At 30.6% G+C, this 67,081-nt stretch overlaps 3 protein-coding genes, 3 long non-coding RNA genes and 3 pseudogenes across 9 annotated transcripts; 6 read left to right on the top strand and 3 right to left on the bottom strand.

Moving 5' to 3' along the window:
• The first annotated feature begins 5,743 nt into the window (after positions 1–5,743).
• LOC106409979 (CRIB domain-containing protein RIC5-like) lies at positions 5,744–7,531 on the top strand. Of its 2 annotated transcripts, none has more exons than XM_022705633.2 (5): positions 5,744–6,058; positions 6,166–6,242; positions 6,430–6,512; positions 6,608–6,708; positions 6,776–7,531. In XM_022705633.2, the coding sequence occupies exons 3-5, from the start codon at positions 6,467–6,469 to the stop codon at positions 7,181–7,183; spliced, it is 555 nt and encodes a 184-aa protein (XP_022561354.1). In that variant the 5' UTR covers positions 5,744–6,058; positions 6,166–6,242; positions 6,430–6,466; the 3' UTR covers positions 7,184–7,531. The 2 variants fall into 2 exon arrangements, with proteins under 2 accessions (XP_022561354.1, XP_013705960.1); XM_013850506.3 differs by having other exon boundaries at positions 5,749–6,058; positions 6,434–6,512.
• A 1,109-nt stretch (positions 7,532–8,640) lies between these two features.
• On the top strand, positions 8,641–10,335 carry LOC111208139 (annotated as a pseudogene).
• Positions 10,336–10,375: 40 nt separating this feature from the next.
• LOC125576674 lies at positions 10,376–12,776 on the top strand (annotated as a pseudogene).
• Positions 12,777–14,081: 1,305 nt separating this feature from the next.
• LOC106407028 (60S ribosomal protein L36a) lies at positions 14,082–15,113 on the top strand. Its single transcript, XM_013847802.3, has 4 exons — positions 14,082–14,201; positions 14,455–14,634; positions 14,719–14,793; positions 14,878–15,113. The coding sequence occupies exons 1-4, from the start codon at positions 14,199–14,201 to the stop codon at positions 14,935–14,937; spliced, it is 318 nt and encodes a 105-aa protein (XP_013703256.1). The 5' UTR covers positions 14,082–14,198; the 3' UTR covers positions 14,938–15,113.
• A 569-nt stretch (positions 15,114–15,682) lies between these two features.
• Positions 15,683–21,740, bottom strand: LOC106408529 (phosphate transporter PHO1). Its single transcript, XM_048736850.1, has 15 exons — positions 21,372–21,740; positions 20,119–20,208; positions 19,637–19,862; positions 18,565–18,922; positions 18,413–18,461; positions 18,221–18,292; positions 17,977–18,106; positions 17,660–17,780; positions 17,280–17,529; positions 17,088–17,192; positions 16,957–17,001; positions 16,715–16,867; positions 16,357–16,635; positions 16,141–16,277; positions 15,683–16,043 (listed from the first exon to the last, which is right to left on the bottom strand). The coding sequence occupies exons 1-15, from the start codon at positions 21,618–21,620 to the stop codon at positions 15,953–15,955; spliced, it is 2,355 nt and encodes a 784-aa protein (XP_048592807.1). The 5' UTR covers positions 21,621–21,740; the 3' UTR covers positions 15,683–15,952.
• A 3,527-nt stretch (positions 21,741–25,267) lies between these two features.
• LOC106409651 lies at positions 25,268–33,990 on the top strand (annotated as a pseudogene).
• A 15,952-nt stretch (positions 33,991–49,942) lies between these two features.
• Positions 49,943–53,197, top strand: LOC111200852. 2 transcript variants are annotated; one of them, XR_007314971.1, is made up of 2 exons: positions 49,943–52,303; positions 52,728–53,197. It is a non-coding gene; the product is annotated as an uncharacterized LOC111200852 (long non-coding RNA). The 2 variants fall into 2 exon arrangements; XR_002654360.2 differs by having other exon boundaries at positions 52,609–53,197.
• A 3,084-nt stretch (positions 53,198–56,281) lies between these two features.
• Positions 56,282–61,035, bottom strand: LOC111200853. The gene is made up of 5 exons (XR_002654361.2): positions 60,222–61,035; positions 60,008–60,076; positions 59,852–59,927; positions 59,654–59,767; positions 56,282–57,968 (listed from the first exon to the last, which is right to left on the bottom strand). It is a non-coding gene; the product is annotated as an uncharacterized LOC111200853 (long non-coding RNA).
• Positions 61,036–61,286: 251 nt separating this feature from the next.
• On the bottom strand, positions 61,287–66,721 carry LOC125576541. Of its 2 annotated transcripts, XR_007314969.1 has the most exons (4): positions 65,418–66,721; positions 65,168–65,277; positions 64,969–65,095; positions 61,287–61,331 (listed from the first exon to the last, which is right to left on the bottom strand). It is a non-coding gene; the product is annotated as an uncharacterized LOC125576541 (long non-coding RNA). The 2 variants fall into 2 exon arrangements; XR_007314967.1 differs by having other exon boundaries at positions 64,969–65,277.
• Positions 66,722–67,081: the final 360 nt, after the last annotated feature.

Raw genomic sequence — 67,081 nt, 5'->3', positions numbered from 1 at the left:
TATGAACGAATCGGTTCCAAAGGTGAAGCATTTCTGAAATACCGCCCTTTGAAGACACGAGAGAATAAAGTGTTTGGCTTCTCTACCAGACGCGATAACTGCTTACCAAGCATCGCTGTGTTGAAATCAGTGATGTCTTTAAATCCCAAACCGCCTTCATCCTTGTCTACACATACCTTGTCCCATGATTTCCAGTGCATACCTCTTGTACTTCCCCCCGGATTCCACCAGAATTGTGAGACCGCGCTCGTCAATTTTTTCACAGTTGCCTTAGGTAACCGATAGCAAGACATTGTATGATTCGGTAAAGCCGTAATCACTGATTTAATGATCACTTCCTTTCCGCCTTTTGTGAAAAATTTAAAAATCCACCCATTAACTCTATTGTTTAAGCGATCTTGGACAAAGCTAAAAACTTGGATCTTTGATCCCCCCAAGTTTTCTGGTAAACCAAGGTAGGATCCCATTCCTCCAAGATTCTAAATGCCCAAAATATCCCTTAATTCCTGTCTGACGGATTCTTCGATTTTATGTCCAAATTGAATTGAAGACTTATCAAAATTTATTAGCTGCCCTGAAACTACCTCATATTCCTTTAAAATCCTCAGGATGGTTTGGGGTGTCTCATATATATATAGTCGATTTATTTCTCATATTAATGACGCACAATATTTTGCACAATAAATAATGAAATCGTTTAAAGAAAGATATTAAATGTGTATTGTCAAAAAATGATTTGCATATGATATGATTTTAACTTGCGCAAGTAATCCATATTAGAAAGGTAAGTTATTAAAAACAAACAACTTAATTAGAAACATCAAAATATTTTGTAAGCAATGTAATAAATATGATATCAACATGCGCAAGTTTACCGTTTGAATAATAAGGAAAGTTTTTAATATTTGTCTTAATTCTAAATCTTTCCCAAGGGTAAACTAAATCGGTAATATTTAATGATTTCAACTTCCGCAAGTAATCTATATTGTGAATAAGTGATTTGCATATTTAATGATTTCAACTTGCGCAAGTAATCCATATTTGAAAGGTAAGTTATTAAAAACAAATTTTGTCAATAAGTTATTTGCATATTTAATGATTTCAACTTGCGCAAGTAATCCATATTAGAAAGGTAAGTTATTAAAAACAAACAACCTAATTATTAGGAGTGGGCATTTTACCCGATATCCGAAGTGGCACCCGAACCCGATCCGAAAATTCATGTCAAGTTTTTTATTTAAAAAATTAACAAAAAATTACATCCAAAATTTTTTTTAAAGTAACTAAATTAATGCCTTTTTAGTTTTAAATTTTTATGTCTAAATCTATTAATCATTCAATCTATTAAAAATAAAAATTAGTTAACTGAAAGTTATTTTTTTAAATATATGAAACTTGAGAAATGAAAATTTTAATATTTTTTTTCAAAATCTAAATATCCGAACCCGATCTGAAATAACCGAATCCGAACTAAAAATACCCAACCCGACCCGAAGTACAGAAATACCCGAACGGAATCTACACCTCTATACCAAAATACTCGAAAATCTAAAATACCCGACCCGAACCCGAACGGGTACCCGAACGCCCACCACTACTAATTAGAAACATTATAATATTTTCTAAGCAAATGTAATTAATATGATATCAACATGCGCAAGTTTACTGTTTGAATAATAAGGAAAGTTTTTAATATTTGTCTTAGTTCTAAATCTTGCCCAATGCTAAACTAAATCGATAATTATTATCTCCTAGCTATATATGAGTTTAACGAAATCGACAATAGTTTTGGGTTTGTCTACATAAGCGATTGATTAAAATAAATGAAAAATAAAATTCAAAAAAATCAACCAATAGAATTATAACAATTTTTCTGAGAAGCTCTATATTAATGCCATGTCAGCAGAAATCACTAAAGTGACTTCTCTTTTAATGTATAGGAGGATTGTATATGTGTCGTAATTCTTTATTTAGGTGAATAATATTATTTTTCCAGAAATAATAAACAAACATTTATGTAGACATATTAAAAGAAAATATAATAAAAATCAAAATATTATCCATAAATAATATAAATTATGAAGTACATTTCTCGATAAAGAAAGCAAATTCAAATAGAAACGTGCAAAAAATTAAATAAATTTTGTAAGCAATTTGACGGGTTAACATTATTCGATAGATTTATAAATTTCTTAATTTTATTGAACATGAAATAATATTAAATTGACATACCGTCATCGGTCTCCTAACTCATCACAACCCATCTGGCAAATAGAAAAAATAAATAATTGTAACAATTTATATATTTTAAAATTTGTATTTGAAAAAAAGTAGATTAAAATTACGTACCGTGACTACAGAATATTCTGAAAATTTTGTTTGTAGACAACATTCAATGTTTTTGTCTTCGACTTCCCTTCTTTACCAGTTATTAGGATTTTTAATCCAGATCTCGACTTAACTCTTGAAAGTGCAACTTTGCCTTGCATTTTGTAAGCATTTTATAAATTATTTTAAAATTATGATAAATTTATTCTTTAAACAACGATAAATAATTTAGAAATAATATTAATAAACATTTTTGGAATTTGTAATATTTAAAATAGTTATTATATAATTATATTCGAACATAGTTCATCAAGTAGAGGATAAAACTATTATAATTATCTTATATAAAATTTAGTTCATTTTATTTTATAGGTTATGAATATTAAAAGTAATAAATAAAACATTATTAGTCTTTCAATAATTTCGAGAATAGTTTCCATGAATTGTTATTTGTAATATTCGTTAGATTATATGGCAAGTGATGTTAAACGTCAATAAGTTAAACAATTCATCCATATTTGGAAAACATATATATATATATACATATATATATATATATATATATAAATGACAAATTAAATGGTAGAGTATGTAAACACATGTTTTCTACCAGCGTGAGTTAGAACACCGCCGTATTTAAGAATCATAAGGGCCTCTACAGGTCTTTATTCTTCGCCTTCACCATCCCACTTCAGCGGTTTCAGTTGAACCTTCCTGTATATCCCTGAGAAATTTCCTCCCTGCGCCATTCCAAAAGGTTCTCTGCTGTGAGAAAATGACCTCATGAATTAAATAAAAAATGCATAATGCTAGCTTACTTATAAGATAGTATATTCAACAAAAAAAATAATATAAGATAGTATTACTAAATGATACTATGTAATACTTTTCCGGACAATATTCAACAAAGAGAGAGAGAAAGTAATATCACTCTCACGACCTGGTCTACATATAAAAAAAGGAAGACCATATTGTCGTTTCCAGTATTCAACACATGGAAAAGATAGACCAGACGTGTTTTTTGGAGACAAGACACAAAAAGTTGAGTTCATGGTTCTAAAGATGAGGAGCATTTGCGTCTAAACACATTTTTTTAGCACACAAGCATCATTGTCGTAATACCTTAATAGTATGAGAGGAGAGATTTGTGAATAATACTTTAAAGAATGAAAAGAGAATGTTTGTATTTTAAGACCTTGGGTGTTTCATATATATATATACAGTCGATTTATTCTCATATTAATGATTTTAATATTTTGCACAATAAATAATAAAATCGTTTAAAGAAAGATATTAAATGTGTATTGTCAAAAAATGATTTGCGTATGATATGATTTTAACTTGCGCAAGTAATCCATATTAGAAAGGTAAGTTATTAAAAACAAACAACCTAACTAGAAACATTAAAATATTTTGTAAGCAATATAATAAATATGATATCAACATGCGCAAGTTTACCGTTTGAATAATAAGGAAAGTTTTTAATATTTATCTTAATTCTAAATCTTGCCCAAGGGTAAACTAAATCGATAAAATTTAATTATTTCAACTTGCGCAAGTAATCCATATTGTGAATAAGTGATTTGCATATTTAATGATTTCAACTTGCGCAAGTAATCTATATTAGAAAGGTAAGTTATTAAAAACAAATTTTGTCAATAAGTTATTTGCATATTTAATGATTTCAACTTGCGCAAGTAATCCATATTAGAAAGGTAAGTTATTAAAAACAAACAACCTAATTAGTAGGGGTGGGCACTTTACCCGATATCCGAAGTGGCACCCGAACCCGATCTGAAAAACCCGAAATGAAATCAGAACCGAAGTAGCAAAATACCTGAACGGGTATTGAATAAGGAGAGATTGGATACCCAAACCCGAACGGATAATATCCGAACCCGAATGGATATCCGAAGATAACCGAACATATGTATAATTAACCTTATATTTCTAGTTTACATCTCTCATTTTATATAAAATATTTATATTGATACTACACATACTTTAAGTTCATATGATATACATACAATTACGAAAAAAATGATTTGCTGCTCACTTAAAATGCATGTCAAGTTTTTTATTTAAAAAATTAACAAAAAGTTACATCCGAAATTAAAAAAAAATAATAATTAAATTAATGCCTTTTTAGTTTTAAAATGTTATGTCCAAATCTATTAACTATTCAATCTATTAAAAATAAAAAAATTAGTTAATTGAAAGTTATATTTTTGAATATAAGAAACTTGAGAAATGAAAATTTTAATTTTTTTTTTCAAAATCTAAATATCCGAACCAGATCCGAAATAACCGAATCCGAACTAAAAATACCCGAACCCGAACCGAAGTACAGAAATACCCGAACGGGTTCTACACCTCTATACCGAAATACCCACAAATCTGAAATACCCGACCCGAACGGGTATCCATGGCTAAACTAAATCGATAATTATTATCCTATAGCTATATATGGGCTTAACGAAATCGACAATAGTTTTGGGCTTGTCTACATAAGCGATTGATTAAAATAAATGAAAAGGAAAAATTCAAAAAAACCAGCCAATAGAATTATAACGTTTTTCCTGAGAAGCTATATATGATTGCCACCTCAGCAGAAATCACTAAAGTGACTTCTCTTTTAATGTATAGGAGGATATGAAATTGATATTAAAATCAATATGCAATGGTGTTTAGTATGTAATCATGAATTAACACTGATTGTAGTGTATTATGCTAGATTACTGGTGTACTCAGATTTTCAATAATCAATATATAGACAAAAAAAAATTAAGATTGGTAGGATTGTCCTGGAGAGAGGATTCCACATCAAAACTTTTGAGATGGGATCTTCTCTTCAACATATAATTACACTATACTGGGATTGTCCTTGGTCGCGTGATGTGACCACGACTCTTCTCTTAGGTGGGATATTGTTGATGATTAGAGAGTAAATACTACTTTCAAAACAAAGGCAATAAATATAACAATGGCGGCACACTGCTTAGGCGTAACTAAATTTATGTTGATGACAAAAACAAAATCTATTGTTTTCCCCCGAATTTGTCTTTTTTTGTTTAAGGTTTGAACAATTAATGTTATGTTGGCTTAACTTCTAGCATGTTTGTGAATGTGATATCGTGGTACTGCAAAAGTGATAATATTAAAGGAAAAAAATTATATGTAGATATGTAAAAAGAACAAAACTTAGGTTCACCCCTAGAGTGAACCTAAGTTTTGTTCATGTAAAAATGCTTACATGCTAGATTTTATTATTTTTGTGGAAGTATTTACTAGAAGTTGGTGGAAGTTTCGATCAACTTCCTAGATCTTATTAATTAAGCTTTCCCTAAAAAGCAAATAGCCGTATCTCCCGCGTTTGCCAGTAAAAAACGACCATAAGATGACTCAGAGAAACTTAATATAGAAACCACCAAATAAGGGAAAATCTTCTGGTTATCCGTTGACTTACAGCTTTTACATCCAATAATCATCCGCCATGTTTAGTAGCCCTATGTAGAAATAGACAGGAAAGAGAAAAAGAGCTCCTTGTGCTCAAAGAAAGAGGACACATCATTGAGATTTTTATTTTTTTTCATTACGTTACCTTTCTCTTCTATTCGCGACCCATAACACAATACGAACCAAGAAAATAACAAAAGAAGTAGAGAAAGGCCTTTTGATTTTCTCCTGAAACATTTTGGAAAGAACATATCGTTTTACAAGTTGTAGCCAGGTAATTTCTTTTCTTTAAACTTATCTTGTTATTTTCCTTCTTAACGCAAAGAATGTTTTATTTTGCTATTGTTCTTATTTGTTTATATATGCCTCTTACATTTGCAGGAGCGGAGTTACAGATCTTCGAAATCTATATGATTCCGTTCCTTTGGTAATAGGGTTTTATCTTCTCCCATAACAATGTAAGCTCATTTTATCGATTTCTTAGGGGTTTTATTTCAAGTAGGATTCACCCAAAAACAATTCACACCTTCCCCCTCTGCATATCACAACCTTACTTATTACATGAATACATAACTGTAAGAGAAATAAGAAGAATCTCTTAAAAACGATTTATGAAAAAAGGTTTATGATTGCTTGACATGCAAGTTAGGTATGCATTTGCAAGTTGAAGCTGACCTCACCAATGAAGGGTCTATTAAAAGGATTGAGGTACATTGCTCGCATCTTCGGTGAGTTTACTTATCAGTTTATTAATACATGTCCGTGTATAGTCATCTCATCATGAATTCAGATTTTAAAAAGTTATAAAAACTGCTGCATGCAGAGGATGATAAGGAACCAGAGATGCAGATTGGAAAACCGACCGATGTGAAACATGTTGCTCATATAGGATGGGAAGGGCCCTCTGCTACGACCCCAAGCTGGGTAAATAGTACCTTACACTACATATATTGGTTGTAGATGAACTCATATCTTTCATGGGAATCTGTAGATGCATGATTATAAGTCTCCGACGGCTGAGGCTAAAGGAAGTTCCAACAAGAAACCCAGGGAGAAGCAAAGGAACAAGGGGAGGCGTAAAGCATCCACAGGCACAAATAACTCACCTGCAGAGTTTCCATCAAGGGTAGGAGGTTCAACAAGGCCATCAAGACGTAGCACGGGTAAACAGAGAGAGCAGAGCACGGGTTCAGGGTCGGAGTCAGGTTCAGGGTTAGACTTACCTCAACAGAATGATCAGTCTGTGGGACAGAAACAGTCGAGGCAGAAGAAGTCAAAAGGAACAACAGGAGGAGGAGGAGGATCGTCTATTGGGCCTGCAAAGACAAAACAAACAGATATATCCGTGCGTGCGGTTATTCCTTCTGTGGGAGGTCTTGAAAGTTCTACAGGAAGATGAGAGATGAGAAGATGGAGTTCTTTTCTTCAAGTTTATAGACTAGAGTGGTGGTTTTGTTTTTCTTCTCATAATCTACCCACTTTTGTCTTTTCTCTCCATCTTTTTGGAGATGTCTTTGCATAACAAGACCAGTTTTTTATCAAACCGATTTACGTCGAGAGAGGGAGAGAACTCATTGGTGATTATGAATAAGAGATGTCTAACATATGCTTTGCTTAATGACTTCGGTCAAATATATACTCCAACAACCTTTGTATTGTGTTCTTAGGATTCAAGGTTGTATTTAGCTATATGATTAGTATAGACTTGAGTCTGACTTCTATGAGATTTCGGTTGTTTGTTGCATTATGATTTTTTTTCTTAGTAAACGTAACCACAGCTTTTAATATATATAACCAAACTTATATACAAAATTATGTTGGATTATTTTGGTTTTTGGTTTCGTAACAAAGTTGAAAACCGGTTAATATTCAAAAAAATTCAGTCCAATCCTGTTCCAGTTCGGTTCTAGGTTTTTGGTAATTTCAGATAATACATGTAATAACGTCCGATAATTCAGATTTTTTTCAGGTTAAATATCGGGTAGTTCGTTGTTCATATAAAAACGTCAGGCAATTTTAATAATTATAGATGTTTTAGGTAAAAATATTCGGGTAATTTAGGTAATTTAGTTTATAAATATTATTTTAGGATATCTAGTTATTTAAAAACTAAGTATAATTGATATTTTTTCTCGGTTTGGTTCTGATTCAGTTTTGATTTCTTGGTTTTAGAGATATAGGACCCGTCCAGATATTTATGAAATTCAGTTCGGTTTCATTTTTGGTTATTTTGGTTCGGTATGGTTCAGCTCTTGGGTTCTGAATAAATATGCTTAGGCTTATGCTAAATTGTTGTTAAAATGTTTTGTTGAGATCAAATAAAAATGCAGTGTATTAAAATGGTAATTGGATTAAATAACAAAAAAAAAAGAGTAAATTAGCTCAATATACAAAAAGAAGTGAGATACCATAGAGTTGAGGGAAAAAGGTGATGATGGGGGGAAAAAAATGGGGGGAAATAGGGTATGGAGTGCAAATAGGGAATATGTTGTGTGTAGGGAGTACAAATTCTCAAAAAAAAACATACTTAACAAAATACACATAGGAATAAAAGTGGTACCATATAATATATATTATGTGAAATCTTGAGGAAAATACCTCTTTCCATACTATTGCAGCTTTGTTTTCCTGATATATCTCTATAAAGCTAGCATATATATAATCAGAGCCGGTCCTAGGTTTTTAAGACCATAAGTCCAAAATAGAAAAATGACTAAAAAAATAAAAAAAAACAAAAAATATTCACAGCCTAGGGGATTCAAACTCCAGCATCTAACATAGCCTTGGTGAATGAATGAGTAACCACTAGACCATTGAAAGTTTTTGTAAGATTGTGGTCATTTGAGTATTTAATAAATGACGATAAGAAGCGTAGGCTTCATTTGCTTGAGCCCAAACCCGGCTCTGTATATAATAGTCTTCTTTTGGGATCATTTGTCTCTTAACTTTATATATAGCATGCATTAAGCTAGAATCAGCATTCACTATAAAATTTTAACAATTGAATTTAGTTTCACCATTAGAGATTTGTATGATTTCTCTTTGCCAACAAAAATTACTATACATAAAACTAAAACGGTTCAAACCCAACATATATCCTGTTGAAAAAGACTTTGACTACTTGTTAACTTGTCCGCCTGAATGTTCATAGTACAAGTAATATGTTGGATGGTAAAATAATGGTAGGAACTTTTATACTTATAAAAATCGCCTAGAGAAAATAAATAAATTAATGTGTATGTAGGTCTAAACATCATATTCATTAATTCAAAAGTGTTTTGATGCAAACATTACATCTAGTTGTTCGCACATATTCATGCACTCCATTGCTCATATATGTAGGAGGAGAGATTTCAACGCACATTCCTTACATTCATCAATATTTATTTTTTCTCATGTCCAGCAACAAAACTATCTTTACTCAGAACCGTACTACCTTGAGACCAAAAGAAACATGGGCTTAGGGCATCATTTTTTTTAAAGAACACTTAATAGCATATGTTTAGATAATATTACCAATTATAAGTACTAATATATATTTTATATGGGCTTGCGTTTTAAACTATAATATTATCAGTAGACTAAATATGGGCCACAGCATATAAAGACATTCATTAATACATTAATAGTTCACTAATTAAAGTTAAATTTACTTAAAAAGTTTATTCATGTAATTTTACAAAAATTAGGGTAACAAACCCAACTTCACGACGTCTTCTGTCTCTTCCAACTTCTGCTCACGTCTTCTTCTCACACACAAACCTGCAGTTCTGATTTTGAAGTTTAAGATTTCAGATTATTATATTAACAAAGTAGCTTTATCTCATTTTTGGAAGGAACAAAAAGATTGGAGAAGAAGGTTGTGGGAATTTCTTAAGCTTTATCGAGATGATTGCTGATTTTGATCCTGTGATGATCGAACATCTTAGGAGATTTAAAGAACGTGAATCTCGTACTCATTATCTCATGGCAGAATTCAGAATGAGTTAATAGCTTTGTTGGGCAATGAGATCAAAGGTATGATCATCAAGAAAATTCAAAGTGCAAAACTTTTCTCTGTTATTCTTGACTGCACTCCAGATATAAGTCATCATGAACAAATGACTGTTGTTATAGGGTATGTAGATGTGTCAACAGCTTCAGTTAAGGTTGAAGAATTGTTTTTAACGTTTCTGAAAGTTGATGATACATATGGAGAAGGGATTTTTCGTGAGCTGGAAGATGTATTGGTTGCTTTTGATTTGAAAATTGATGATGTGAGAGGACAAGGTTATGACAATGGCTCTAATATGAAGGGAAAGCATAAAGGAGTACAAAAAAGATTTCTTGAGATTAATCCTAGAGCATTTTATACACCATGTAGTTGTCATAGTTTGAATCTTGCACTATGTGATATGGCAAAGACTTCTTCAAAGGGGATCTCGTTTTTTGGAATCATCCAACGTACTTATAACTTTTTTCAGCTTCAAATAAGCGCTGGAAAATCTTTGAAGATCATGTAGATGGTCTAACACTTAAGTCTTTGTCGAATACTTGTTGGGAGAGCCATGTTGAAAGTGTTAAGTAGATACGGTTTGAAGCTCCTAAAATCATGAATGCTTTAGTTTATATTGCTGAAAATAGTGTTGATCCACAAGAGCAGAGCAAAGCTGAATGTCTTGCAACAAGTGAAACACATGGAATTGGAAGTTTTGAGTTCTTGGTTTCCCTGGTTATTTGGTACAATCTTTTATCGGTTATCAACATTGTGAGTAAGAGTTTGCAGTCAGAAGACATGGATATTGATGTTGTTATTGCTCAATTTAAGGGGCTGGTTTCTTATTTTCAAAAATATAGAGATTCAGGTTTTGAGAAAGCAAAATCAGAGGCTAAAATACTTGCAGAGTCTATGGAGATTGAGACTGTGTTCCCCAAGCAAGGAAAGCGGGTAATCAAAAGAAAAATACAATATGGCGAGTGTTCAGAGAATGTAGAGGGGAGTGTGACATTATCACCCGAAGAGAAATTTAGAGTTGATTACTTCATTCAGATCATGGACCAAGCTCTCTACTCGTTTGGGACAAGATTTGAACAATTCGAGAAGTTTGAAAAATATTTGGATTTTTGTTTGATTTGAAGAAACTGCAGTCAGCAAGTGATGATAGTTTGATGGTTTCCTGTGCCAATTTTGAAGATTCTCTAACTCAGGGTGATCATTCAGATATTGTTGGTAGTGATCTTTTTGCTGAACTGAAAATTATAAGAGAAGCTTTACCAGAAGGAGTTAAGAAGCCTACTGAAGTGCTAGACTTTTTGCAAAGTGTTCATGATTTTTATCCAAATTTATGAATTGCTTATCGAATATTGTTGACCATCCCTGTTTCGGTTGCATCTGCTGAGAGGAGTTTTTCGAAGTTGAAGCTAATAAAATCTTATCTTCGTTCGACCATGTCACAAGAAAGATTGAGTGATTTGGCTATCTTATCTATCGAGAGAGAACTCTTAAGGAACATTGATTTTGAAAGTTTAGTCAATGAGTTCTTAGAAAAGAAAGGAAGACAAATTACGCTTTAGAATTATTACGCAGTGTTTTTTTTTTAAAGTGACTCTTTATAAGACATTTTTATGAATGAAGGCATATTTTTTTTCTCTCGCTTACGTATGGTTTTAATGCTCGCACGGCTCTGTCTTTACTCCAAATAAGAGTATGTTTTTTCCATGCTCTATTTATGTGACACCACCATCTTTTCTCCATTTCCATTGATATTTTTTTCACTTTTTTTGAAATATGTTTGGGTACTTCGTACATTTCAAGTTTTCCAAATTTGTGTGATCAAAACTGATTCATTGGCTAAGAACCCGCCCCACTAGAGGTTCTCAATCATTTTATGCAAATATCTTAACACCATTTTGTTATATGATTCAAACTTTATTTTCTTTCTTAAAATTTAAACCAGTGAAAAATATGTCATTTTTATGTTGGGTTTCTTAAAGCATTATGATATTATCTCTATACAGAATACAATATCACTTTCTCTCCTTAATCTTATCGTTTTTATTTTACTAATTGTGAGAAATTATTTTCCAATTTAAGGGATGGAAGTGCTTTTAAACCATCCCAAACCTACTTTATTTTTCATTTTGAAGTAAATTTTGCTTCAACTCTATTTCATTTCTTGTTTCAAAATGAAGTAAACAATATTACATCAAATTTGAACATATAATATTCTTATCTTTATTTCTCAAAGACAAACTTTCTTAATAGTAAAGTAGTCCTTAGTTTTTACTTACTATTGTATTTTGCTAAAATAAATTATGTACATTAGTATTATCCAATTCATTTCAAACTTTCAACTATTATCATCAAATTACATGTTTATATCCAAAAGCATGAAGATATCCTTTTAACTCGATTAAGAAGAATCCAAAATAAATAAGTTCATCTTTTAGTTCAAAATTTTTTATTAATCATTATAGAATAAATTTATATATATATATATATATATATATATATGTGTGTCATTTTTTATAAAAATATGATATTCTTTGTTTGTTTATTCATTTATGTAATAAATTTATTATATGATAATGTTTAATTTATATTAAACAATAATTGTGTTTGATTATTTTTAAAATAAATTAACTGAGTACCATTAATAAACATAAAAATGAAAAGTGAAAGATGTTATTAATAGTTAATGTTAAATAGCTGTGAGTTTTGTAGATCGATCTGAAAACACTTTAAAAAGAAAAAAAAAGTAATCGTGTAAACCATCAAACTATTGACTGAGTGTTATGGAAAGAGCTCGTGTGGTAGAACTAAAATCTTATATATTAAAATAGAAGTCATGACTTCTTTCATGTGTGATTTTTTTTTTTAATTTGGACCATCACTTAGAAATCTTATTAAATGTATTTTAATAAGACTAATAATACATAGAATCTTTAAAATACTTTAATCATAATATCTTTTGATATCTTTTCATTTTAAATATAAATATATTTATTTTAAAATTCTAACAAATCTGCTTTAAAAGATTTTTACAAGATCATCATTTTCGAAATTATATTTAAATATTTTCACTAATTTTGAAATTAGTTTGAAATATTATCTTACATTAATAATTTCAGTAATCATTTATAAAATGAAAAATAAAAAATTCTGTAATATTTTATATATTATATAATCATAATCAATCATATTAAAAGAAAATTATTATATTGAGCTAAATATAATAAAATTGTATTAAATTTATAAATTTTATATATTTTATTTTCGAAAGTATAAAATATTTATGTTCAAAAATAAAATTTAATATGTTGGTAAGATGGGTTAACATTAGCAAATTATATAATACATGTATAAAAATTAACATGCATTTCTTTAAAGCTTATAATATAAAATATTTGTAACTACTTTAATCATAATCTATTTTCATTTTAAATATAATATATATTTATATATTATATTTTAATTTTTTTAATAAATCTGTGTAAAAATGTTTTAACTATAATTTAATGTATTTTAAGTTATCGTTTATAAAATGAAAAATACAATTATTATACTTAAAAGAATATGATAAAAGTATATTCAATCGATAAATTTATAAAAAAAAATTTCATAAATATAAATTATTTATTTTAAAAATATAATATGATGATAGAACGGCTTAAAATTAGCAAACCATATAATACATGTCTAAAATTAACATATCTTAGACTTTTGTATATACAATAATATATTATTTAAAATACATAAGCATAAAAAATATTAGTAAAAAGAAATACAACTTTGAAACACGGGTCAAAATTTAGCATAAATTAAATACAAAATAATTTTCAAATATGTTTTCTCATGAATATATTAATTTGCTTAATAACTAAATGCAAATACAATAATATAAATATATAATAAGAAGTAAAAATACATACGGTTTTAAACAATTGATTAATTATAATATTTAAATTATAAAATTATTGTATTTGAAATAGTTATATAAACATTTAAGTATATGATTAACGTTAAAATATATATACTACTAATGTTTAAAAACAATAATTTATATATATAAAAGTGAAAACAAACACCCGCACGGTTGCGCGGGTAAAAATCTAGTTGTTCATTAATATTTCATAAATTAAAGGTAGTTTATCATCATTTTTAAAAGAAACAAAGATTATATGTTAATGTAAATTATTTATCATCAATTGTAAAAAGATACCAGCAAACTCTTAATTATCCTTATGACAACTAGACACTCTGTGCAAAGGCCGAAGTTATTATACAAAATATGGGCCTTAAACGAAGGCCCGTTTTAACATATATTTAGGGTATCTAAAAAGCTGTACTATAAATTCAGTTTTCTGTAAGCAACGTTTCTTTCGTGGACGACGGCACACAATCTTCACCCGAGAGAGAGATCAGAGTAGCGAAAATGGTATTTCTTTCGACCTGATTCTGTATTTTTGGACTTGATTTTTCATTCGTTGAACTTGTTGATTCGATTCGTATTGAGTTCTGTGATTGATTACGGATCTATATTCTGAGTTTTCTGTCTCTGACCAAACACTTTTGTCGACATGTAGTGCTTACTAGTTACTGCTCATGAATTTTAATAAATACACACACTCTTTGTTGAGTCATTTTGATTTTGAAATGCTAGTTGGTTAAACTGAGATTGTGTTGGTTAGGTGAACATTCCAAAGACGAAGAAGACGTACTGCAAGAACAAGGAATGCAAGAAGCATACATTGCACAAGGTTACCCAATACAAAAAGGGTAAAGACAGTCTCGCCGCCCAAGGAAAGCGTCGTTATGACCGTAAGCAATCTGGTTATGGTGGTCAGACTAAGCCTGTCTTCCACAAGAAGGTGATCTTTCTCTCCTTGGTACCTCCGCTTTTTCAGATTCAAGATCCATTTGAATACTGATATTCTTGTGATGTAATTGAACAGGCTAAGACCACGAAGAAGATTGTCCTCAGGCTTCAGTGCCAAACTTGCAAGCACTTTTCGCAGCACTCAATCAAGGTAAACACTAACTATCTTCTTCATTCACCATTTACTTGGTAGTTATTCTTACACTGTCGGTTTCTGTTTCCTTGAATTCTTCAGAGGTGTAAGCATTTTGAGATCGGTGGAGACAAGAAGGGCAAGGGAACATCTCTTTTCTAAGCTGTTGTCATCGTCTTAATTGTTACAAGTTTTCTATTTCGTTTGGATCTGATTCCATCTGTTTTAGCCCTCGTATAAGATTGTCCCCTCATCTTTGGTTGTCACTCTATATTTTGAATCATCTAGACATGATTTTGCTGTTTTTCTTTGCACTTGAAATGGTTACTTTTGAGATATTTGCCTCGTTTCCCGACAATGCAAGCCAAAGGCCAGAGTCTCTTTGACGAATTTGAAATCTTAGGTTTGCCCAGAGAGGAGGAAGCCAACATAACATACCACTTATGCTATGTTATGGAAATCTTTTGCTAAACACATCTTCTACTGTTTTATACAGTTTTTACATACCTCAAATCGAAAACCAGAGATTAAAAAAAGCCTTGGCTTTCTAGTGATTCTTGGACACGTGACATTGCCAAAACCCAGAGTCTTCTTGGTCATTGGTACCATTCATTCTCAACCATAAGTTGAATAATAATATGCTTATTGGTGCTTTGGTTCAAATATTTCGGGGTATAAAATAATATAGAAACTGTTCGAATATTTGTACTTATTCAGTTTGGTTTGGCTGCATCGGTTCAGGGTACCCAAATCTATTATAGCTAAAGTGATTTGAACATTGAGGTGAGTTTTGACGTTAAATATACATGGTTATAAAAACATATATATAGATGATAACGTAATGTTTGACATTTTCCTTCGGTTTGTGGTTAAGGTTTCATCAAAAGTAGAACTTAAAGAAGTTGTGTGTTTCTTGAGCATAGTTTTATTTGAAAAGAAGAGGAGTTGAACATAAAACTCAAATCAAAATTTACAGAAAATTAATATACGAACTTGGAAGTTAAATTGTCTTTGCACTTGGAAAGCTATAAAAATCAAGAAGCCAGTAGTCCCCTGTTCTGTTTGTTTTAAGGATAAAATGGTTAAGCAATTTCAGGATCTTCCCCAAAAGGTTTCTCCGAGATGCTTCCTGGAACCTGGTTCGAGACTAGACCCTCCAATTTATTATTAACTTTGCTTAATCGTCTGAATCCATGTCACGGAACGGTAATGGTACGGTCTTCACTGCCCTAAAGTGGCCTACGTTGTTCAAATGCTCATTCTCCACTCTGTAATCACAACAGTTTAATAAATTTCATTACTTAATAACATCCAAAAGTCAAGTTTATTAGACAAATCTTTAAACCTAGGTGAAGCTTTTTTTACCTGTAAAAGTTCCAATGGCCTCGACGAATGACTTCAAGTGATGCCAATAAGAAATCTAACAAATGAGACTGAACAGGATTGACCCTGAATCTTACTATTGTCTCGATCCAAGCAACTCGCAATACCAAATTTAACGCCTGAATAATAAATACACCAGCATTTAGTAAATTATCATAACTTGTGAGACACGTTAAACAATTATGTGGTTCGACTTACAATGGAGAGATAGTAGATGTTCTTGTTCTTGAGAACTAGATCGTCCCTAAGCCATGCGTTTTTGGATTTAGGGTTCAAAAGACCCCAATCTTTGACAAAGTCCCAGTATAACTGGTAAAGCGTAGCCACGACCGAGCTCACAAGCACCATGGCTAACCACCCGGTGGTGCTTTCTCTTGCGTAGGTTATGCGGACTCCGGCAGCAACCATCGCCGAAACGTACTTCCCCATGTTGACTAAGTGATCGGTGTTTGATTCGTCCCACCATCTCCTTATGCACTGTAAATTAAATGTTATTTGAAAGTTATTTGAGGGGGGCTTTCATCTTGAAAGAAAATAAAACCTGAAGGGAACTTACTTGCATGGCACGCCAGAAGTAAGGTGAGAAAGAGATCAAGTAAGCAAGTTCTCTGTAGATTCTTCCGTTTTTGCAGGTATTATATTCGTGTGTTCGAAAGCTTTGAGCCATGAAGTAACACGCAGTTGACTCAATATGTCTAAGCAATGGAATCTGAATTGAATATAAATAATAAAAAACATGATTGGTTAATTTTGAACTAAAGTTATGTAGCTCAAGTTGAAGTTAAGATAGTTAATTACCTGGCTAGTAAGTTGATCAGCCATGAAAAAATCGACCATCAAAACCTGTTTTTGTACAACAAAACATTTTTATAAATAAATTTCAACAGATTTTTTGAGCTACAAGTAACCAAAACAGTTCTAACTGTTACCTTGTAGAAAGGCGAGCAAACGATGTTCCGTAAGATGCGAATGAAGCAGAATCTTGTAGGACGATAAAATGTGTCGAAAGGGCATATCAAGACACAAATGAAGATCTGCACACACCAACATGAATCAGCGTTTTGAATTGCTATCGCGGTTGGAACGCGCTATGCGATATATTAACTAACTAAATAATTTACCAAGAGGAGGATGCCTGGAATGGTGTCGACTTCACTGGCCGAGAAACCGGCGGCGCGGAGGATGAGATGTATAACCATAGCGGCCACGACTGATGTCATAAACGTGGTTCCCATTAGAAACGCGTCTCGGTAACGCAACGCTGTGCTTGGTGCGAACTCGAAGATAAAGGTGTAGTTTATCCGCGTGCTCTTCCACATAAACAGATTGCATCCATACATGAACATGTGTAGACTCAGCAACGCAAAAACGCTGCATTACGAAAAAAAATCAGATAATCAAAATAATTAAACAAATTTTCTAATGAGCTCTTCTGTCCAGTTACTTTTAGTAGTAAAACTCTGTGTTCTTTAACAAAAATTAATAATTATAAATAAAATACCTGAAAACAGGATACACAGTCTCTAAATATAAAACTTGAGCACCAGAGGTGAAGATTCCAGAAAGATGAGCCAGTATTATGTAAATACTAAACAATGAGACAAAGCAACCCGTAAATAATCCTGCAAAAGAAAAAAAAAACATTTCAGTTTGTTACAAGAATTCATGGTGGAATGTTATAAACATACATAATAATAATAATAATATTAATAATAATAATAATAATACTAATAATAATAATAATAATAATAATAATAATAATAATAATAATAATAATAATAAAAGAGGTGAAAAAACAGAGAAAATATAAAACAATACCAACAAAGAAAGTGACCATGTGAGAATCTTTCTGCTGGTGGGGTCTCAAGAACTTCATGGCCTTTTTCCTGTCATTGTTTGCGAAGTGCTTTGTGAATATGGACTCCACTTCGTCCATCAGTCTTACCACCTTGTTTTTATTTTAATCATAACCACCAATTATTTTCTAGTCTTTTTTATAAAATGATTTACTATGACATTACAAAATATATAGATCTCCTTTTTATTTTGAGTCATATAATACCTTATCAGAGCTGGTAAACTGCGATCTCTTGACGACCTTTAGATAACTTGATGATGCTTGCTGACCAGAAACCTATTGGTCCATAAATCAAAGTCCATCATTAAGCACTATAATCTTCTTTTTACTCAAATATTTTTTTTTGTTTATCATCGATTCATCGTAACTAGTCAAATTATAATAAAGCTTCTTTACCTTGTCGAATTTCTTCAATATTTTTGTAAAAGCTATCATGTTCAATGAACTGCCAAAAAAAATATAATATATCAAAACAAGAACTATAATCATGCGATTAGAAAATAAAATATATTTTTAAAAGGAAGATATTTAGTGAATAATGAATTTACCTGTAAGTCTTCAACAGGCCAAGACCTTTGTAGAGCTCAACAAAGGCTTTACGTATCATCTTCTCTGCGCACTGAATCTTTTTCCGGTTGATGAAATCTCCTCCGCCACTTCTTGGATTGTTAACAAGCTCCTCCCATAGTACCGAAGTGGCTGTAGCGATGGATCTTGCACCACCACCGTCAGCTCCGGCCACGGCGTCGGGAATGTCGACGCGGAGAGACATTTTGGGTTTGCCTCCTTTTGTCTTGTGCCTCGTAGCAGAGTTTATGAAACTCACACCATTCCTCTCTAATGCATCTATGATTTCGTCTGTTCTTGATGTTTCACTTTGTGTCTCACTTAGTTCTCCTGGTGACCCTAAAACCAAGAAAAAAACATGTTTGTATTTTGTTACCTAATAACAAAAGATACAGTATATAAAGATAATAAAATTTCTTCTTTTTTTTTGTGTTGATCTTGCCCATACGTAAACAACATTTGTTGTCGGTCTATTTTTATTTTCTTACTCACAAACGATTTGTTTGTTTGTTAGTAGAATCGAATTGTGTTCTCATGATGTACTTATCGGCCATTGACTATATATGTCGACATAAATTCTCAAAACTCAAATATTTTAGCAGCTTTGAGTTTTGTTTTCCACATGCAAAAATATTCAAAAAGTTAGTTTCAAAAAAAAAAATCAAAAAGTCTAACAAATCTTGTCATTTCAACAGTGCATATTTCTATTCTGTTATATAACGAAGCATACGAACTATAGTTGATTTTAAAAAAAATAGTAACGTAAATCGTGTAATTATATTCTTTTCAAAAAAAAAAAATCGTGTAATTATATTAATAAACTACTTTTCTTTTTATTAATTGCACTACGTAAATCAGCCTTTAGGACCTGCACTTTTATGGTTTCTAATGGATGCATGCCACGACATAGTTCAGATATATAAAATGATAGTAGCTTTTAAGAGTCAATGTCAACATTCCGAAATTACTAAACCACCCTCAACCCGACCTACTTGTTAAAAAGGCCTAGATAAGAAGACTGACAGTGTTTCAAAAAAAAATAAGGAGACTGACCTGTAGAGAAGTCAGAATTTCGAGCAGAAGAACTGAAGGAGCGTTGTGAATTAGAGCCAGAAAGGCTTCTCTTCTTCCGATCACTTAAGATCTGTTTTAGTTCTGCAAGAATGTCCAACTGTTTCTTCAGAATCTCTCCTCTTCCCACAAACTCTGTCTCTTTGGATTTGTGAAACTGATTCACTTTGTTTAACTCTTCATCCAATTTTGCGAAGAACACTTTAACCTAAAGCAACAAATAACAAAAAGCATTCGAACACTTATCAAACAATTATATTATAATTGTAAGAAAAGCTAAAAAGTAGTTTAATATTTTGACTATTTTCATTAGGATTCAGGGAGTGGGTGTTGTGCAAATTAGACTAGGAATTTAACCACTATATATTGGCCGTTTATTAATTTTGCTTCTTTTTCAAAGTAAGAAATAAGAATTCGTAACATTAATAACAACGAAAATTATATAAAATGTAATTAGTTAATACCTCGTCTTCTTCAGAAAACAACTGAACAAGCTCAGTTTGATAAATCTCCTCAACGTCATCCCCATCTTCTGAGCTTTTTCTTCTCCTTACCTGTGCATCCGCGAAAAATGACATGAATTAAATTTCATTTAATTTAGTCCAACAAACCATGTAAATATCATATTTATATCTGTTGGTATTTTCCTATACGTGTCACTGAATTGAATGTTTTTTTTACGGTGGTGACTTGTGAGTTTGTTATGGCTTTATATATAGTTTTTGTCACGATGGTTTCGTGAGATATTCACAATCTTAACAACCGTTTTTCGCTTCTTGGTTTTCGTGATGCGTATGAAGGAAAAACATACCTTATTTTGGAATTAGTGGCTAACATATTCAAAGATGTAGAGTAGCGAAGTGTAATAAGTTAGCAATTATTTCCGCAAAAAAATATATTACAGATTTTAGAGTTAGTTAACCCTATAGGGATTTTCTAGATTTAGGAAGCATGTAGGTTCCTAGGTTAAGAAATGAACTAAATGGTCTCAATCATGTGTTTAATGATAGTTTTCCTCAATAGACATTACACATAATATGCAAATATTACGTATTAGATACACAAAAAGACTTCAGAAAGTTTCCCAACTTGCGCTATACGACTTAATTAACATATTGAAATTCTACTAAATCGTATCAAATATGCATTATTTGCATATCTCAATCAGAAAAAGATTAATATACATATTTGTTAAAAGCAAATAAATATTTTTAATAAGAGTAAAAAGCAGATTTCTCATGGGCAATATGTAGACAAAGCAGAACTAACCGGTGATTCTAACGCGTAAGCAAAGACGCGAAAAGAATGGGAATGGGAAATACAAAGACGTGAGCAGACACGACACTCCATAGAAACATTCATAAGACGAAAAAAATGGTGCTTTACCAAAATAAACTAAATCGTTAAATCAGTACTTTTCCGTTCTCTCAAAAATCATATGCTGAATTTGCTAAGCTAAAGAAATGAGTAATGTAAATGCAGCTAAATTTACAATATTTTCCGACATACTCAAGACCTATGGTCTCACTAAGTAGCTTCTACGTAATGTGCATTTAGACTATCATTCTAATTACTTTTTTTTTTGTTTAAAGGGTTTTAATTATCAGATGAATAAAAAGAGGTTACAAAAGTCACACGGAATTTAATCATTCTAACAAACAGGAGAATGCATCATGCTTTTTTTCAAGATAAATTAATATAGAGCATTGATAATTACCTGAATAATCTCTGGTTTTTCCGAGGACGAAAATAGTTTGTCCGAGAAGGTCCTAGCCAATTTCCGAACCGGGTCGAAAAGAGATCGGCCAAAATCAGGATCATGAGGAATGGGGTAAAGAGAAGCGGGTTTTGGTTTACGAGATATTTTGATTTTTTTTACTTGTTTTTTTAGCTGACAATAGTTAACAAAGGCCTCTTTCCACTCTGGTATGAGTTGTGCCTCTAACTCCTTTGAGAACTTCACCATCTTCTTCACATATAATCCCTTCCCACTTAATTAGTATATATGTCGATTTTGTGAAACGTGAAGAAGGAGAAAGAAAGAGAGAGAGGTTTAATGTTTAACAGAGGCATTTAGAGGCAAAGAAGAAAGTTGGTATATATAGAGAGAAAGACGTATAGGGAAGGTAAATGTAGTTTTCTCTTTTTGTTTTTGGCACTAATTAACTTAATGGATTTATATCTTTCTCACAAACATGGGTTTGCAGCTACGAGACGATTTAACTTTAATGCGATTTGTAAAAATTTAAAGTATTGGAAAGGGAAAATGGAGGTGGAAATTATATTATATTAAATCGCTTGGCCATTATGCGAGCTTAATTACACTCACCTATATTTATAGATTTGAATATAACGCACTCATTAGTATTAAGGAATTATAAAGAAAGGTGTGAGTAGTGCAACTCGTCACGAACCCCACACACAAATACACACTTCTATTGCATTCAACAAGGATAATATTTAAATTTATCTTGTATGCATTCTTTTGGAAAATGATATTTAAATACATTAAACATGTAAATGTCGATTTATAATATGATCTATGATGTAATATTATGTATAACACCTACACGTAACTTTTAATTATATATGAATCCTAGCACATTATCCAAACGGTTGTATTCCAATAGGGTTGTTTTGTTAATCGAGCCCAGATTTCGATTATCAATTTCTGCATACATTTTTTCACTATATAAAGCTTAAATAACAGTTTATATATGTTTCAAGATGAGTCTATTTTTTTACTGAATACAGTTTTATTGTAACTACGTGTTTGCCCGCAATTTTGCGGAGAATTATATTATATAAAGAAATATATATATTATGTTTACATTGTTATAATTTTTGAATAATAATTCAAATTTTTAATTTTTAATTTTTAATTTCAAATAGTTGGACAATCAAAATTTCAGTATATATTTTTAGAAGATCAGTGAGATTTAAAATAGTTCAACAACGTTAACCTTAGTCATTACAAATATTTCTCTTACAGAAAAGTAATATTATAATTAATTCAGATAACTGGTTGTAGAATTACTTTATATTTTATTTTAACACGTGAAAAAATTGGAAATAACTCTCAAGAAATAAAAAATAGAGTTTTTTTCTGTGTAGGACCAATACAATGATCAGATGCTTTTAACATAAAGATATTTTGTAAATGTTTTTGTGTGAACTTTAGAAAACATAAAATTTCTAATATTTTTTTACCTACAAATCTAATTCTTTTATATAAGAATATATAATCATTAAAGTTTTTTTAATAAAAAAAGTTAAAGTATTTTATTTAATTATATAGAAATAATTGATAAAGAAAAAGAAATTGATAAAACATATATATCATTTCTCGAATTATACAATTAGTTACCATAAATCATTATTTGTAATATTAAATGTATTATTTGGTAATTCATATTAATTAGTTCTATAGTTATCTTTTATTTTTAGATCTGATTAAAATAAATAACTAATAAACACCAACCATTCAAATTATAACTATTTTTTAAAACTTAACCTATTAACATTACATAAGAAAAAATCACTTAAGTGACTTCTCAATTAATATATACTATGGTTTATCTCTTTAAAACCAATGAGAAATTTGGTTAATGTAAACAAGAAAACATGTATTAGGAAAATGGTAATCTAAGTAACTTCTCTCATAATTTTGTCAATTGACAAATCACACTTTCTCACACATTTTTATTTAGTGTTTAACATAAAACTTAAATGAGTTAAAAAAACCATTTATTCCTTTAAAACATACCTATTTGAATTAAATATGATTAAAAATAATTTTTAAATAACGAAATGTTGTTATTTTAGGCATTTATACTTAATATTAATGTGAGATCCAATATTATATCAAAATAAAATATTTTTTATTTGTACATTTTAAAAGTTTATTATACCGCAAAATATACAACTCTATTTTTAAATAATTGATCCTACTTGCAATTTACATTATATTTTCTATCTTTCACTTTTACAATTGTAAGACAATCATTTTTATTGATTTTTCTTACTTAATTTATCACAATTTTTTAAAAACATATAAAATTAATTAGCTCACATTTATAGTAACACAAAAAATACATGCATCTCGACAGACAAATAAAATTAAATACATGATAATATAAAAGAACCAATAAATCAACAAACATATTTTATTATTCCTCTCTCTTGTTTTTTATTAATGTCTCCTTTATTTTTTAACTATTCAAAATAAGCATGCTAATTTTATTATAATAAAAGCTATATGAATTATTTTAGTAGAGTATTAACTCTAGGAAAAGCATGTGAAAAATAATTTGATTATTTTAATTTTAAATGACTTACTATATAATAATGTTAAATGAATTACCATATAATATAATTTTAAGTGACTTACCATATAATAATTTTAATTCATCTGTTTATATTAATAGATGAATTAAATAACATTTCTTGATTAATATAATTTTAAATGACTTACCATATAATTTTTATGTTTAAAATATAAAAATATTTTAATCATTTTAAAAAGTGATAACTTATATATGATATCACATTGTCATTGGAAAATGATGAGAATTTTTTATAATTGTATATTTGACTGTTTTGCATTCATTTGAAACATTTTAGAATATATATATATATATATATATAGTGAATGAGTGATTTTAATTAATATTATTAGGTCTACATTAATTAGTTTTTTGGAATCTATGATTTATTGTATTCAATACTAATATAAATATATTAAAATCATTTTTGTAATTGTTTATGTAGTGTCATATGTATTTAAATGTATATTATAAATTTATATAATGTAATATATGATATTTAATTGATTCTATAAAGAAATTATATTAGTTCATCTATATTTAAGATGTTTAATTGTATGTTTGGAAACATATATTAGATTAGGTAATTCTACGATTAGTTTCCCTTTAAAACTTTTAATTAAATAAATAAAAAATTAAAAACCATCAACCAATCAATTTATAACAATTAATTGGAAAGCTCTCCAATGAACGACACGTCAGCAAAAATCAATTAAATGACTTTTCAATTAATATATAAGTGGATTCAGTGTAAATGTAAATATATCCGAGCTGCGTTTTCTAATTATTTTATTAAATGCATACATTTTTTAAACTTTTGTTTGTCTTTCTCTGTTGAAATATTTGTTCTAATTAAAGAAAAACTATCTATTTTCGCCAACTAAATATTTTTAGAAATTGCAAACGCAAAGGCAATAAACAAACTGTTAAAATACTAAAAAGTTCCATATATGTGTGTACATATAAAAAAAAAGTTTTTTCATATTGTAAAGTTGATAAAATACAAAAAAATTATCGATTTCTCTGGAAGACTGGAAGTGAGACATTATTATAACATAAACGCACATACAAACATAAATACGACCAGAAGAAAACCACCGCGTCAACATAGTCTTGATTTTGTAAGCATCGATCAAAACATATCATTTATATTAATCACACGTTTTTATTTTCGCTCTAAAGGGAAGTAATTATAATTGTAATGTATATACAGTAAAACTTCTATAAATTAATAATGTTGAGACTTTTAAATTTTATTAATTTATAGAGATATTAATTTACAAAAGTTTTCTTTTAAGATTATTTTTCATTTTAAATATTTTTATCTATAAAATAAGAAAATATTTGATTTTACCGTATATAAATTATTTAAATTTTAGAAATTTGACTTTTATAGTGTTTTATTATCTTATTTGGTCTATATGTTTATGTTTATAGAATTGTTATTTGGTTTTCAATATAATTTCACTAAATATTATCAAAATATATTGAAATATTAAAAAAAATCGAGGTATTTTCATTGTCAATATAAAAACAGCAATATAATGTTTAGTTTGAACTTTTATAAAAATAATATATAGATAGATTATTAATTTATGATTTTAATGGGACTATATATTTACATGGGAGTTTATTTAAAATATTATTATCTTATTATTTTATCGATTTGTGTCATATTTTACATTTGCCCATGTTGGAACCGCTGAAATTTATTAATTTATAGATATTATTAATTTATCGAGTATTAATTTATAGAGGTTATATTGTAAATAGGTAAAAGTCAAAATGAAAAGTGTAACAATAGCAAAGAGTCAAAAGGGAATTTATGGTATACACTTTCCCTCTCGTCTCTACACTAACAAGCTTATGGTAAAATGGACATTGGTTCATGATAGGTGATTTTAATGAAATTACTAATCATCGCGAGAAAGAGGGAGAAAAAACGTGGTCTAATATCTCGTTCTTGCCCTTCAAGCAGATGTTTAGTGACTGTGGTATGCTGGAATTTTCATTTACAGGAAATACGTTTTCTTGGGTTGGAAAAATATCAGGAGGGACAACTGTTAGATACAGATTGGATAGAGCAGTGGGTAATGAAGATTGGCATGAAAAGCTTCCTCATACATCGGCTAATTATCTTAGACTTTGGGGATCAGATCATGTTCGGTCCTTGTGGGTATTCTCACAAAGCCAGTGAGAAAAAGAAGAAATTCAAATTTGATAAACGTTGGTTGGACAATGAGAAACTAACGCAAGTCATTCTGGAAAGATTGAAGTCAGAGGATCTGCCTCCCGAAGCGAATATAATGAAACATATTGCTAGCTATCGGAAAGTTTTGAGCCAATGGAAGAGACAAAACAATGTGAATTCAGAGAAGCTAGTGGAGGAACTAAAGGAGAAAGTGAAGGGTATTTATTCGAATGATGATTCTACTTCCGAGAAAATATCAGACACTTTAAAGGAACTATCTACTGCCCTTAAGACAGAAGAGATGTTTTGGAGACAGAAAAGTAGGGTTCTCCGGTTAAGGGAAGGTGATAAAAACTCGAAATATTTCTATGCGCTGGTGAAGCAAAGGAGAGCAAGGAATAGAATAACACAACTCTTAGATGAAAATGAAAATGTGGTGGAGGATGAAGAAGGATTAGTAGCCATTGCTACTAGTTACTTTAGTCAAATATTTGAGTCTTCAAACCCAGAGGATATAGATGATGCGCTATCAGAGGTATCGATAACGATTACTGGGGTAATAAATGAAGATCTTACAGCTCGAGTAACTGAATGGGATGTCAAATTACCGTTGTTCACTATGCACCCAGAAAAATTCCCAAGACCAGATGGAATGACAACTCTCTTCTACCAGAAGTTTTGGGATATTGTCAAAGATGACTTAACTCATATGGTTAATCAGTTCCTTTTTGAAGGAACAATGGCACATGGCCTAAATGACACGAATATCTGCTTAATCCCAAACGCAACGAAGCCAAATGAGATGACAAAGTTTATGACCTACCAGTCTATGCAATGTCACCTATAAGATAATATCTAAGGTCTTATTCCAAAGATTAAAGAAGGTTCTTCCACATCGGATATCTGAGACCCAGTCGGCCTTTGTTGCTGGTAGACAGATCACATATAATATCATGATAGCTCAGGAGATGTTCCACGTATTGAGAACCAAACCGGGAGGACGAGTTAAGAGGATGGCCATAAAAACTGATATGAACAAAGCATATGATAGGATGGAATGGTCATTCGTTGAGGTAGTCATGAGAAAGATGGGGTTTTCAGAGATATGGATTGACTGGATTATGAGATGAATCACCTCGGTCAAGTATAAAATTCTCATGAATGGAGAACCAAGGAGAAATATTGTCCCTGGAAGAGGTTTACGTCAAAGAGATCCTTGGTCTCCTTTCATATTTATTATATGCACGGAAGCGCTCGTTAGCCTTCTTAATCATGCAGAGAATCAAGGGAAGATAACGGGGATGCGAGTCGCACGCACTAGCCCCTCGGTATCACACCTTTCCTTTGCTGATGATAGTCTTTTCTTTTGTAAGGTAGAGCCCCGTGAATGTGAAGAAGTTATGAAAGTAGTCAGGAAATATGAGAAAGCATCAGGTTAATGTATCAATTTTGATAAATCCTCATTACTCTTTGGTAAATTATTCCAGCGAATAATCGAGAGCAGATTAAAAATACACTTGGTATCCAAAAAAAAGGCGGAATGAGCTCCTACTTAGGAATCCCGGAAGACATTAGTGGATCAAAGTTTAAACTATTCGCTTTTTTAAAGGATAAACTATTACACATTGTGAATGGTTGGACTAGTAGATGGTTGTCTAAGGGACGAAAGGAAGTTTTAATTAAATCTATCTTGTTAGCTCTTCCGACTTATGTCATGTCCAGTTTCCTGCTCCCTTTAGAGATATGTGAGAATCTGGCAAGTGCGATTGCACAATTCTGGTGGAGCTCAAATCCACCAAAAAGAGGAATTCACTAGACAAAGTAGGAAAAGATGTGTCCACCTCAATAGGAGAGAGGAATTAGGTTCCGCATGATCCATGAATTCAATTTAACTCTCTTAGCTAAACATATCTGGCGTCTTGTTCAATTTTTTGATTCATTAGTGGCGAGAGTTCTTCGGAGAAAATACTACCGTCTGAGTTTGCCTTTGCGAACTGAGATACATGTCATTTCTCGGAAGTTGTCGTGAACTTCGATCTCCATTGTAATCCTGAAGGTGATTCTCCAATTTCTTCGAACACTCCACAATTGTAATTCTCTGATGTACCTCTTTTATCTCTTCTATCAATTTCATGGAACAAGAGACAAAGATATCTCATCTCTTTTCATGCGCAGTCAAGGACATTATTGTTCAATTTTCTAATAATATATATTATATCATAGCCTAAGCGTTGTTATGTGCATATTCTTAATTGTTGATATATTATGAATATGGCCCTTAATTCCCCTTAATCTATTTCTGTAATGAGTAAATTGGCGAGGTTTCATGATTGTTCAAAATTTTGTTCATTCATGAATTACGCAACTAATTTTTTTTTTCTCATTTGCAAATTGCCTATTCAACCATTGGGATCCATCGTTCAGTGTAGGTGATCCCTCCTTATCCAATCAAAAACATCAGTACGGGTAAGTTACTTCGTCTATGTCGTCTAGTGTGGAATTTATTTAAATCACTTAGTGGATTAATAACTATCAATAATAAAGATATACTTTCAAACTCGATTTAAATGAGAGCCAAAATGGGTAAGAAAAATGATTACAAACAAAGATCAATGATGGCCCTTGGAGTTTCTCTTTGGATGGCAATTGTTTCCGATGATGCACACATCACCACTTTAGAGGTAATAGCAAACATAAACTACGAAAAAGATTTTCTTTTCCCCAAAACAATCGGCATCTTGCTTTGTAAATGGTATCAGCTGCAGAGAATATTCCTAAGATGGGATCAAATGGCCTTGAGTCCTTGACCCTATCCAAATAACAAAAGGAATGAAAATATTTCTTAAAGATGCAGAAAGTAGATGTCATCCTATTCACTGCAGTAATCGAAAATTTTAAAAGGTAAATTTATGCTCTTCAATTTTTTTTTTTTTTTGACATCGAACAGCCATTCTATTACTCAAGCTTGAGGTAGTCTGGGTAACCAGACCGGAATACAACAACCAATGAAAAGTAACTCCATACCAAAGCTCCTAGCAGTCTTAGCTAAAAAAACCAGGAAGCTGATTACGCATTCGTGGTACATGGGTGATTTTGAAATCCGGAAAACAAATCTGCAGCGTCTCTATCTTCTCCAGCTCTGTCGCAAATCTTGGCCACTCCTGGGATTCATTTATCATTGCAATCAGCTCCTTGCAGTCAGTCCCAAAGCTCTGGCACGAAGAGTGTTGAAGCATGTTTTCCATCGCCCATCGCAGCGCTTCTACCTCTGAATGCAGCGCTGATTCACATCGAGTGAAGTTTCGTGTTCCCATAAGTTGTATGTCCTCCCTATTATCCATCCAGACCCATCCACATCCACTAAAGCGATCAGAAGCTGTCCAAGATCCATCTAGTAGGCAGATATTACCCAAGCTTAAGACTTGGTTTACATCATTATTGCTGGCCTGGACTTGTGGCGGTATCATCTCATTCGCGTTAAACTAGGCTTGACATTCATTCTCTGCATATCGAACGAGTTCTAAAGAATCTCTGTTTATACTCCTGAAGAGCTTATCATTGCGAGCCTTCCAAATATACCATATGCTGTTCAAATTATATACTGTTTTTTCACACAAAATATTATATACTAATTAAGTTAGGATTTTGTCAAGTTTTTGATGTATGGGTGTTTTGATATATGATTTTCATCTTTTCTTTTAATTATATATTGATGAACTAATAAAAAATAAAAATCTCTCAAAATTTGATAAAGAACCGATAAAGAAAAAAATAATATTTTGTATTCTTCTCAAATGAACTTTTTTTTTCAGGTTTTATCAAACAATCACCAATCAGAATTTTATATTATTATAATTTGGTTTCGTATACTTGCTCTAACCTTATCATATAGAAAATTATTTTTCAAAATGTATATCATCTTAAGATTTTTTTTTTATTATCAATTTATATAGACTCATACTGACTCTGTAAACCAAACCGAAAAATCTGCATCCATGTGAACGACGAAAAACAGTTGATTTCCTGACACTGCGGTGATAGGTTATCCACCTTTAAGTTTTGCGTCCTTGGTACATAAATGATATCTGATCTGAAAAAAACTTTCTTTCAAGATCATGATATCTTCTAAATATATAGCTTGCAAAAGCTAATCATTCTTCTGGTTTCGAAACCATCTTTACTAATTGAGAAAAATCTATTGCAAACGTAATATGCAATCCTAAGATTATTTGGCTAATTAGCAGGTTTTGGGTACAATTACATTTTAACAATACAAATAGTCCGTTACAGTAATCCTTTCAACATACACATCATTTCTACACTAAGATTTTGATTATTATGGATCGTTCCACTTATATAATTTTTTTTTTTTGGATCAAACGTTCCACTTATGTAAATTAAACGAAATTTCATCACGGATCAAGACTGTAATCATCGGATATTAAGAGTCTTCAAGTAGCGCTCTATATCATCATTTGTGTTCGACTGATACTTTATAATGTTTTGATCAACTCCATATGTGTACTCTCAGTCTCTCACATCTTCCAGCCCTTTATGAACTCATGTGTCTCATCTTCTTCTGGAGTTAATAATTGTTGTTTTATTATGTCAATTGAAAATCTTTTAAAACGTATAACCAACAATAAAATTGTCTCATAGCCGATCACTTAGAACGTTTAATTATTTGCTCCTACCACAAATATATTTTAGTTGCCTAGAAATTCATTACGACAAAGAAATAGTGACTAGCGGTAAACAACTTCTTAAGCAATTCTGAAACAGTGGTATGAGTTGATAACATATTCTATTAGTGGGTGAAACAGCAATTTCACTAATGTATTAATAAAGTTGAATGTCAATAGTGTAGAGATTATAGTAAAGTGGTATGACAATTATGGAATGATATTACAGATTTAGATGGTATATTCATAAATTGAACTAAATATAACGTCATAGGCGCATAATTTCGCCTCAAATTATTGCATATACAAGTAGTGTTAATTGGTGGCTCATCTTCCACGAGCCACATGGTAATCCAATTTCTATGGTTTCCATCGTTAGGAAATAAAGGTTCTAAATGCATATACACAAGTCGTTCGAGAAAAAAGAAAGAAAGGAACATGTATATATATATATATATATATATATATATATATATATATATATAGGCAATTCTCCTAATTATTAGCTTACAAAAGAAAAAACAATTCTCCTAATTATCACTAAAACATGTTTATATCAAAACTATCAATCAAGGACAAAAATCTCAAAATTAGTATTCATTAATGAGTAGAAAGATAATTATAACCTTACATAATTATTTACTAAATATTAAAAATTTGAAAATATTAAAACCAAAAATAAATTTTCTATTGCAAAAATATTTTCCTTTTCAAAATTTCCAACTTTTTTTACTAATACAGGAAATCCTTCTTGAATGTGTAAACTTCATGAGTTACTTGTATATTTAGAAAGGTCTGTCTAAATGTGTATGACATCTTTCGAAATATTAAGAAATATTTTGTAAAAAGATACTTAGACACTTTGTTATTCATTTATGCAACATTAATAAAGTTTTCCCAGATTTTATAATATATTATAAATATTTAGAAATTTCTTCCAAAGTTTTAGAAAGATATTATACATATTTAGAAATTGCTTGAAATACGTTAAGTTGATAACCACATTTCAAAAACACAATAAATCAAAAATACCATAACATTTGAGTTTATGGTTTAGTGATTATTGCTAAAGTATTATTAAGGTATTTTTTCTGAGTGTATTTTTGAAAATTGCTAGCCAATTTAGTGTATTTTGATCTATTAGCTTTACAATAAGTTGACTACCACTTTTCAAATTTAACTTTAAGTGATAACCAGTTTCATAAATACACTAAGTTTGTGATGAAAACAAAAATTTCTATTTATTATTTATAAATATTTAAAAATTATTTATAGAAGTTTATAAATCCAACCCACCTCCTAAATACAAAACCCTAAACAATAATCACTAAATCCTAAATCCAAATGCTAATGTATTTTTGAAAATTAATAGCAAACTTAGGGTATTTTAATTATTTAACATGATTGTTATGGGTTTAATATTTAGGGGGTGGATTGATTTTATAAAATTTTATAAATAATTCTTAAACATTTATAAATTATTTAGCAGGTTAATTTTGTCATTTATGAATATGTTATACATATTAATGAATGTATTCTTAAATTTTAGGCATATGTTATGCAGTGGAAACAATTCAGAAATGTGCTCCTATATATACCTCTAATTCAAATTTTGTGGTATCTAACCTATACTAAAAGGGGAATATGCTCAACATTTAGAGTGTCCACCTCAGCAAATTAAATCAACCAATTAAGTTCTAAAATTTTGCCACGTCATATCTAAATCTCTTCTTCCAAATACCACGAACAAATCCAACTTCGAGCTTAATCAAACTCTATAATTCAATATATCATTATTTTGAGCCCTGTAGAAAGCCCATCAAAACTATGAAGTTTCTTCTATATACTAAGGCAACATGTCTCTTGCTCTTCCTCTTCCTAACCAACAAGCCCGAACTTCAGACGTTCTGATTCCTCGGTGTAATGGCTTCTCCACCACTCCTATTCATCAAAGCATCATTACTATAACACTCCAATGGCATCTTAACGCTTCAATTCCACCAGATTCACCCTATATATCTTTCTCATATCTCTCGGAACTACTTCTCCAACTCCAGTCCGATGACACGATTCTTGGCAGAACATATCTCAGCCGGTGATCCATAGCTTATATAGCTCCAATAAGGTATTCTGATGCTGCATTCCCGTCACTTCTTATATCCTTTTTAGTAAAGATTCTATCCACTTTTATGTAAGCGAGAGGTAGGCATAAAACTCCTAAAGGTTGCATTTGAGAAGATATTCGTCTTTCTGTGGTAATGGTTATTTTTGTAATTAAAATTGCTTGGCCTGTGAGATGCATGTTCTCTCTTTTCATAAATATTTTGTTTGTTGATCAGATGCATGGTGAGTTTCTTGAACACATAAAGATGCGTGAGACAGGAGGAGTATGGGGGTTCACAGGCTCGACCATGACAAGCCTTATGTTCTTATGGGCGATGTACAATCAGTTTTTCCCTTACCACGTCCGAGTCCTGATTGAGAAATACGTTTACAAGTTGATGGGATGGGTTTTCTACTTCTGTTCACATCAAGTTCAACGAGTACACAGGTCTCAAGAAGAGCGAAGCTTACAACTCCATACGCAATTACTTGTCTTCCAAGTCAACGGCTCGTGCAAGTAGACTAATGGCTAACGAAATTAGTGGCGGAAAATCTCTGGTGCTTAGTTTGGACGATCACGAAGCTGTTGAAGATGTGTTTATTGTTTAACGGTGTGAAGGTGACATGGTCTTCGAATGTGAGCCAGCGTGAGGATCAATCCAACACGAGCTCAGGTTCTGAGGAGACAAGGTACTTCACTCTCAGCTTCCATACGAAGCACAGAGAGGTGATCACTGAGAGATATTTGGTATAAGAGTATTTTAAGATTGATCATGTATTAATGCTTCTCTAGGTAACACTTTGCTCCACTTTGCTCCTGTCTCACGCAACTTTGTGTTGCTTGCGTTTTCACGAAACTCTTCTGTTTTTTATTTCTCCGGAGACTTTTTTCTAAGTTGTGCTCTGTTTTGGTCTCTTTGCTTCTTAACCATTAACTCTCTATTATTACACTCCTGTCACAACTTCTAGGGTCTCAGAAAAGCCACTACATTTAATTTTATTTTGATGATAAAAAAGTTCATATATTATAATGAATTTTTTTGTAATATTGAGGGAGACTAGAAATTTGGGTTCGTATTGAACATATTTTGTTCACATGGATCATTGGTTACATCATGAAGATATGAGCTTAAAGTCTTGACGCTAGATGTGTGGACCAATCTGATTTCTGAGTAGTGAGTGTTAACCAATCCTGAACCAAGCAATGATATAGTAATGCAAAAGTTTTGTTGCTATTGAGAAAAAAGCTTTGGTACTGAGCATTTATACAATTTCTTATATACATACATATTTTTATTATATCAACTTAGCATTACATCACGTTGAGGTCTATCTTTTTTTAGTCAGCTTGGGCACACCAGGTATTATAGTCTTTCCGTATTTTTTAAAATGTTGTTTTAGGTTTATTATACATATATATATATATATATATATATATATATATATATATATATATATTTAAATATATAATTTTTTTGATGAAAATTATTAGTCTCTTCAATAATTGAAACAAAAAAAATGCTATAACACCACTATTGATGTTATTTGACTTCAGAAGAACAAAACAATACAAATTAAACTATTTTGAATCATTATTAAAATTAGACAAAGTATAAAAGACCAAACTTAAATTTAACAACACAACAATAAAAAAAATCCAAACTATCTTAATCTTCTTTAATGTTGTAGACATTTTTTGGTTTATTAGTTCTAAATTATGTAAAAATATTAAAAATAAACATCAATAAAGCTATTGAAATAATTTACGAAATATTTACAAAATGAACAGCCAAAAAATTTACGAAAGTAGTAACTTATTAAGTTAATATTGGGAAAATGAGACATGAAAAAGAAAAAAACAATAAATTAAATAAAAACTAATTAAAATATTATATAATTATAATAATTTAAAATAGATAATCCGCGCGTAGCGCGGAAAAAGAATCTAGTCTTTATAAATATATATGCATAAAAGGTTTTCATAAATACACATTTAAGAATAAATTTATAAAGAAAATTTCAAAAATATTTCCAAAAATCTAGGAATATTTTATATGTATTTAATAATATATTTTAAAACTTTCAGGATGATCTTATACATATTTATGAATATTTTTCTAAATTAATATATAATTCAAATTCATGAAGACTAGATACATATTTATGAAGGTTTTCCAAAATTATAGAAAGAATACATGAATATTTTTATAAACTGTAGAAAGAATTTATAAACATTCAAGAATATCTTCGTAAATATAAATGTAATTAAAATTTAGTAAGATATTCATAATTGTACGTTCATTTACGAGAATATTCAAAAATATATATTTAAGAAAGTATATTGAAATATGTATTTATGAAAATTTTCCTAAATCTTATGAAAATATTATATATATTTATCAATTTTTTTTCCAAAATTTAGGAATATGTTATACATATTAGTATTTTTTTTCCCTAAATATAGATATAATTCAAATTCAGAAATATATCATACACATTGGTAAAGATCTTCTAAACTTTTTGAAAAACCATCTCTCAGAATAAAATTTTGAATTTTGTTTTCAAAATTTTTTAAAAAATTATTTATTTTATAGATCTGAGAATGAGATATAATTACCATTTTTTATAATGAATTATAAATTAGTCACTTTGATCTTCGTTTAAGAATAAATACATATTAGGACTAAAGACCATTTATCATGTACTGATGTAGGGCCGGTCAAATAATGATAAGGGTTGATTGGCTTCAACTTGACTGCAGTGTGTGAATTTAGTTATATTTATTCTGTTTAATAATTAAGGAATCAGAATGTAGGTCAAATCTTTTTTTTTTGTCATCTTTTAAATTAATTAACTCTATATACAATGTACGGGTAAACAATCCCAAAGGTCTTCTAGGGTCTCATGCTAACATACAGCTCAAAGCCACACATACCACTAACTATTTAAAATAAAATAAAAAACTAGAAAAAAATTGATTGTTTTTTTTTTTCAACATGAAAATGATTTTTATCCTTCTAAATGTACCAGTATATTTAGTTTAACGCTAAAAAAATAATTTGATTAAGGCGCCAACCGCTCGGATTGTCACCCATAGCCAAACCTTGAAACCAAGAACTTCAATATATAGAACACAAGTTGACGTAGACGTAAAATTGACGTTTTAAAGTTTTATTAAATATATTTACTTGAAATGTAAAATTTGTTGATCTACAACAAAAACTGTTAACTAAAATCTAGTTACTTGTAGCTAGTTTTGTTTTGTTAATGCTCATACTTTTAGCTAGTTTTAGCAGTGCTTGTAACTAAGTTTTAACATTTGCACCCAAAAAGCGAAGTTTTAAGGAATTGGTTACTCTGCATGCTATACTATCAATATATTCTTGAGATTTTGAATTATCTTTAATATAACTGTAACATCCCGAATTGTGATATATAGAAAGACTTAAAAAGATTGATTTGGTTACTTATGTCACCAAAGTTGACTTACTTTTTTCGGAACATATCTTGAAAGAACTCCAGAGTTAAGCGTGCTTGAGCTGGAGTAGTGGAAGGTTGGGTGACTTATCGGGAAGTTATTCGCGATAGCGTGCGAGTGAAGCCAAAGCATAGAAAAGGTCGGGTGGTGATTGCAGGGTAGTAAGCAATGATTTCGAGCCATTAGAAAAATTAACGGACCGATCGCTGGAACGGGATGGACCCACGGACCGAGAGAACGGGTGTGGGTGGCCCATTAGTTGTGGACGGTCGGGGCGTTACAAGTGGTATCAGAGCTGGTTAGCCATCTCGGTTCTGGCCCAAGAGGCGTCTTGAGACCTGTTGTGGGGTGCAACGAGGACGTTGCGTTTTTTGAGAGGGGGTGAATTGTAACATCCCGAGTTGTGATATATGAAATAGCTTAAGAGGATTGATTTGGCTACCTATGACACCAAAGTTGACTTACCTTTTCTGGAACACATTTTGAAAGAACTCCAGAGTTAAGCATGCTTGAGCTGGAGTAGTGGAAGGATGGGTGACTTATCGGGAAGTGATTCGCGATAGCGTGCGAGTGAGGCCAAAGCATGGGAAAAGGTCGAGTGGTGATTGCAGGGTCACTAAGCAATGATTTCAAACCTTTAGAAAAATTAACGAACCGATCGCTGGAATAAGATGGAACCCACGGGCCGAGAAAGCGGGCGTGGGTGGCCATTAGCTGTGGACGGTCGGAGCGTTACAATAACTTTAGAATTAACTATGTTATTAATGTAATTTCTAATAGTAGTAGATGTACTTAAAATTTTATAGCTTTAAAAATAAGGATAATCACATGAAAAAGGAACTCGTGAAAATCTATAGAACACAAGCGACGTTTAGCTGGAATAAAATTTCTAACTTAATATATGTGATTATCCACTTTTTATATAGGAAAATTGTTGAAGAACTCAAATGATATTTCTGTCCAGCCGGTGATGGGACTGGTATCTTTACCGCATCAAAGTTTTACAAGATTTGCTAAAGGAAGTTCCTACCTGCTGATTCAACTAAACCCACTACTATAACTTTATATCACGTTAAATTTTGTTCGTGCGTATCGTATTATTTTTGGGTAACGATTTTATGGAAACTTGATAGAAGGTTGTATAAAAGATGTTTACGTAATATTTTTAACACTATATAAATCAATAATGTTTCTTTTATTTTAGCCAAAAAAATGTTTCTTTTACAAAAAAAAATCAATAATATGTCTATTTTTTTTATAATTGCTACTAAGAGCTTGATTGGTTTCCCCGCTACCACCCGCAAACGCAGCTTTTGCGGTTGGTAGCGGTTGACAGCGTTTCGAAACAATCATCCAAACCGTTACAAATCGCTTCAAACCGCTCCGAACCTCTTAAAATCAAAAGCTGGTTCCAGCTAGCGTTTGCGGTTGCGGGCGGTTGCGGGAAGATAATTTTTTTTCTTTTTCTTTAAAAACCATATAAATACAAAAATAAAAATATTCAATAAATTTTTTAAAATGGAATTATAAAAATACTAAAATATATCTATTATATTTTAATTAATATTATAAAATTTTAAAATAAAAATATTTTCTATAATTTTAAAAATTTAAAACTATAACTTTGAAAATATAATTTACATATTTATTATAATATTATGATTTTTGATATTTTTATAATTATATAAAATGTAAATATTGATAATTTATTATTTAATCGCTGCTGTATTTGGTAGTTAACCAGTCATAATTATCCCGCAAACGCACCAATTTTTAACCGCAGAACCAGTCGTACAAATCTCTTAAAACCACTAGAAATCGCAACCACCCGAATCCGCAAACGCCTGCAGCCGCAACCGTAACCGCTGCGTTTGAACTAGTCAGGCCCTAACTTTCAAAAGCGAAAGTGGTGTAAGCTCGCGTGTACATATAAGAAATCTACTCAATCGCGTTGGCAAAGAAAAGCAGCACGGAAGCAGTAAGAGTAAATCATTAACCATTTTCAAGAAAAGAAAAGAGTAAATCATTAAATGGTAACTGTGATCAACGTGGAATAAATAATGACACAAATAGTAAATTAATAAGGCGTATCCATAAGGTTGTGTTAGTGCGGGGCGTTAATGTTGTGCCACTGCCAGGTGCTTTTCTGAATTGGTTCTCAACTTTCCTTTTACTTTTTCGTAATTTTCATTGTACCAGACACGTTTTGTGGAAACCGAATTGGTTGCTACTTTCAAGGCTTTTCCTTTACTCTTAGGTGGCGGAAGACAAAAATGACTCTCTTTTAGAGGCGAGGGACTTCCAAGATCGACAGTAAATTTGCCAATCCATTCAACGAGTTTCCTCATTTTTAACTGTCGGGCTCACGTTGATGTTTCATGTTAGCTATATCTCAACTGTGACATTGTAAACAAAAAACCAAATTTAATAGCACTGTTGTGTTCAGTGGCGGAGCCCGCTCGTTGGCCTGTCAGTTGACCTAGGTGACTTTTCTTATAAAAAATATACTTGTTTAATTCTTTAAAAACTGGATAAATGCCGCAACACTACAAGAAAACATCGGAATACTGAGGGAAAAAATCGTCGGTATGTCGTCGGAATAACGCTATTCCGAGGACATACCGACGAAAAAAGTTCTCGGAAATATCTCCTCGGAAATTCATACTTCCTCGGAATTCCGTCGGAAATTTCCGACGGAATTCCGAGGAAACAAAATTCCGAGGAAATTCCGAGGACACAAAGTTCGTCGGAAGGTTCCTCGGGATATACCGAGGAAATTCCGATGGTCCAATCCTCAGAAGTTTCGACGAAATATTCCTCGTAATGTTTCGACTAAATCCAGTCTTGACTTCATATTATCCTTTGTTTTACCTTGAACATTAAAGATCGTGTTCATGAGATTGTCAAAAAAGTTCTTCTCAATATGCATGACATCTAAATTATGCCTTAGTAGATGATCCTCCCAGTATGGCAGATCCCAAAAAATACTTTTTTGTGCCAGTTATGTAGGTTTCCAACACCATCTACCGGAAAATGCTCATGTCCACCGACGTCTGGCGTCCTTTCTGCACCAAAATCTCTAAGTTGTGTCTTCAAATCTTTCCCACGAATTTCCGGAGGTGGACTGTCAAACACTCTCTTGTTCTTCGTAAACAAATTCCTACTTCTACGATATGGATGATCTGGTGGTAGAAATCTCCTGTGACAGTCAAACCAACACGTTTTCCTTCCGTGTTTTAGTTGGAAAGCATCAGTGTTATCTTGACAATATGGACATGACAGCCTTCCATGCGTTGTCCATCCAGATAACATACCATATGCTGGAAAATCACTTATTGTCCACATTAGTACTGCCCGCATTTGAAAGTTTTCTTTATACGAAACATCGTATGTTTCAGCACCTTGAGCCCATAGTTGTTGCAACTCATATATTAGTGGCTGAAGAAACACATCAAGTGATCTCTTAGGATGCTCTGGTCCGGGAACGAGAATCGAGAGAAACAAAAACTCTCGTCGCAAGCACAAGTTTGGGGGTAGGTTGTATGGTGTAAGAATGACTAGCCATAGAGAATACTGTCTTCCACTCTTGCCAAACGGGCTGAAACCATCAGTACATAATCCAAGGTAGACATTTCTTCTCTCATACGCAAAGTCGGGATACTTTGATTGAAAATGCTTTCACGCTTTTGCATCTGAAGGATGTCTGATCTCACCATCTGTTGAGTGCTCCGCATGCCATCTCATTGGTTGCGCTGTGCATTCAGACAGATACAGCCTCTGCAACCTTTCCGTCAAAGGCAAATACCACATCCTTTTATATGGTACTGGAACTCTTCCACTCGTATCTTTATAACGAGGCTTCCCACAAAATTTGCATGAAACCCGCTGTTCATCCGCCCTCCAATAAATCATGCAGTTGTCTCTGCATACATCTATTACCTGATACGATAAACCAAGACCAGCTACGAGTTTCTGAACCTCGTAGTATGAGCCAGGAGCTACATTATCTTCGGGTAGAATACCGTTTACATAATCAGCAATCGCATCCACACAGTCTTCAGCCAAATTATAATCCGTCTTAATGCCCATCAATCTTGTAGCAGATGATAAAGCTGAATGACCATCTCTGCAACCTTCGTACAATGGTTGCTTTCCAGCATCCAACATATCATAAAATCTCCTAGCTTCGGCATTGGGTAAATCTTCCCCTCTAAAATGATCATTTACCATCTGCTCAGTACCTACACCGTAATCTACATCCGCTCTAATTGGATCTTCTAATCTAACCGCTGGCTGAGGTTCGCTAGTACTACCATGTTCATAATCAGTTTCCCCATGATGATACCAAATTTTGTAACTTCGTGTAAACCCACTCAAATATAGATGAGTCCAAACATCCCACTGTTTAATAACTTTTTTATTTTTACAATTAGAGCAAGGACATCTTAACGTACCTGTTTGTGCTTCCGGTTGTCGGTGAACTAACCCCATGAATTCGGTTATACCTTGTTGGTATTCTTCCGTAAGCAATCTCGTGTTCGGATCCAAATGAGGTAGATCGATCCAAGAACGAAAATAATTTGAATAAGACATGTTTTTTATGAATCAAATTCGTGTGTAAAGAGAGTGAGAGGGAGGATGAAGATATGGAGTGAATGAAGAGGAAGAGGGGTGCTTGTATTTATAGTTGAAATCCTGTCGACAGACCGAGGAATTTCCGACGGAATTCCGATGCAAACGACTAGTTCGTCGGAATTTCCTCGGAATTTTTAAAATCCCCAACGGCTCTCTAACGTCTATAATATTTCCTCGGAATTCATCGGTTTTTTCCGAGGAATACAATTTTCCTCGGTATTCCGTCGAAATATTCCGACGGAATGAATTTTCCTCGGAATTCCGTCGGTATATTCCGAGGAAATTCCGAGGAAACCCAATTTTGAGTTTCCTCGGAATTTCCTCGGAATTTCCTCGGAAACTCCTCGGTATATTCCGAGGAATTCATTTTCCGTCGGAACGTCCGTCAGAATACCGCTGTTTTTTTGTAGTGCAAGTTCTAGTTAATTGACCTCTATAATATATGTGATTGATGAAATTGACCCCTCTAGGGCCTCTGGGGGGGGGGGGGGGGGGGGGGGGGGGGGGGGGTTAACTCATATGTAACACTCTAAATATTAACCAGACTCGTATTTATTTGTCTAAGTTAATCCAATGTTTATTAAAAAGATTTCCTTAATGACAAAGTTGAGAATCATTCTGCGAATTTAGTAAGCGTCAGTATTTCATATTTTCCCAATCGATTTGTTATGGAATATGGTCCCAACTGCGATACACGCACATGTTATGCTATTACATCTAACTATCTAAGTAACTAATTGGATCTGTAACAAAGAATTTAACCACATATTCTAGAATGTCTAACTACTTATCGAAAAACTACTCATCCCATCATTATTTTACACGGTATACTTACACTGATAGGTCTTTCACGGAGTTGGAATTAAAGCAAGATCAAATGATTATGCTTGCATGTAAAGGTAATGACCTATAAATAATTACTTTTCGTAAACGATTTATAAATTAGTTTCATCTCAACGTATGTGCAGTGCCGTGTTTAGAACAATCGGGGCCTACGGCAAAAATAATTCATCTTATTTTCAATAATAGTAATATAGTAATATTAGTATAATAATAATAATCTAATATAAGTTTACAAATAAAAACTGGGTTTTTGTTATTTCATAATTTGAAATTATTTTATGAAAAAAATATAAAAACTTTTAATGGAAAGCATTATATGTTTTGTTATTAACAAAACCAAATTCTTCATAGACAAAAAAGTTTTCTAACATTAATTAAAAGTGGAAGTTAAAGCTCATAACAACAAATGAGACTATAAATGGAGGTTTGGTTAACGAAAATCATATTTTCCGGTAACTATTATCATTTTATTTGTGTCATAAACTGTAAATTTGGACCCCCCCCCCTCCAAAAAAAATTAACTGATATGAGAAGGGGCCCGAGGACAATGCCTTAGAATCAAAAGGATAGGCATATGTTTCATCTCAACATATGTGATAATTTCTTTCGCTCTCTTAGAACATATGATCCTTGGTGTTCTTTGTTTTCGATCACATCCGATGTCCTTTTGGAAGCTTGAATCCAGTCAATATAAAACACAACATATGCTGATATGCGAAAATATATAATTACAGTGTGCACATATTGGTAGAACCAAGTCATCAAAATAGGGTTTATTTGCTAAATAACCAAAAAAAAAGTGAAATTAGTTTTTTAGAGAGAGAATAGAAAGAGATAGGAAGAGAAAGTAGGAGAGAGGGGGTGTTTTTAGTTAGTTAATGAATTTTGTTTTTTTTTGTGTGTACTGGATGCAATTACCCATCAGAATATTCAAGAAAAAGAGGTATTGTGGTTTAGTTGTCCTCCACAGTATCAAAAGGGCACACTGTGCTAGAGAGATTTGGGTGATGGAAAATTAACAAGCCATTTTAGGGAATATATAAAAAGGTGTTTTTTACTCTTTTCCTTTAAGTTTTTTTTTTAATTATTAATCGCACTAATGTATTCGAATGACGATGGAACAGTACACTCCATAAAATTTATTTATTAATGTTTTATTTAGTCCACTAGATATTTGTTTATTTTAAGTCTGAATCACTAATATTCCTGGTGGATTTGTAGGTGTTGAGAATCTTTTTTCTAATTTTTATAAATAGGCATTGAGAATCTTGCATCTCAGTTTTTACTCAACCGCATATAATAGTATATATTTTGAAGTTATTTTCATAAGAAAGAAATGTAAAGTTTAATGAGTTCGGGAAATTTAATGTGTAGAACTAATAAAAATCACCAATTCGAGATATATATGTTTTGCATCATTCTTAAATCATACTGAGAAAATATTAAACTATCAGTCGAATTTACTGAACACACATTTTAGTTATTATCTAGTTCATGTAGAACTGTATGAGAACTTGCACAATGTTAATATTATAATGCACAATAACAAAAAGAAAAATATTTGAAATTGATTTTTGAGAAAATCTTTTGAAATAAAAAAGAAAAAATCTTTTGAAATTGATGAAATTAAAAATATGCAGTAGAAACGAGAAAGTCAATAAAATTAATAACTTTTTTGAGAGGGGAATGTATATTTTAAGCCGCATTCTAAAACCTTTAACTGAAGAAAAACCAAAATAAGAGTTAAAACCTACGAGAACACGCTCAAGACTAGAAGACTAGAATAATCTAAATGGTTGAAAAGGAAAATGTAAGATATAATAATAATAATAATAATAATAATAATAATAATAATAATAATAATAATAATAATAATAATAATAATAATAATAATAATAATAAAAAAGAATGGATTAAAGTGCATGGAAGGCTGGTGTTCTTTAAAAAAGTGCATGGAAGGCCGATGGCTCTTCTTTTACGTCCGCTGATGGCTTTTCTCACTGGACGTGTAATACAATGTGCATCGCATGCGAAAAATGTTATGTATAAAAATAAATTTTATCAGTATATCAGGAAACCAATGGACTAAACTAAGAAACACCGCCATATAAAAGAATTTTTGTCTATTGGCGAAATATAAATACTCCAACTAAAGATAAGATTATGTAAATGGTTCATTTCATAATTTAGTACCAAAACTAGATCAGGCATTTTATCCAAACCTGAAAATTTAAACCGAAACAAACTCAAAACTTTTTTACCAAAACCAAAATGAAATTCTACGGATATATATATATATATATATATATATATATATATATATATAAAAACATTTTTACCAAAACAAAAATGAAATTCTACAGATATATATATATATATATATATATATATATATATATATATATATGGAGACTCGAAATTTACTACATGAAAGACCAATATCAAATAAGTATCAATCCTAATAAATCCTGACCCAAACAAATTTCTTGGACCAGATTCGGTTAGAAACATTTTTTTCTTTTTTTTGGGTTAAAAATGATCTAAATCCGACATGAAAATCTAAATACCCAAGACTATGATTCAATTTCTCTTTTATAAACTTTATTTATGATTTAATTGTAATAAATTTTAGTTTTTGATCTTCTTTTAAAAGTAGTATAAACTTTAAATATCAAATTTGGAATAGAAATGTTTAATATCAATTATTCCTAATTTATTTTTGATTATTTTGCAAAAATTAAGATGAATACAATGGCATAGAGTAAATGTGACGGATATCAAATAAATAAAATGAACAGAATGGCACCCAATTTTGCATTCATAGGTATAAAAAATTTGGAACCAAAACAATCTACAAAGTAGAATCGATCTAAAACTAAACAAAAGATCTGCTACGGTTGCTTCGCTGTATGATCATGATCACTGGCTCCTCCCACCTGCAAGATCAGAAAAGCAAAACTAGTTCCCGTTATAGTACTGGTGAGGTCTACACTTACTTGAAAGGCCCCACTCCTCTAGTTCCTTGGACGCAGCTGGTCTGGTTTTCTTATGGGATCCCACGACATAGCTTCTTAACGTGGCTAGTCATGCTTAACCGTTGCCCTACACGCGACCGACTACTTCAGTGGGGACTTGATGTTGATCCCAAATGTCTACTCTGCAACTCTGTAATGAATCAAGGAATCACTTGTTCTTTGATTGCTCCTACAGTGGATTGGTTTGGAGACTAATATCAGATAGGTGTCAGCTGCAGTTCACTTCTTCTTGGGAGGACGTAATCCAGCAAATACATGCTTCTCCTCGCAATAAGGATCTTCGCCGATTAACTCTCCTAGCGGTTCAGGGAACAATCTACTGGCTTTGGCATGAAAGGAACACAAGACTTCATGAACAAACCTTCAGAACTGCAGAAGCAATCTTCTCCACCCTCGACAAACAGCTGCGGAACCGTGTCCAGAGCTTTCGCCACACAAACCCTCGAGCCTCTACCGCGATGATGCAACTTTGGTTTCTCAGATCATCGTTTCCATCGTCGGTTCCCTTCCCCCACCGTAACTCTCTCGGTATCCACATGGCCCCTTTCATTGAAGTGGGTCGGAAAAGTTCCATTGATATGTGTTTTAATTTAACTCTATTGGGTCTTGCCCTTTTAAACTATGGCCTTTAGGCATGTAAAACATTTTATTTCTCATGTCTTTAATATGAATGCCTTTTTACCAAAAAAAAAAAAAAAGACTGAACAAAAGTTACATGGGTGTCTAAATGGATTCAAAATTCCTTTACCTGAAATATATATATATTTTTTCGTCATCGACTTTTTTAGACTCATCCTTTACCTGAAATAATTAGTTTCAATTATTCCTAATTTAACATGAACGATATATTACAATATAAATAAGAATTGTTTGAAAACATAGATAGAAGTATAAAAAAATATTTATTTTTTACTTACACATATATCCATTTATCCATTTTTTAACTCATTCATTTATCTATTTATCCATTACATTTACAATAAATTAAGTACTTCCTTTTTGTATTTCTTTTTATTTAAAATAAATTTAAATTAATTAGTTACAATTCTAAAGTTTATCTAACCAAATCGATATTCATATATTGACCATTATTAATATTATACGGATATTAACTAAATCACATGTATTAAAAAGATATAACACAAACTGAAATATATAGTATATATTGTATAAAACAATTTTTAAATATAGTATTACCTTATTTAGTTTATTGAAATATAAAAAATTAGAGAGTTCAATTTTCAAGAAAACAAAATATCATAAAATTAATAATAATTCATAGAAAACAAATGCAAAACATTAATTTTTTTAGTAAGTTGTTTCATTTTAAAATAAATCAACATTAAAAACAACATATTAATATATGAATTACATCAAATTGCATCAAGGTATAAATTTTTTAATATAATATTATGTACAAATAAAAAATATATTATTAAATATCTATATTATAATATTCTCTATTATACTCTATATGTCAATTACAAAACATAAAAATATGCATGGATGTTTTTATAAGACTAGCGATTTATGAGTTTACGTTGAACACAAGTTAAATCAAACATCCACGCGGAGGCGCGGGTCATGTTCTAGTATAATATTAAAACTGAAGTATCTTTGGTATTGTTTGGAAACATGTATATTAATATAAATGAAAATTGTTAGGAAACATGGATAGCAATATAAAAAAAAGTATAATGTCCTTTTAGTAATTTCATTAATATAATTACATTAATTATCTTTCCATATTTCACTCAATTTAACAATTTCATTAATTATATTACCTTAACAATACATCACTTCATTAACTATATTACCATAAAATAATAGTACATATCTTTATTTATTAGTTAATCAATATTAAATATGTGCATATTATAAATTAAAAAATGTAAAATAATTAGGTTTTGCATACAGCTAAACGTTCGGTTTACTTTGTTTTACTAAAACTTATTTTTAGTTTTAGTTTCAATTAGTGGAAAATTACGTAGCCAAAAATATAATTCAAAGACATGTTTTTGTGAATAAAATAATTAGCTTAAATCAAAATAATAAAAATGTATCAAACTTATTGTCAATTAGTTTTTTCACTCAATATAATTATTTTACTAAATAAAAAACTCTTTCTATTTTAATTAATTTAGCCAAACACAAAGAAAGAGTCCATTTTATTAGTTTATAAAAGCAATTAAGCATGAACAATGGCTATCCATTTAAGTACGAGTTGTTATTTTCGGGTATCATTTTTTTTTTTGAAATTCGGCCATCTTTGAATATTATAAAGTTATACGTGAGTTTTGAGTTGGGTCCTTGTGGGTCCGGATGAGTTCAGTTCTAATGTATAGGAACTTAAAAATATCTAAACAATAAATGTATTTGAAACAGATTCAGATATTTGTACCGAAAATGATCATATTATCCGATTCGGTCCAGGTCTTTTGAATACGATTAGTTAAATGTAAGAACCAATATCTGTGCGGATGCGCCGGTCAATGTCAAGTTAAAATTTAAAAATCAAGATCATATTCAACAGGGGCAATTTATAAATATCCAAACACATTTAGTTGTGCCAAACCTGAAATCTAGGCTAAAATTGAGCGAACATGTCCTTGATTAAGGAGTTATGTGATGAATTCCTCGCTTGTATTTAGTATTAGTCTAGTTTTTGGACTTTTCTTCAACTTTTTTTGAATCCCAAAAAAATCCTTCAACTAATATTTTAACATTTAAACTCTAGACTTTCAAATTTTTAACGTTAATCACCATCTATCTAAAATACCATCTATTTTAAATGGGTAACAATTATGTATTTTAGTTAAGGAGGTTTTATAAAACAATTTATAAAAAAATTGTAAATTTGACAATAGTATTAAATAATTTAATGGATATAAGTTTATAAAATTATTTATAAAATCTTCTAAAATCACTTATAAAATATAATAAAATCAGTTATAACCGTTCAAAAATAAAGTATGATTAATATTTTAATCTTTTATAATAGCGTACAACTAGTTATAAAGAATTATTAACTATCGGTAAATTTACAGAACAATGTACAATGCTAACAAGAATAGACTCTAGAAAGTATCTCTTAACCAACTAGGAGACTATGAGTCTATGAAGACAATATATTGCATTTAACACGAGCACCGCATACAAGATTATCCGCCATTTTATTCTGAGTACAGGGTACATGAACGATCACGAAAGTGCCGAAGCTTTTCTTGATTCATTGGATATCTTCAAAATAGGATGCAAGCGCATGCCATTCCTCTGGTTCCAAAAACATCTTCAGAAATTGAGAATAATTTATTGCAAACGTCATGTGGAATTGTCAAAGGTTTTTCATACATTCCATCACCCAAATAAGAGATTCAAACTGCATCTTGTATTCCTTGCTCCCTTTAAACCATCAAAACATTCTAATGATGTACCAACCACTTCCAGAGTATGAGTCTTTATCCTTCCAAATCCATCCATATAACACCATCTCCCTAACCTCTAATGTGTGGCACCTCCTCTCTGGTTTGTGCCCATTTACCCCCTTTTTAAAGTGTGTATCTTTCCATAGTCTCGATTCTGTCTAAGCCAAGCTAACCGTATCTCTAAGATCTTTTCTTTCTACTCTTTCCAAATATACCAAAGAATCTAAGCAAAGCATGCATCTTTGGTATGTGGTGAAATTCTCTAGAAAAAATATTCTATGTTTGCAAAAACTGACTGCATGGAAAAAATACCTGGATTACCAAACTTGTATCGCTGGAGGGCACTCAAAGTGAACATAATTTATTGATTCAGTGGAAGTCGCGTTTTATCCCTCGTGCTTTTAGGTTTTTCTTTACTGGTAAACATCCTGAAATAATTTGCCAAAGAAAATGCTTCAATTTTGGTGAACATTTTATTTTCCAAGAGTAAGCTTGCAAAGCCTTAACGTCTGGACTAAGACATGGTGCCAGACATCCTCCATCAGGATAAGATTGTTCAAATTCATATGCAGATTTAACCATATATTTTCCTGATTGAGTAAAGTACCATCCATCTTTGTCCATCAATTGTGATCGACATATTAGAATACTTCCAATGAGTGCTATTTCGTTGGGTACTTATAACCTGCATATTCCACTTATGAGTCGTAGGGTCGATGAGCTTATCTACCGTAAGATCTGGATCAAAAAGGTGATTTACTATTTGCTGGTATTAGGCGATTGGCTGGAATCCAAAGATCATTCCAATTGAGATAGAGAATCTATGTCCCACATTTTTATTAGTCATTTGCTAGCCAGAGGTCTAGCTGAAACAATACTCTACCAGCCGTATGATGACGAGTATGAGCGAATAGGTTCCAACGGACTTGTATTCCTAAAATATTGTTCTTTAACACTATGTCAAATAAATAATTTAGCTTTTAAATTAATCTCCAGGATTGTTTCCCAAGCATCGCTGTGTTAAAATCGACAAGAGACATAAAACCTATACCTCCCTCATCTTGGGATGACATAACATATCCTAGGATATCCAATGCATATCCTTTCCATTTCCTCCAGAGCTCCACCAAAATTGTGATATAATGTTTGTTAGCTTGGAAGTGATTATCTTTGAAAGTCTGAAACATGACACAACATGATTTGGCATTGCCATTGCCACTGATTTATCATCACTTCTTTGCCTACTTTGGTGAGATATTTGACCGTCCAACCATTAACGTTTCCATGCATACTCTCTTGTAAGAATCCAAAGATCTGATTTTTTAACTACCCAATTATTCTAGGATCCCAAATATGATTCCATACGACATATATTTTGTATCCCTAATACATCATTCATCTCCTGTCGGAATGAGATGAATTATATTTTATATAAATTATCATACTAACTATTAAAATCTTCTAAAGTTCATATTATATGTTTTATAAATCATCTATAAAAACATTTATCAAATTATTTATCTTGGGTTATTGTATATTCTAAATTATTATAAGAGTTTGTAAGTTATCTATAAGAGCTTAAAATCAAAGCTATATATCCTACTATATCCTGCTATATATTAATTGAAAAGTAATTTAAGATATTTTTGGTTATATGTCGATCATTTATGAAATCTTAGAAAATCTGTTATAAATTGATTGTCAATAATTTTCAATTTCAATTTATTTTTATTTATTTTAATTAGATTTAAAAGAAAAAAATAAGTCTATTTAATATTACTTGCCAAAATATCAACAAAATATTTAAAATATTTATTTATGGTAACTAATTGTTGAAACTATACAAAGAGTAATAATATTTGATCAATTTTTATATATTTATAAACTACATAAAATAGTAAACAAAAAAGTTTATTAAAATCGATATAATTATTTTATATTCATATATATATAGCCTTTTATTTGTATATAAAGTATTATAATAACTATTAATATCTAATAAAATTCATACATGCTTTATAAATGATTTATAAAAATCATGAATACATTTATAAAATTATTTATCTTGGCTTATCATATTTTTTAAATTATGATAAGAGGTTTTAATTTACTTACTAGATTTTGATCCGCACTTAAGAAGCGCGGGTTTGAGGTTTTTAATCTTTAACGAATTTTAAATCCAGTATAATTTTTTTTGTTTCACATTATAACTATTGACTTTTAATGTTTTTATTATCCATTATTTTTTATAGTGTGAGATTTGTTTGAAATAGATTTAAAGATGATATGTATGTTTTTAGTAGTAAAGATATTCATTATTAAAAATATATATTTTAATAATTGAACTGTATTAACCAATATTTTGAAAATCTGATCGGACCTTACGATCGAACCAGTCGGATCCTGGCTCGCTCTTCTAACTGGGTCTGAGTTGTGCTAAAAACTGAATTTGAGTTAAATCAGACCTAGTTTAATGTTAAAACCCAGTTTTCGCAAATTCAAGTTAAAAATAAAAAAAAATTACAAATTTTAATAAGATTTCATCAAAATTTAATATTTTTTCTACTACATATATAAATAAATTAGTTTTAAAATGGGACATTAATATTTAAAAATATGTACTTTAATATTAATCCATTTGTTGACTATTTCCTTAAGTTATTTTCTGTATTAAAAAAATAATAATAAAATCTTTAGGTAAAATATCGTTGTTAGTTAGAATACTTCTTTTTATACATTAAGGAAATTATGAGTTGATGTATGGAATATTACTTTGGCTTAAAAATATGCTGAATTATATGGTGTTAGTTTAACTAATAGGTCCAAACAACCTTGCATAAGTAGATTTTTTAAGAATGCTTCCCTTTTAATAGTATAGATACAAGGTTATAAATTAATTTATAAAATATATTTTTAAATTTCATTTATATTAAATGATAAATCAATTAATTTATTTTTTCTTAGGTGACGATCATATATAAAGTTTGAGAAAAAATATTATAATTTGACTTGTTAATGGATTTTTAATTTTTATTTATTTTATGAGTACAAAAATTAGTTCTAGAAAGAGTTTTATCAGTATCCAAACGACCTAAATATATTGCACAAAATAATTTATGGTAATTAAATATGTGATTTATATAATATATATAATGCTTCATAAAATCATTTTTAGCAATCAGGTATTTCTAAACTATATAAAATATTTCAAAAGTTTCACTATTATATACCTTCAAAACTTAAGTAATTTTATTAAAAACTGAATCATGAATATTATACATATCATATTTATCTTTTTTAAAACAATTATTCTTAGAATAAATATTTAACAAAAAGCACATAATGATAAAAACATATTTTAATTTGAAACATTATAATAAATATATTGTTACAAAACATTCAAACCCGCGAAACCGCAGGCACCCACCTAGTACATATTTATATTTTGATATATGCGTTGAATATATATTGAAACATTAATATTTTAATTTTGAACTCTTCATTGTTTTTTTAAAGAGAAATTACTTATAATGACTCAGATTATACTTGAAATGACTAGAATAACTCATAAACTTTTGCAATTACTAGACTAACTCACATGACTAATGAAAGTACTAAAAACCCATCCTTCCTTTTCATATTCACTTTTTTTTTTGGTTTTTTTTTTGAAATTTCTTTTCATATTAGATAATTATTTTATTTTCCCCTAAAAAGAATCCTCAATCTCTCGTTATCCTCTCCGACGAAAGAAACGTCGAAGACGAAGGAGGGTTCTCTTCACTTCCGTCTCCGGTGAACACTCCTCTGGGACAGGCTCCTTCCGTTTCGTCATCTCCACCTCAACTCGCCGTCGTCTGTCATACAAAAAGAACCCTAAATCCGATTTCACTTTTTTGTCAAAATCCACCTTTCAATCTAAGAAAATTGAACCTGTAAGTCCTAAATCAATGCAACTAAGTTTTTGTTTCATGTTCTTATCATTTATTGTTTGAATGAGTGTTAGATTTCAAAAGCCCTAAATTTCCCAATTTTCTCATCTATTTTCCTGTAGTATTTGTGTTTCTTTACCTCGGGTTTATAGAGTTTGGTTACGAGTCATATTGTGTTTTTTTTTCTCACTGTTTGATGTAAAGAACTTACTTCTAGAGATGAGTGGTTTATCGCTTTCAGGTAATTGATTGAGTTTTGTGTGTTACTTAACTGATGAAATTGATTTGCTTTTGTTTGTGAATTATAGGGATGTTTCAGACAGAACATAATTGGCGTTACTATCTATGCTTCCTTAGGAGAGGATGCTTTGATTTACTCACTCAATGTGGTTGGTGTGTAAGTTTGTTTTTGTTACGTGAATTACAGGGATGTTTCAGACAAACCAATGCCTCGAGGGGAGATTGTGGTAGGTGATAACTGTGTAACAGCAGGTTACTTCAACAATCAAGCAAAAACCGATGAGGTTTACAAGGAAGTTAAGCAGATGCAGCTTTGTTTCAAGTAATTACGTTGACAACATTATGGTACACACAGACCCAATGAACAGCTACTGTGTAACTCTTGTTGTAGCATCATACGGAGCATTAGAGAAATGGGGCAGAGCAAGCAGGAGTTAAATACAGCGACTTCTCTGAGCTATGCGAGAACGGTGATGCAGTAAACGAGGTTCAACAATCTCTTACCAAGGCGGCAAAGCTAGAAAAATTTCATGTACTTAGGGTTTTGACTTTACTTTTACTAATAAAGTTTGATCATGATGGGGTTGTTTTCTCCCCTTTTAATACACTAATTTTCATTCCAACTTTTATATAACGGAGCAATTTAAGAGAGTAAAATCAGTGTGGGTACTCAATAAAGATATGCAAGGACATGATGAAGTAGTCACCATCAATCGAATTGTGATAGTGAGCATTGACATTTGCTATTTGGGTCAGATGGTGCAGAATATATGGGAGTAATCATCAATCACATAATCCTACAAAGAATTATACCCATTCATGCGACTGCAACAAGAGTTAGTGCAGTAGTTACTTTTAATATCTGGACATTCAAAGGTCATTGTCCAAGTTCAGCCACCTCAAAAGGACAGGCGAGTTTTACTGTAGAATGAACGAAAGGGATCAAAAAATTAGCCTATATAATGTATACCGAGACTTCAACTCTCTATAACTCTGCAACAACGGAAGCCATTTGGTACAAAGGAAGCCAACTTGATAATAAAAGAAAAGAGGGATGAAAGAGATGACGACAATAACAAAAAAAATTAGACCTAATTCTGATCTGAATAACACTAAAAATAAACCAGATTCGAAATTAAGATAAATCGGATATAATTTATTAAATTATGTTTGGTTTATACAAACCAAGATTTCTGTCAAAAAGTCTGCCACCACGTAAAATAAAAAGTCTACCAACCATTTTAAGTCGGATATATAAATCTGTCATAAAAAAACAAGTCGTACATAAGAAAATAAGTCGGTATATACGAAAATAAGTTGACCACAAAAATCGATCATTTGTAACAAATCTGCCACTTCATTCGCCAGACATATTCTTAAAAATCTGTTTTCTATCCAAATCGTACAATTAACTCTATCGTGGTAATAAATCTGACGTTTCTAAGTAAGTCTGACACCACTTTAACGATAGATTTATTTTTCTAAACAGATTTTATAAACAGATTTATTACTCGATAGATTTATTTTTTTGAAAATAAATCTGCCGACGACCAAATGGTAAGGGTACTTTGGTAATATTTTATTTTTGTTATAACTATGGATAAGGGCAATTTCGACCAGAAAAATATTCTAATAATTTTTGAAAAATATGAGTCATTCTAGTAATAACACAATTAATTTGAGTCATTTAAGTAAACTTCCCTTTTTTAAATGATTATAAATTATTGAAGCCACTAAACATTTCACATTAAAAAAAATCGTTAGTGTAAAATTTGTTACATAAATATGTAAATAATCATAAAATCATATGAGTAGAAACCTCATTTAATAAATATCCATATTAAAAGTATATTATATATCTATGTTAATATCATTTAAATTTAATTATATATCATATACGATAGAAAACATTGATTGTTTTGATTTATTTACCCTGCAATGATTGCGAATAAACAAGAGCGGTCATTTGATTTATATGCGCATGCCAATTTATTACATAATAGTAACTGATTTCTTAGTTATTTAATATATAATTATTATTTTATTATTTCATAATATGCAGAAAAACATAAAATAAGTAGTAAATATAAAAATATTTATTCTGCACAAGGTGCGGATCTTAACCTAGGTATGTAGCTGTTTAATAATTTACAATTTAAACATTTTCTAAATCTCAGGCCAAAACAAAATAACAAAATGAGAATAAACTCAAAAATCAATATTTATTTCGAGGAATAACCAAAATAAAAAAACAACACAAAACTGAGAAAAATATTGAAGATAGATAGAATTGGCACGTGAACGTAAACTTCTCATAACCATAACTTTTAAATTGCTAAATCATGATATAAAACCGAGCTGAAATAGTTTCATTTTAACTAAATAGTAGGACTGAGATTCTTCGGCCTAACCGTTAGGTTCTTATATGATAAGTGATTTTTGACTTAAATTTTTTTTTTAAATGGGATCAGCTCATGAGTAAAAAATTATGTAATTAACAAAAAAAAAATTAAAAGGTTTAAGAGCCTAAAATATTAATTCGATCAAGAATATAAATTTTATGTTTCTATACGATATTTTTTAAATAATTTTCATATAAATTCACTTTGCGCAAAGCGCACCACATCACCATATTATATTTCTCAGCCAACCATGATAGATATTTTTTATGAAAAGATGCTTGTATTAACAAATCCAATGGTGGGAGTTATTGTTGAAACTTACCTTTTAAACCTACTTTTCTCTCCAGTCAAATATGGTCCAACAGATCGATTTATGAATGTGAAGGGATGTATGTATTTGTGTCTATAAATTTTGTTTTATTTAAAAGAGATATAAAATTTCTAAAAGATGCAAAAGGTTAAATCCTCCACTTCTCTTCACTGTGGTGATTATGCCTTTTATCATCCCTTTTGATTTGTGCTTACTACTATTTTTATTTCAATGCTCCCCACTTCGTTTCTAGAGGTCGCTATTAGCCTATTACCTTCTTATTCCACCTCCCATTTGCTTTGGTTCATAGTTGTATATGCTATAATATTGAATTCTAAAAAAGATTTCTTCGTATTTAATTGCAAGTAAATTATTATTTTTAAAAAAAATTATCTTGCCAGTGCCTTTTTATCATTTGTTTTCAGAAAAAGGCAAAAATATCAAAAATGTTAATTAATAAAATATAATTTTCTAAGATGAATTATTTTTATAAGAGAAATTTCAGATCCAAGCGTCCTACTTTCACATAAAAATATAATACGACGGTGAACTTAGGGTCTGACTGGTTCAAACGCAGCGGTTGCGGTTGCGGTTGCGGGAGTTTGTGGATGCGGACGGTTGCGGTTTCTAGCGGTTTTAAGAGATTTGTACGACTGGTACTGCGATTAAAAATTGGTGCGTTTGCGGGTGACTTATGACTGGTAAACTACCAAATGCGGTAACAGTCAAAAAATAAATTAACAATATTTACATTTAATATAATTATAAAAATATCAAAATTATAAAATTATAATAAATATAAAATTTATATTTAGAAAGTTATAATTTTAATTTTTGAAAATTTCTTGAAATTGTTTTTATTATAAAATTTTATAATATTAATTAAAATATAATAGATATATTTTAATATTTTCATAATTTCAATTTTAAATTTTTTATTAAATATTTTTACTTTTGTATATATATTGTTTAAAAAAAAAAAAAATTTTACCCTCTCGCAACCGCCCGCAACCGCAAACGCTAGCTGGAGCCAGGTTTTGGATTTATGAGATTCGAAGCGGTTTAGAACGATTTGAGTGATTGTTGCAAACCGCTGACAACCGCTACCAACCGCAAAAGCTGTGTTTGCGGATGGTAGCGGGAAAACCAGTCGCCCCCTTAGTCATGTTATAAGAGTAACATGTCTTGGTTAGAACAATATGAAATATGCTTGAGAAAATATGCTAAATTGTTAGGCTTTCATTCCTAGGAAAGTTAAAAACACTCGGTTTATTTCTCTCTAAAGTTATATACGTTTACTCTGGCGAGTTTCAGTTGCATGAAAAGGAATGTAATATTAAAAAAAAATGTGTTATTGATTTGGTCGCTATAATGATAATTTGATGGTGATCTGACAAAATTTGATTGGTTCGTCTATCCTTCCTTTTTCTTCTTTTTAATGAATGGTTCGTCTAAGCCTTCATATTGGTGTTGGTGAAGTGTTTTCAGTTGGTTCTTCATCTGGCCTAAATCCAAACCGATGTTTGCAATCTTCAGGTGAAGTTCAAAACTTGGGAGCACAATCGGGAGAAAACGTTCCAACGGTTAATAAGACCATCTCATAGTGATCGTCTGTACAGTTTAATTCTCCATTAAGTGAAAGGTATAATATCAAAAGGGGGAAATGCTATTACAATGTACTTACTATTTTTAGTATTTGGACGTCAACATGGGATCTTGGATGTCTATGATTATGAAAATTTAATAATTGCCATTTACTAATAGAATGTTATGTTTAATTGGAGTCTACACAACAAGATGTTTCTTTGTCCACATTACATTTTGGTTTGCGTACCACACACGTCTGCAGAATATATATATATAGTAGTCTTCATGATCTTCAGTCTAGATCCAAGTCAATGCTTACTCATGAGGCCATGTAATGTCATTGTACATAGTAATTAAGCTTAGCTACCTTAACCATCAATTACAGAATGACAAAACAATAAACACAAGTCTAATCATTTTTAATACTGACATGTTCAAAGATCATAAAGATTGAAAAAGACTTATCAACACAAGTTTCTAAAACACGGCCGATTTGGACGTTTACTAGACGTTTAAACGCTAACCGGCAAGGAACCGTGGTGTTTTGCACTAAATCATCCAAGAAATCAGATTTCATACCAAAAATCAACCTTTTCCTAAGTTAGAAGCTTAAAATCATGTGCTAAGTTCAAGATCAAAACGGCCAAGAATCACGTAAAAATCAGATACGAAGAATTAAGGTTTCTGACCTAAAAAGACAACATTATTTTCATGTTCATTAAAGAAAAAAGGAATAAAATAGCCAAACCAAATGCTGCATAGGTCGAACCCATGGCCTCTATAAGCATATACGCTTACTCAAACCCGCTAGACTATGCCATATCTTAATTTTCTCCATACAAATAATAATATATATATAGTAAAACTGTATAAAATAAATCTCTGGTTAATCTTCAATTTTTTTTCCAATTTGCTAAGTGCAGACCAGACGCACGTGTTGCGCATAACACAATTCTGAACATCTGGATCCATTTGGTAAGTTGGGTCGGGTTAACAACACTAGGGACATGTGTCCCGTTTTTTTTAACACACTTGCCACACAGTAGCTCTAGCGAGCCTTCATCACTTCCCTGTTCTGCGGAGACGGCGAGTCCAGTGGCCAACTTCAGCCCATCAAGCATATAGTTTCCTGCCCAACATGGTCTTGCACGTGAGGAACTCGTGAGAGATGTAACCTGATAAGTTTTTTGGACTTCCAATTTAAAATCAATTGACAATGAGTGGATCGGCTCTAACCCTTTATATAGTAGTTAATTAATTCTTATATTTCCGATGTGGGATGTTTCTCATCAATACCCTCCCTCACGCTCAGACATCTAGGTCTGAAGCGTGAACAATGTGGGAATAACATTCACAGAAGGCCCAACATCAGTATAGTAGTAGTTGTTGTAGTAAATTAGGTCAAAGGATCTTATCGCTATGATATCATGATAAGTTTTTTGGGCTTCCAACTTAAAACCAATTGGCGATTAGTGGATTGACTCTAACTCTTTATATATTATTTAATGTCCCATTACTTTTCCAATGTGGGATACATATCCCTTAATACCCCTCTTCGAGATGATAGCTCTTATCGGCCAATTATGGGCTTTCAACTTAAAACCAATTGGTAATTAGTGGATTGGTCCAAGTCCTTTATATATTATTCAAGTCTCTTTTATATTTTCGATGTGAGATCTTCTCTCCAATACCCTCCCTCGAGATAATGGTGCGTATAACCATTAATCTCGCATAATCTATCATACCCCCTCCGAAATCCCAGACTATGCAATTTTCGATGTGGAAGCACCGTAGCCTAGTGGTTATGGTTTAAAGGCTTCTACACCCAGGTCTGGGGTTCAAATCCCAGACTATGCAATTTCTTGCAGATTGCACAGGAAATCCAGGTTTCAATTCCCGGAGCAAGCGATTTATTCAACAATTATGCGATTACGGAAGAAAGGCTTACAAGAGTTTCTCAACATGGTGCAAGTAAATCCGGTCAGGCGTGATCTTCATAGGACGGCTCAAATGAGGCAGTTAGGCGTAGATCCTCATAAGGCAGGTAGTATTGTCGGTAATCGAATCGTCTTTGTAATCTTTCTCATAATTGTAATATCTAAATAAATCCCCGACAAAAAAAAAAAATCTATCATACCCCCTCCGAAATCATCCTTTTTTTTTCTAGCAATTTCGGTGGAACTGAGCCTTCTATGGGCCATCAGCTAATGAGATGATCAGGCCACTGTCCGGACCGAATTAATGGGTTAGGGTATTGGGCCGGCTCTGATACCATGATAACTTTCTTGGGTTTCTAATTTAAAACCAATTGACAATGAATGAATTGGTTCTAACCCTTTATATAATAATAAATTAATTCTTATATTTCTGATGTGGGATGTTTCTTATCAATTTACTGAAAGCCAGTTCGATGCAGTCGGAGTAGTGGCACTTAGATCAAAACCAAAAACCAAAATTACTCTATGTTGTCAGCTTGCGTTTTCTTGACGCGCCATGCGTCGGAAATATATGCGCATGATAGTTTTGACTTATTTAGTGTTGTGTTTAGAGCATCATTAACCCAAAACCCCACTTTGGGTCTCTTAATAATTTTTAAATGTTAAATGTTACTTAAGAGACCTAGTTAAGAAACATCAATATTTTTGTGCTACAATGGGAGTCTCTTAAAAAAAAATTAAACATTTTGATTATTGTATCAATGGAAGTCATTCCTATTCTCAAAAACAAAATCGGTTGCAAAGCTTATTATGCGTTTGATACTTAACAGTTGAGTTTCGGTGGAAAAACAAAAGGGATCAGAGTAATATAACTCACTTTTAACGGGTTTACTTTGTGCATTAAAATTGACTCCAATGGTATAAGCTCAGACCGAAAGCGAGGAACAGCTAGGATGGATGTCATCCGGAAGCAGAGCACATACATGATCGCCTGTGTTCACAGAACATGATCTAAGCAAATGATTAGTGTATAATATTGTGTCTGGTAGAGCTTGGGATTGAAAGCAGTATATACCAATGTCCATCAGCTTAACCGCAAATTTCACACCACAGTTTTCAGGATCGAGTGAACATGCATAGAACATCAGAAACTGCAGATGAATTGCAAAAAGTGAGTCTAAAACATGAGACATGTCATGTAAGGGCCGTGATTTATAGCTGTGTAGCCTACCTGCGAAACTTTTGTTTTGTGTATATCCATAATGTAGTTCTCAAATGCCTCGAAGAGCTTTTCAAACACCTATCCAAAACCATTAAAAACAGATCAGCAATGATAAATTCATGAGCAGGTACGTGAAGGAAACCTTTAATCAACCTCAAAGAAGCTCAGCATTGATCAATATATCGATTACTGCTATAATAAAGTTTGAGTTTTTAACAGTTACTTGAGCGAGTGGAGATCAGAGATGCTTCTTGGGAAGCTTGAGCTTTCCGGATTCTGCAGCGGGCATGGTGATGTAGATGCAGAAGAGACCAGAGGAGAAGACGAGGAAGACGCTGAGAGGGAACCGGTCGAGCTTTGATCGCTTTCCACAGGGGAAATCGTCGTCGTCGTCTGATATCGCTCCGAGCTCTTCGTCTCTGATTAGCTTTCCTGTCGGAACCGTCACCGAATGCAACATCGGAAGTTTCACGACAAGCTTAATCCATCTGCAATGATTCGATTTTTTGAAGATTCAGAGAGTGTTAGATTCAGATTTAGAAAGAAATCAATCAGATTATTATTTTTGTTCTTCAGATTGACGTAGACAATGGCTCTTACAGAGTAATCAACTCCCCTTCCTCTTTTCCGGTAAGCAGAAGACGAAACAAGATACGTTTCTTCTTTCTCTTAATTAGGAGACGTCTGTAAGGTTTATTTCTATTTTTCATTTTTTTTAAAATCCTAAATAGGTTAAGAGACCCATCTAAGAGACAGGGATAATCCTGCTCTTAGATTATGCTATATGGTTTGTTGGATCAAGGATATAATGATCAATCCACAAAAGAAAGGTGTACAAACGTCAATTCAAACATTTAACCGGAGAAAAGCTTCAGATGCAGTTGCCGGAGGAGATAAATCTGTACGTAGCGGTGAATCTGGTGATGGCATAAACACTACACCGTAAAGGATCAGTGAATAGCTTGGGGTCCGCCAGTGCCGGTTCTGAGATTTTGGAGACGCATACAAATTTTTTTTAATATAATAATATACATTAAATAATTATATTAAATTTTATTTATTATAATATTTACATTTCATAAAAACATAACCAATTGAAATGTATATATTTATACATTTAAATGTTACATTAATTAATATTATAGTTTTTCTTACATAAAAACTTTTAATTTAATGTATTAATATTTTTAATAAAAAAAATAAAAAGTAAGCAAAAAAAAAACTTTTAATTGATTTTTTAAAATTATGGGCCTCACAAATTTGTGGACCTCATACCAATGTTATGCATACCCCCACATGCCTGGCGCTGGGACCAACGGTAGAAAAGATGTCACTGTCGGGATCGAGAGAGAGAGTAAGAAAAAAATGCCTAACTGAAAAAAAAATCTAATTAAATTTTATTTGGGCCTCTTATTAAAGGATCTATAACGTTTTTTTAAGACTAATAAGATTTGCATATGTCGACATAAAAAAGGAATTTGGATTTTCATATTTGACATGTTTCGTCCAGTTTATAAATTACTAGTATTACCTTCCCTGCCATGCACGGGCACTATTATTTATATATATATACATATCTTTTATTTTATTTTGAATTATGTAACAAATATATAATTTACAACGAAAATAAATGTTCTTTTGAGAGTTATTAATCGTATATTTCAAACAAAAAAAGTTTACGAGGTTGATTATTTGTAGTTTTTGGATTAGTTTTTGGTTTTTATTTTTTCAAAATCCAATTTTCATCCCATCAAGATTTTCAAAGAATAGATTTTCTAAAATGTAGGGAAAACTAGTTTTTTCAAATAACTGTTTTCTTAACATAAAAACCAAAAACAAGTTTTAGGTGATGATTGTTTTAATGGTTTTTGGATTTTAGTTTTTAGTTTTTGGATTTTTGTTTTTAGATTTTGGATTTTAGTTTTTAGTTTTTGGTTTTTGATTTTGCAGTAGCTTTTATTTTTTTGAAAATTATGAATGGTTGCTTTAGATTTTGGTTTTTGGTTTTTGATTTTAATATAAAAATATTATTAACACTTTCCTCTAAAATAACAAAATATAAAATATTATCATCAAAATACACATAAACTTATTTGATAAAATTATTTCAAAACAGAAACTATAAATACAAATAAAACTATCATAAATCTATATAAATGCAAAAAAAATTTCACAAACATCATTGTAGAATTTAGATTTATAAAAACCTAAATGGTAATTTTTTTTGTTTTTGAATTTAATATATAATTATTATTATTAAAAAAAATTGATTTCTACATATTTTTTATTTATTTATATTTTTAATTAATTTTATTTTGTTGAAATTTTTTAAAATATTATTGATATGTACAAATGGTGATGATTGTTTGGATGATTTTTATTTTGTAATTTTAGAATTTAAATTTACATGATAGACAAAAATAATTTTGTTTATTTTTTCTTAGTGATTCTTACTATTTTTTGGAATAGTTATCACTAATGTATTTTTATTGTTTATACTATATTGATGCATAGATATAGATATATTAATAATTCAGCAAAAAGAAAGAAAAAAAAGAAAACAAATCACGTACATTGCTTAAGGAATCCAAGAAAATGTAGTTTTTAGTTTTTGCTAAGAAGTAGGTAGTTCTTTCAAAATCTAGTTTTCCTAAAATTTAGGAAATCTATTTTTCAAAAATCTTGATTGGCAAAAAAGTAGCTTTTAAAAAATCAAAAACCAAAAACTATTTTAGAAACTACAAACAATCAATATCTTAATCAGTTTTCACTACTCATTTTCGTTGGTTTTTCAATTTTCTTTTTTTTTCTATATTTATCCATTAATATAGGGAAAATAAAGAAAAGTACTAATTATTATAAAAATAAGGATTACTAATCTTTGTGTTTATCATGAGACAGTGCGCGTCTACTATTATATTCGTAGGCTGTCAAGATAAAGTAAATTTTAAATTTGATTATTTGAAATAAATAGGAGATACGTGTTTGGTTAGCAGAGTATATACATAAGCATCAATTTTATATCTATGCTAATTAAAATGTAATAGAATTATTACAGTGTGTGAATGATATTCTATCTAATAGTACATCATTTTCTTTACAATCTTGATAGCTAACTCATACAATTGTAAACTTATGAATAAATAAATTTAATAATTCAAAGTTAACTATTAAAATAATATGTAAGTATTACTGTTGATAAATTTTTGTATTATTTAGGAAGATTAGGTTTCACCATTTTACTATTTCATGTCTATAAACTATAAGACTTTATTACCAATATAATACTTTTATATAAGAACATTTAAAAAAAAAACTTGTCAATAAATAAAATTAATTATTCAAAAATTATTTTATGTAAAATTAAGTCAAGTTCTTAAAAATAATAGACACATTTTAAAATTAAATAAATTACTAATCAAAAATCTAGAGAAAACAAAAAATACAGAAAACTATTCAAGTTTTTAAAAAAACTAAAAGCTACTGCAAAATCAAAAACCAAAAACTAAAATCCAAAAACTAGAAATTAAAATCTAGAAACCAAAAACCAAAAACCAAAATCTAAAATCTAAGAGGTTGATTGTTTGTAGTTTTTGCTTTAGTTTTTGGTTTTTGTTTTTGCAAAAACCATTTTTCATCCAATCAAGTTTTAGTTTTTAGTTTTTAGTTTTTGTTTTTGTAGAAACCATTTGATTTGCCAATCAAGATTTTTAATAAATAGATTTCCTAAAATTTAGGGAAACTAGTTTTTGAAAAGTTTAACCAATTTGTGAAGAAAAACCAAAAACCAACTTTTGTGAGCATTTAAAAGAAAAAACGAATTTTGATTTTTTTTTGGAAAGAAATTTAATTAATTAATAAATAATATTTTCATAAAGATAAATAATCATACAAATGTAACTTATTTGTGTTTAATATCTGTAAAATAAATTTATATAGTTTATAAATAATATTAATTAATTTTAAAACTTAGTTATTAATTTCTCTATATAAAATAATAGAATAATTTTAATAATTACTAGTCACATTAAAAATAACTAAAATTATAAAAACATAATATGTTTTAGTAATACAATATATTGTATTAGTCATGAAAAATAAAAATAGCCATTCAATTTTAAGAAAATGTAAATAATTTATATGAGAAATTTTATAATTAGTTTCAAAATTTTAAGTATTTTTATTTTTATATAATTTATAATATTTAAAAAAACTATTGCTATATACGTTTATAAAATTAAAAATAATTTATATAAGAAAAATTTCTAAGTAGTTTCAAACTTTTAAATATTTTTATTTTTTTGCAATTTATATAAATTTTATGATAAATATTTTATTATAATATAATTTTTAATAAAACTATAATAATTAAAATATGTTATTATATTTTAATTTAAAATAATTATCACAATATTTTGATAATTTTAATTGTAAATATAAATATTTATTTCTATTTTGTTGTATTATTTCAAAGTAACTCATTAATTAATTTTTGCAAAAATAAAAAAAAATACTGCAAAACCAAAAACCAAAATCTAAATCTAAAAACCAAAACCTGAAAACCAAAAACCAAAATATAAAAACCAAAAACTAAAATCTAAAAACCAAAAACTAAAACTAAAAACTACTGAAACAATCATCACCTAAGTAAACAATCATCACCTATATCTTATAAACATCCAATATGGATCCAAAATGCATGTAACATATTGATCACTTAACTTCAATAAATACGAAAATTGAGGGGAAACATATATATGGCAGAAGTAAAATTTTAAAATATTAACTTTACTTTTTAGATAACTGACGTCTTTTCTCTCTTATATATATTTATGTTTTTCATCTTGCATTTTTGTTTCCAAATTCATTTTCAATGCTATGTTTATCTTAAGTTTTTGTCTATGAGAAAGCTACAAAATGTATGTTAATCCAAAAATAATATCACTAATATAAAAATAAGAAAGGCCCACCTTAAATTAGGTCTTGATATAAAAGTAGACATGAGTCCTTTTCGTTCTTCTACCACTCAAGTCTCAAATTGAACTCGGTCTTGTATGTGTGCGTCAGGTGAACTTCTTACTTTATTTACTTGAATTGCTACCACCACACAAAAAATAATCATGTTCAGCAAATTGAAAACCAAATTAGTCCATTTTCGAAACATAATACCCTTTTTCTTAACACCCGAAACATAGTACTTTTTACTGCAGAAAAGTACGTAACATGTGCCTTTTGATGGTCTTTAGTGTTATTGTGAACTGTGATAGGCATTGCGTAGTCTATCCTTTGCAAAACAACAAAGGAAGATAAATTGGTTTAAAGAAAACAAAGGAAGATAAAAGATCTATAAAAGAAAAAAAATTAAAAATGTCATAAAACATTTGAGAAAAGAAAAAGAGAACAAAGAAAACGTAAATACCTTGTATGGTTGACATTTGAGTCATAAAGACTTCGAGTGTTTTGAGTCTTACTGTCAAGAAACTTAATTTTCATTTGTCAATTTCGTAGGAAGCTTTGCAGCAGAAATTTCGTTTTTCTTTTTCTTCTTGAGTGAAACAAAAATCTCACTGCGACTATTGTCATGCAACTGTTTACCAAGATAATAGAATTGTAGACTCCGGAGTGTTGATACGATCGCTAGAGCTCAGAATTTATCGATCTATGTTAAAACTGACATTTCATCAGACTTTCAGAAAGAGAAAATCAGTGGAACCATTTCAAATAATTTAGGAAAATGCATTAGAGATGATTTTTATAGCATCGTTGAGTAAACTCTCTTATATTAACCAAGAGCTCGTAGCTTGGTGGTAAAGGAGGTACAGCTGTACTGCCCGCCACCCGGATTCGAGTCTTGGCCACAACGGATTTAACATCCCTTCCGTTGGGGCGCTGGACCTTTTTCGGGGAATAGTTGGGAATGTGGCTGCCCAGATACCAGAGTTATCAAAAAAAAAAACTCTCTTATATCAAAGAAAAATAACTGTTTTAAGAACGTGCGGAGATCATGGTGTATGAGAAATAGTAAGGATTTTAATTTATACCAAAAAGAAGAAAAGAAAATTAGTGTTGCCTTTAGGAGATGAAGAAAACATATCAAATATATAAACTAACGTAAATAATTCTAGTGTTGCATTAATTTAGGATCTGCTGAAAATTTTAGGTTAAAATTAGGGATATGCTGATTTATTTTGAACTAATGATTTAGAATCTGCTCAAGTTTCACCCCTAATTTATTTTGAGAAAAATAAGGAAGTTGGTTGTGACATATTTTGACCCCAGAAAAAAAGGAAGATGAAAAGAAAAATTCAATTTTTTTTTGCTAAATGTTTAATTTTCATTTGCTAGACGACTTGCGCTTTATTATATAAGAGAATATTTTTATTTAACAATTGATTTGTTAATTAACTTACGGCCAGTGTTGTTCATAACTTTTTTGTTATATTTTATGTAACTTCTTTACACTTGTTTTTTTAACACCTTCTCCACACTAATATTAATAAAATTCATTTTGACGAAAAACAAATATTTAGTACACTTTTATGTACTTAATACTCCCTCTATTTCTAAAAGAGTGTTATTTTACATTTTTCTTGATACAAAAAATGTCATTTTAAGATTTTAATGCAATTTTCAGTTTAATATTAATTATAAATGCATTGATTTTATAAATAATTTCATATGTATTAAATACTATTGGTTCAATATGTGTAATATTAATTATGGGCATTTAATTGGTTAAATATTATAAGCAGTCTTGATAAATCTACTTATAAAGGTTGTTTGGACCTTTTTTTTTTCTGGTCTTCTTTATATATTATATGTTATTCCTATTTAATCTCACTTTGTTATCAGCAAAATAAATATTATTAATTGGGCTTTGGGCATTTAACTTTAAAAGATAATTTAACTGATACAACCCATTCAGAAAAGAAAATTATAAATCCAATTAACTTTTGTTACAGAAAAAAAAAATTAACCAAATTAACTTTAGACCCCTTTTTTACAAAATCCCAAATTATGAAGTCCATTTTATACATAAATACATATAAATGTAACATTATTTAAATTGTATGGATTTCTAAT

This window comes from Brassica napus, chromosome A1 (genome assembly GCF_020379485.1).
Source record: "Brassica napus cultivar Da-Ae chromosome A1, Da-Ae, whole genome shotgun sequence".
NCBI classification, from domain to species: domain Eukaryota; kingdom Viridiplantae; phylum Streptophyta; class Magnoliopsida; order Brassicales; family Brassicaceae; genus Brassica; species Brassica napus.
This window is presented reverse-complemented; position numbering and strand designations above follow the sequence as displayed.

What these genes read in the sequence shown, in the direction of transcription:
- LOC106409979 (XM_022705633.2), top strand. Translation starts at nt 6,467, where the DNA reads ATGAAGGGTCTATTAAAAGGATTGAGGTACATTGCTCGCATCTTCG. An exon ending in GTACATTGCTCGCATCTTCG is followed by an intron (nt 6,513 to 6,607) that starts GTGAGTTTACTT and finishes TGCTGCATGCAG; the next exon opens with AGGATGATAAGGAACCAGAG. An exon ending in CTGCTACGACCCCAAGCTGG is followed by an intron (nt 6,709 to 6,775) that starts GTAAATAGTACC and finishes GGGAATCTGTAG; the next exon opens with ATGCATGATTATAAGTCTCC.
- LOC106407028 (XM_013847802.3), top strand. An exon ending in AGCCTGTCTTCCACAAGAAG is followed by an intron (nt 14,635 to 14,718) that starts GTGATCTTTCTC and finishes GTAATTGAACAG; the next exon opens with GCTAAGACCACGAAGAAGAT. An exon ending in TTTCGCAGCACTCAATCAAG is followed by an intron (nt 14,794 to 14,877) that starts GTAAACACTAAC and finishes TGAATTCTTCAG; the next exon opens with AGGTGTAAGCATTTTGAGAT.
- LOC106408529 (XM_048736850.1), bottom strand. Translation starts at nt 21,620, where the DNA reads ATGGTGAAGTTCTCAAAGGAGTTAGAGGCACAACTCATACCAGAGTGG. An exon ending in GGCCTGTTGAAGACTTACAG is followed by an intron (nt 18,462 to 18,564) that starts GTAAATTCATTA and finishes TTTTTTTGGCAG; the next exon opens with TTCATTGAACATGATAGCTT. An exon ending in CATGGTCACTTTCTTTGTTG is followed by an intron (nt 17,781 to 17,976) that starts GTATTGTTTTAT and finishes TTTCTTTTGCAG; the next exon opens with GATTATTTACGGGTTGCTTT.